Raw genomic sequence first — 62,203 nt, 5'->3', positions numbered from 1 at the left:
ACGTCATCACCCTAAGAATGCGCAACAATCGATCGGTCATCGATTTTTGGGGATTGCGCAACTTGCCGCGCACCTGTCGTCTCTACGCGGCGCAGAACTTAAGGCTAGATCGCGATGTCGTCTCCCGCGCAGCTCTACGTAGTCCTGGGGTTGGGCGGGGTGGTGCTCCCTCGTCGCTAGCTGGTACCTCGCGGTTGCCTTGGTTGGGCGTAAGCGGGGTGAGCGGGGAGGCTGCGGCGCGCCGGCCGCCAGCGGGAATCGCGTCCGCCTTGGATTCCCGCGCTGCAGGGATCTGCGTTGCCTCCCCCTCCGCAGCCTCGGTATCCTTCCCGCGAGATCGTCGTGATTTCGCCTTGCCTCGGAAGATGTTCGGTGTCGGAGTTGGTCACTGGAGGGTAGCCGGTGCACTCAAAAAAAAATAAAAAAAAACAAAAACCTGAAATATCTTGTTCGCAATGCTCTATTTCGTCCCTGTCGAAGCTCGGGTGCGTGACTCCAGTTCTGGCGCTCTCTGATATTATTCCGCGACTCGATTTTCTAGACCCTTATTCCGGGATCTCGCCCAGGGTTCAGGGAGTCTTTTGTAACGGGCAGGCCTAACCGAACTGCCACGTTACAGTACATATGTACATAAATATAATAGCTTTGTATATAGCTTACGTGCAATATTTCTGTGATTTATGTTTAGTTAGTTATATGTATTACTGTGCTAAAAATTTGCTAGTCATATCGTTATAATTATATATCTGATTATTCATTCCAGGAATACTTTCTGCAGTCGGACCAGACTGCGTGTATACCTATATATTATGTAAATATTCGATAGCCTATTTTTTCATTACTATCTGTGACCTGCACTCGTGACGTACTACTTTCCATAGTTTGCGCTTTCTATAGAATTTATTTAGCCATGTAATGTACACAATGCTCGATGCTTTGTTATATCAATTTTCTTTATCAAGATTACTGTCATGTTTCACTTATACTGTTTCAATTTAATTTCTATGAGATCCTTCTCATACAGATTTCGTGATTATGTTTATTAATTTAAAACGAGTTCAATTTTACTTTTACCATTTTATATTATTTTTTATCATTTTGTATTTGTTTGGTGCAAACCCGATCATGGTTGGGAGGTAGGGACGGGTTAGGCGGGTCTCTGTTTGATAGCGACCTCCACGTGGTGAGACCTGGGAGATTGATGATATTTTCGTTGTTATATCATGAATTTGCTCACAGCTATTCGTTGCATTTTCAATTTAAAATGACCTGTGACGACGTCTGGCCGGTATTCGTAAATAGTTACGTATTATTTTCGAGACTGTATTAGGAACAGCTCTCAGCCGATCAAGCTATGCTTTGAGCTGCCTCAAGACAGTCCTGCAAATCGAACCTGACTATGAATACCGGCCATTAGACTATTACCAGTCACGTGATCGCATTGCGTAAAAATACGGACGCCGGTGAATATAATTTTCGTTGAAATATGAAGAATGTATATCTATATCAACATACGTATAAGGAATTCTACGTCACGTCAATCAAAAAATGACCTCGTATTTTTTCAATCTATTCATACTTTTTTTCACATGAAATAGAGGGAAAAAGAATCGACACGCATTTTGGTGTTCGTCCGAATTATGTTTGTTTTCGAAAGTTACAAGACAATCATTCAATTTTGATGCAAAAGGAGCTCGTATATATCCGGTTCTATTCGACGTAAAGACATCATTTACAGTGTATTCGGAAGGTGAACGAATAAGCTTTCATAAAAAAAATGCAATGTTGAACATTATTGAAAATCCCAATTTTTATAAACAATTCAAATGTTTGACGATTTTTACCTCATTAATGACAAGTTTTCGAATTATAAAAAAATAGTTTCGGGTTCCTTATTAAATTCTGTATCACTGGTAAATTTTTCAAGTGGAATCTGAAAGGAGTCTACTTTTTTTTCTATTATTCATCAGGTGCTGCGTCGTGCCGACCGCGATACACTGGGCTGTTTAAAAGTATTTGAAACCGAATGCCCGTGAGGGGTGGAAGAGGCTAGCCGCGTCACCCGCCCCACTCCGGCGACAGCTCGGTTGCTCCGTCTCACTTGTTTCTTTACCCTCTCTCTCGCCACGGTCAACGCGGGAAGCGGAGTAGCCCGCGCTTTCTAGCTAGGCAACGCCCTTAATGGGGAAAGATATTTGCAGCTACTCAGGGAGCAGATTACACCTGCAATCAGAGCGATTGACGGGAACGTAAGTACAATTTATTCAAGTTATACCTAGGTAGATTATAAATAATACTATTAATGATGATGATGATAACAGTAATGAAGTTAATGATAATAATGTAAGATCGTGGTCCCCCATGTTGACTGAGAAGTTTATGAAAATCACGATGGCCAAAGTAATTATAAAATGGGCTCAATATGATTTTGCAAGGCGATTGTAGACTGCGATCTTAATTCTTTCAATTATAAATTACAATTGTAATTCGTAAATCAAATCCTATCGATTAGGCCCAGCACTGGTTGCAGAGCAGTTGACAGGAAATCGAGATGACCTGGGATCAAATCTCAGTGCAGTTACCCGAAGCTTCGGTTTTCCAAGATTCTGACAGTAATATTAACAGTAAAATCATCATCATGATTTAATTCATCGTCGATTGAATTATTTCAACAATTACTCATTACAATTGAAAAATAAGAATTTAAAATGATAATACGAACATCGTTCATAATAATATGAATATTATTCTTTGACTGTATTTTTCAGGGTCCAAGAGTATGGTTCCAATAGGATGGGGCGCCACCACATTTTACGCAACGAGTAAGGGAATACCTCGACCAAGAATTCCCTGATCGCTGGATCGGCAGGGGAAGTCCTACCATACAGTGGCCCGCGCGGTCCCATGACCTCTCACCACTGGATTACGGCCTACGGCCTTATTTAAGTCCTACCTCAACCTAGAAAATAGTCGCTGCTTTTGCTCCTTGGGCCGACAGTGAGAGTTTGATGAACGCGGTGATTCGATCGATGTTCATTATTGTGAACAACCGAATTAAATTACATATTCATAAGATATTGCTAAAAAAAGTATCACTATTCGATTTGTGATTTCAAATTATTTGCACACCCTCAGCTTTTTTCTTCACACTTTTGATGTCCTGATTTATTCTTGGTCGCTCAGTTTTTAGTCTACCATAACATGTTACAAAAGAAAAGAAAAAAAAAAACGATTCAGAGGGATTGACCTGGGATCCTTGTTAATGTAGAAAGTAAAAAATTCAGGCTTGACTGCCAGTTGTTTCGCCAAGCTGCGTTTCGGTATAACGACGAATTAAGCTGGCGAGATACGCGACGAGTTTGTCGGCAGCGGTGTCGGGGCACAATCGAGCAAGCACTAATCCCAGCTTGTCACGGGCATCAGGATTTAATACATCCAATTATGATACGAAGTTCGTTCGACGTTAAATGTAGCGTGTCAGAGGATGTGCGGGTTGTTCCAAGTCGGAGCGACGAGCGCTGGCTGCGCAGCACCCAGAAGGCTTGACGTGACCGAAATCACCAAGGTTCTGGTTTCCCCGCTCCGCAGGTTGCCCCTCAGGAAATGTAACCGGTAGCTGAAACTCGTTTAATTCAATGTCCCGACCAAAAGTCGCCATGACATTTATTACGACTCAGCCAATTCTCCCCCGCCTTACTCGGGGACCCCGATCATCGTCTTCGACTTATTAAACGATCCAAGGTTGGATGGTAGCCAGCATTAATTTTCTTGCTTACCATCCACAATATCCTCTTTGAAAATCTCCCCTGAAAAAATCCCCCATTGAAAAAATTCTCACTGCAGAAATTTATATTTTCCTCGTCAATTTAATTTAATCTGTTTTTTTATTTTTTTATTTTTTTTTTCTTTGTTTTTTCTGTCATAGATGATTTTATCCTGCGGGGATTTTTATCGGAGAGATTTTCTCTAGCCACCATTTTCTTGGATCTAGGATTAAACTCAGACCCCCTGCCGAGGTTTTTTAGCACAGAAAGAAACCCCCTTTTCACATTCTCAGGGAGTATAGGCTATCAATTTTTAAGTATAAAACCGCAATACTAATCAAACATTCTTTATTAACAAAACTTTTACCCAGATACCCCATGTATAATACCCAGAATTATTGATTAACAATTTTATCTTTCGTTACAGCTATGCGAACTATAGGTAGGTGTATAATATGTACAGAAACGTTTGGCCCATAACCACAAGATCAGAAATAGGAATAAATAAAAGTTACACATTACAATGTTCACACAACTGAACGAGTTGCCTTCTTTTATCCACGATCAGTTAAAGTAAGCGTTGAAAATATCATCTACAGTCAACGTCGAGAGAAATAATTCAGTAGCAACGCTAAGTCATTTTTCGATAATACACGTCCTCAATGTCGTTTCAGTCTAAGGCGATTCAAAAACTATCGATGGTTAATCTTGATTTCGGTTTGAACGCGGATTGAACGCATTTAATCTAATGCGGTAGCGTCATAACTGGTTTACAATCTAGCACCCTGTGAAGGATCGATCGTCACCGTTTGAAAATTCGGAACTGTTGCCAAAAACAACCCTCCTGTAGTTCTTGTAGAGCATTTCCTGTAGCTGTCGGGCGTGATGGGCGTCCCTGGTCTCGCATACGATCTTGACCTCGACGCTGAATATGTCCGACATGATCCAGGCCCGCTCGTGCATGATGTCTTTTATGGACACCCCGATGTCGGCGACCATCTTGCAGAGCTCGGAGATCCCTCCTGGACGGTCGGACACCGTCACTGTGAACTTGAGGAGGCGACCCTCGGCGGCAAGTCCGCGCTCCAGGCACCTACCCAGGATCGTCGTATCTATGTTGCCACCGCAGAGGGGAAGGACCACTCTAAAACAGATTTTAACCGATGTAGGTGAGGCGGCAACGCCCTCGAAGAGGTGCGGGCTAAGGGATGGCCCGTTTAACGGTTAATTAACTTTTACGATTATACTTCGTTTCGGGTCGTTACGTAACGACGCCCGGAAACGACGACGGAATGACGCGCGAACTCTGGATGGAACGACTGACGAAGAACCACCACCCCCATGCTTCGTTGTTTCTCAAGGATCGCTACCTCCTTGCCGTATACCTACCATCTTCCTGCGGGATCGCGTATCAGAAAACGGGAAAACCGGAGTCCCAGGAAAAAAGGTCTTACAGGTACTGTCAGGAACATTATGCATTCGAACTACAAGAAATCACATTCCAAAAGCTCGTAAAATTGTACAAAATTGTTTTATGAGTTACGAAACTACTAAGTTGGTGTGGCATTTGAAACGATGGCGATCGGAACATCGTTCAGCTCTTCGTTGGAGGAACTGAGCCGTTACTTTCCTAATGAGCTGCTTGAGAGATGTTGGAATCTTTGGTTGCGAACTCAAATGGTGTCACCTCACCTTTTTCCTTTCAGTTCGTCGAGCTGTCCTGCGAGAATGGCGGCCAATCCCGTAGCTCCGGCACCCTCGACTATGCACTTCTCATTTTCGACCAACTTCAAGATCGCTATGGCGATCCACTCCTCCTTGACGACGACTAGCTTGTCAATCAGCGGATCGGCAGTAACGAAGGCGTTGTAGCCGACCATAGGGACGGCCAGACCATCGGCTAGAGTCGATTCGATTGGTGTGTAAGTTGGACGACCGGCTGCCCGGGCTGCCGTGAAACTTGCGCACCTGTGGGACTCGACGCCCTGGGAAAAATCGGTGAAAAGTGAAAAAACGGTTCTGAGAGGCCTTTTGGAGAGAAAGAATTGTACAGTTTCATTACTTTTTAACTTTTTTTCTCTTTCTAACGTGTCCCTCGAAAAATTTGCCGTAAAACCCAGAGAAAGTAGGAAAATATTTAGAAGTCAAAATATTTTCCTACTTCCACCAGTTTCTTTTAGTATTTATCACATATATTTCGAGTGGCTCATTATAAAAAAAAAAAAAATGTCAAATAAGGAACTACTCTGTTATACAGTATTTTAGGATAGGTTGGAATTAATGCTTCTGATTCTTCCGATTCTTACTATAACTTTCACATGCGGATGCAGGGTTTTTATCGCCAGTGCAACACCGGCGATGAGACCTCCTCCTCCGACGGGAACGACAACGGCATCGATATCTGGAACCTGCTCCACGACCTCCAATCCCAATGTTCCTTGACCGGCCATGATGTGCGGATGATCGTAGCTGGAGGAGGGAAAGACCGCATATCACACTTGTGACAGTGGACATAGACGCCAAACTGAGTCGGGAATATTGTTCCTACCCGTTGATGTAGACGAGGCCCTTTTCCTTGCCGATCTGCATGGCGTTCTGCTTGGCCTCACCCATGTCCGAACCCTGGACGACGACCGTTGCGCCGTGCTGTTTGCACGCTGCGATTTTCATGATCGGCGCCACAGCCGGCATCACGACTGTCACCGGTATTCCAAGTTTTGCCCCATGGTAGCAAAGTGCCAAGGCATGGTTGCCCAGGGAGGCCGATATCACTCCGTTACGTTTCTGCTCGTCGGAGAGCATCAGCAAAGCGTAGCGAGCGCCTCGCTCCTTGAAGCTTCCCGTGGTTTGCAGGAAGTCCTTCTTCAGGTACAGCTCCATGCCCATGGAGTCCGACAGCCGGGATCTCTGTTCGACGGAGGTTTCGGGTGAGTGTCATGAAAAATGATGTTTGTGCAATTGGAAGTGAATCGAAGACTTCCGATTGCTCGATATACAGTGATATTTACATACCGCACATGGTGTGTTGATTATCCCCGACTTGATTTTGAACGCGGCTGAGGTCACGTCTTCGCAGGTGATTTTTTGCGGATTTCCCTCGACGCAGTAAGGGTCAAAGACTGACTCATCTCCCTGTAAAATCAAATCGTTGTACGTATATGCGGGCGTAAAACCATTGAGCTACTGCGATAAGGCCAAGCAATATTCAGGTAGTAATTCTTCGGTTCCTTGATTTTACATAAATACTCCTGCTGTGCCATATCTCCCTATTATGATAGAATATGGAACGTCGATAGTCTTTTGTCACCGCACATATTGACTCAATGACTCAACGCTCATTACTGATAACGCGCGTATATTGGGTCAAAGGTTCATGCTGAGTCAAAAAACCGTTAATCGGTACTTACACCCGTCTCTCTTTGCTTAAAGTCTACGATTCACGTTGTTGGTCTTCAAGATCAACTCTGTGATAAATGTTGCTATGATAAACTCGCAGAATCGGTTAATGTTGTCAACCTTGGAATATGGATGTGAATCACAAAAAGTATCGAATGCCTGAACGTTAGTCATTGAAACTGTCACAGGACTGTCGTTATTATTCAATGTAATTTCATTTTTTTTTTGTTTACAATGCTTTGTGAAATATGAATCTCAGTGTTATACTTTTTAACTGTGTTAAACTTTCGTGAAACCGATAAATCGAAAACCCATTATTGGTAATGTTAATTCGCGTTCGAAGATGTGACAACCGATCAAAGTGCATTGTTCAAAACGAGTGCGTGATGGATGGAATTATTTACTTCGATTTTTCACAAGGTACGGAACTTGAACATAAAATTCAATCCTAAATTATCCCGTGTAACACCCTCGCCCTACAGTAGAGTTTGATGAAGATTATAAGGGAATTAGATAACTTACCGTAGAAATCGAGGAGACGGAAATGTTGCTAGTGCTCGAGTAACTCTTGTTAACTCCATTTGAAGCAAACAAGTTAAGAGGCTGACTTGGAAGCTTATTCAGATCCCTCATCTCGCACCTTGTTTTCAATCTTCGTAGGTAAACTTTAATTACGTTATTGAACAACCAATAACCTGAACTTCAGACGAGATACTGCGCGGGATACGTGTTTTATGGAAAATTGCCTCCGACGAATATAATCGCGAACCTTGTGACCTTAAGCTCGAGTCTCCTCTTGCCGAGAAACTTTACTACTGCTGCACTTACGGATGGGGGCGGGTTACTTGCCCCACTCGGCAACAGCACGCGCTGTGTCACGTGACGGTCACTTATCGTCGTCGGCTGTTTCTCGGACGGAACATTTTCATTATATACATACGTATACATAGCCTCGACACGCCTCACCACCGCAGCATCGACTTCGACCTTATCAACCATCATTTCGCAACACGGTTTACTGTCAGCACTTTTTTCGAAAATCCGCCACAAAATTCTCGGGCTCAACGCGTGTTTTTTTTCAACTACAGTGAAAAGTCGCGACTTGATCGAACGGAGACGAGATTGCCAGTAATTATGATAACGATTGATCGTGAATATGTAAGCAACTGCAAACACGTGGATGGAGATAAATTCGCTGAGAAGAATTATTTGTGGAATAATAAGCGAGCACGGAAAATTTCCATTACACTAAACGCTGTTTGCAAACCGTTAGAAATCGTCTGATTATAAGGGTCAAGTCCACTTACCACATTAGCCTGGCGCCAAATTTTTCTGTGCTCCATTCTTATACAGTGGTCAGAGTAAAATTGAAACAGTCACTCTCGCCGGACCTCAGTCAGGTGACTCAATAAAAAAACGCAATCCAACCAACGACTACGAATCAATGACCTCGCTCTCTGATATCTAGCCAGAAAAAACTGGAAAGAAACCACATTGCACTATTCTGTAAGTCTCGCTGTAATGATTAGTTGAAATTCGGTCATCGCACATGTATAGGTGATCCAGCTTTGACCCCATCCAAATGTGTAGATCTTAAATCTATCTTAAATATAAGCTCAAGTGGCTCTTACTTGATCATCGAATATTCACCTACTAATTGTTTCGTGCTGACATTTTACAGCGACAAATCTGTAATACCGTAAAGATTTGCTGGTTTTCAAGAGGGTGAATAAATTTCATTGCCAGAATGCACATTCTGGATCGAATTTGACTATAATCATTGCTGCATCATTGTGTGAATCATAATAATCGGTAAATTTCCTTAAAGGGGGAAACCGGTTTATGAGGTCGAAATTTTGCTGTTTTTCATGATTTTTTTTAACCAGAAAGGAATAACCACAAAATGTTTAAACTTGGAGGATATTTTATTTATGTTTTCAAGTACACTTTGAAATTTTTTCAAATGATTTCCGCCGGAAATAGTGGAGTTGCCGCGTGCAGTCCATGGGCGATTGCCGTCCGAGCATTTGGCTTGCGTACATCCCTGACGTCGCAATTTTTATCTGTAATCGTCGGGATTTTTTTTTTCATTAAAAACATACTTTCTAAGAATATGAACCTAATTTTGATCAAACAAATTGAAAATTGCATGTTTTTGAGGTGCTTGAACACAATGTCATGTTTTTATACTATATTTTTTCATCTTTCTTGCATAAGAACATATCTTTTTAATAACAATATAATCCCCGAATTAGGTTCATATCACGTGGAATTGAATAAAGAATATCTACACCAAATTTCAGAACGATTGATCAATAACTTTTTGAGCTAGAATGTACGCAAGTCGAAAAAACGTCGTTTCGAGAAAAACGCGTTTGAAATAAAATGTAGCGAAAACAAGAAATTCAAGGCAATAATTAATTATAAAAAATGCTCACCGGTTAATCAGCTATTCCAGCATCATATAGCAATCCCTCTTCTTGCTCATATGCGTCATTCTATTATTCGATAGTACAGCGGTATTGAGGCAGGTAGCTGGAAAAGAAGGGTCTGGGCGACCGCTCCGTTATAATTACCGTGCGCTTCTTCACAGAACCGACGGGCGGTCACTTAAGTGCTCATTGCATTCGAACTAATGGGAATTTTGCTTTGAAATTTTGACCACATATTCTTGAATAGTTATACTAACGATTCATGCAATAAAAAAACAGACGATTTTTCGATCGGTCTGAACTGGGTTCCCCCCTTAAAGAACCGTTTGCACACGGAAGGCGGCATCGCGAACCGTGTCGAACTCGAAGGAAAAATCACCGAAATCCTTGCGAACATGTCACCACAACACGTGTTAAATATTACTGGTGCATTCTATGATCGCCTAGGGTACTGCACGGTAATGATGGGTGGCCAGTTTGAAGTCTACATCGATGGTTTTTTAGTATAAATTATCAATTATTACAGAAAATTAAATTATATTAAATTCTTCGTCCTGAAATTGACTGTTTTACAAAAAATTGTGAGAAAATATTCAATTCTCTCTTAACGTTGAAGTTAGGCTTTAAACAGAAGCAGCGAGTTTTCGCACAGTTGGACCTGTATGATTTTTGTGACAAAATTTCTACAAATTCTCACTGTATAATACGTATGAACAATTCAAGCCTGTGGACAAAATGGGGCTCCTAACTGTTTCTTTTGTAATGCATTTTTTAATATTTTATTTTATCTATTGAAACAATTATCACGTTACTAAAATATCGTGATTTTATTTATGATGACATTTGTATGAATCAATCTTAGAAACACATTAATGAAGTGAAATCTAAAAATCGGTGACTCAAAAGTGTTAGTTGTGCTGTACTAATGGATGAGATCCGTTCACTTCAATGTTTCCTAATTCGAAAACTATTTGATTCCATTTCATCAATGTGTTTAGAATATCATTTAAGACAAATTACGGCGTGAAAAAATGTTCAATTTGTTATGGACGTGATGATAGTTTTAATTGAAAGAGTAAAACAGTGAAAACTTGATGGGATTCCCCAATTTTAAATTAATTTCAGTTCATAACCAATGATCTTTGATGTTTATTGTCGTTATTTTAAATTTGTCATCTTCATTAGGAATCATAATAACACTTCAAGAAAGTTTTAGTTTCGGTTACCGCTCAGTCCTTAACTATTTTCATTCTTTACCACAATCGAAAAATATAGTTCTAGGTAAAGAATGAAAAGTAGTTTTCTAGCTGTTGCCAGAAAGTCTAGTATCCGTTACTATTCTTTCTCGTTATGATCACTGTGACTATATTTTCTTGTAACTGTTGCACAAATTCAATGCCTGTGCAATAACAAATTGACGTTAAAGCCTTATTCAACGGAAAAAGTACAGTAAAGGGAACAAACTGATTTTACGTTAGTAGCGTATATATGAAAGTTCTGGACCACCCCCCCCCCCCCACTCCCCCCCGAATCCGCGGTGTGACCCCCCCCCGCCGCCTACCCCCCCCCCCCCCCCCATCCGCGGAGGTACCACCCCCTCCGAATCCGAGGCGGTACCCCCCCCAAATCCGCAGCGCTACTCGCCCCGTTGATCATTTTCGGGTTTTGCCGCAAGATGGCTGTTTTCATAGGATTTGACGCGCGCGCGCACACACACACACACACACACACACACACACACACACACACACACACACACACACACACACACACACACAAAATAATTCCTGTCGAGACTTGTTTTCCGCCGAACGTCATAAACGTAGGTATTCGGGGCAAGGGCTCTGGGCCCCGATTTTTTATACCTGCACCGCCCATTACCTGCTTTTTGTTGACCGATTTCCATTACATACTTGGGAAACTATACATTGCTACTTTACTCGCAGCATTTGCGCGGATTTTTATACTAGGGTGGGCATTCATCGTAGGCGGCGGTGGGTTCGCGGGGCGGGGGAGGGGGTGAAAACCTGTTCCAACACGCTTTTAGGCAAGATGCAGCTGCGGAAGCGGGTCACTTCAAACGAGCAATAAAACCCAAAAATTTGGAGATAGGGGGATGGGTACAGGCTGGGCCCAGTCGTCTCTGACGCCATTTTTCCTTCCGAGATGCGCAGAACGCAGTGCGCACCGCCTCTCTGACGTCATTTTTCCCTCCGATATACGCAGAACGCAGTGCGCACCGTTCCCTAATTCTTTCGATCTATCGGCCATGTAAGCTCAACGCATCTGATGCAGACTCGTCAGCCTTTCACGTACCATCCGTCAGTATATAATCGAGCGCAACATTCCCACTCCTCAACATGGCGATGATCCTAGACGTGCAATGTTTTATCGGTCATAACATGAAGTTTGTACCCAAGGAAGTCGCAGTCATGAATGTAAACGGGTCGGGTCTGGATTACATCATTTTCAAACCGCCCTATGATTTGGCAAGCTTACCACTTGAATTTAGAGCTACCGATGAATGGTTGACACGCAATCACCACGGAATATCATGGAACGCGGGCAACAAATCTCACGAGGATGTGACGAAGATTGTGAGAAAAATGGTTGAAAATGCGTGTTACGTATACGTAAAAGGGGCGGAGAAGAAAGCATGGCTGACGGAGATCGTCGATGGTACAACGAGGGTTATTAATATGGAAGATTTGCATATCATACCCCCCGCAATGGAAAAATTGAGGTATATGGAAGCGGCACCGTGGCATGACGTGAACCATGGATACTCTCCAGCGAATAACCTCCAGCAAGCAACAGCGCTAGGCTCAATTTGGTATGATGACAACTCTGAATACATCCCGGCATACAATTGTGCCTTTCAAAATGTGCAGCGACTAAGGAGTTGGTATTCGAAGGAGTGTACCAGCTCCCTCGAGAAATCCTTCCGTCTTTACAAATAATTGGACGGTTTAAGTGCAATGATGTCCGACTATATAGCTTTTTTACCAAAAGAATTGATTCGCACGTTCGCATCAAACTCCATCAATGATGCGCGGGATAAACTACCAGAGAATATGAAAATGGACTACGTCATCGCAAGTTTCCGCAGATGTAGCATGCATTACACACCAGGACCCGATGGCGATATCGTGGATGGACCGAATCCTCTAATTAAAGACTGTCTAGGTTGCAATCGTGTGTATAGATAATATGGACAATATTCACCAAAATAACAATGGAATTTATTACAATATATACAATTATATTCGGGTTTATATGTAGAATATTCAATAGAATTAATCTCAATTATATCATAGCTTATACATAGAATTAAAAAAATTTACTATTCAATAAAATTATAATCTAGAAATAGGATACATTACGAATATATATCTTTATAACTTTCACCCATTCTCGTCATACAAAATGTGAATGTTATGAATTTTTACTTGTGAAAAATATATAATCAATAATTATGAATTTAGCGTGGTTTATTCCTCGAAATAATCCATAAAATCATTATCGTTATCCTGTTCGCTAACATCATTATCATCATCGCTATTTTCGACATCTATAATTATTACGATAGTTTCATTCGCCCATTTTTCCACAATCATTTCCATACATATATCACCGTAATTTATACAATGTCGGCTGTTTGGTCTCACTCGAGCAGCTCGCGCATCCTTAACGAGATCCCGAAGCTCCTCCAACGAGAACTCACGTGTTACTTCGGAAAAGCCTATGATTATCTCTTCCTCAGCCTCCTCGTCCTCGCCCCAATCAACGATCGACCACTCATCGTCATCATCACTTGAATGAGATGACATTTTTTTCTTCCTAAAATTGATTCGCGATGAAAAATCTGTAAAACGAGCAAGCCGAAATAGAAAAGTTGATGCCGCTGCACTCATCATTTATATGCATGATGAATCTCCAGTTCAAAAAAGTTTCCACCTATTCAAAATGAGTGATACGGAGAAGGTGTGGAAAATACTAGAATTTTATTGTAATGTAGTGCTACACACCAATCCTCGTCCGAATAATAACCATCATCGTCAGCCCTGTCGATGTCTCCCAGCATTTGACGGATTTGATCAATCTCATACAGAAGTAAACCGAATCCGATGCGTGTTTCATCACCATCACCGCCATTCCAAACACCCTCCACCTCCGCCTCCCCCTCTTCCTCATCCTCCTCCACCTCCGCTTCCTCCCCCTCCGCCTCCTCCTCCTCCTCATCCTCCACATCACTCGATGATGATGATGATTCTAGATGATGCTCGCCAGCCAAATTATGTTCAAACTCGCGAGCATCATCACCAACACTATCGTCAATACATCGCTCGGGGTCGATAATTAGCGTATCAGCATCACTATCAGTCAATTCATCCTCATCATCCTCCTCATCATAAGCCGCCCCTCTGCACACCCGCTTATATGTCGGCGATCGGGATGGTGAATGGGGCGGGGAGTCTGATGGCCCCCTTTTCTGTCCGTTCATATTTTTTCGATATGATTCTAAAATTTTTCCAGGATTTTTGTATGGATACGATGATAGGGAATACAGAAAAGTTAAAACAAATCGAAAAAAACTTTTGTTAACATACTAATCAGTAGTGTATACGAGTATATGCCGGTTCTGGACCACCCCCCTCCCCGCCCCGCCCTCCTTCCCCCTCGCATCCCCAATCCGCGGCGCGACCCCCCCCCCCCAGCCGCGGTGCCACCCCCCTCCGCCCGCCGCTAACCCGCGGTGCTACCCCCCCCCCCCCCCCGCTGATCATTTTCTTGGCTTGCCGCAAGATGGCTGTTTTCATAAGATTTGACACACACACACACACACACAAAATAATTCCTGTCGAGACTTGTTTGGCGCAGGAAAGCCGCACATACGAGTACATCGGATAGGGTAGAAACCCGCTAGATCTATTGAAAAAATTCCAGGAAATGACCCCTGAAGGAAGGTTTAAAACGGCGTTTTGAATGCTTTGAACAATTTTTTTATTCAACATCAATTACATTTAGTTTTCTTCTTCTATTCTAAATTATCTTATTCTAAATTTTAACGAGTAAAATTATACATATTATTTTCAATATCCATATTAATTAAACATATCATCATTCCAAAATTGACTTATACCAATTTTTTAACAGTACCACTGATCGGATTAAATTCAACAATGCGATCGTGCAAGATCACGCAGTAGGCAGAAGTGTGTGGTGGGAACGTAATGCTACAGTCAAATTCCAATCGAATGTCCACAGTTCCAGTTTTCAATGTTTCGTTCGGCTTGGAGCAATCCATGACGATAAGGGGAGCTTGGTTTATAAATACACGCCTCGATAGCAAAAGCTCAGCTTCTTTGTTATCGTAGCTCATTTGAAACCGAACATACATATCATAGAGAATGGCGGGGGATGTGCAGGCTCGGACTTGTTCGCTTTGAAGAGTCGTAAAATTCAAAACTGTGTGTACACATACCATCCGGTGAAGGGTCGGCAAGACAAGATTTTTCTCACGCCAAACACTGTTCGCTACCTGCTTTTGGTTCGCAGATTTTTTTCTCGTTGCATACCCCACGCTAATATGGTTGGTGATGTGCAGGTTCGGACTTGTTCGCTATAAAGAGTCGTAAAACCCAAAACTGTGTGTACACTGTAACGTGGCAGTTCGGTTAGGCCTGCCCGTTACAAGAGACTCCCTGAACCCTGGGTGAGATCCCGGAATCAGGGTTTAGAAAATCGAGTCGCGAAATAATCCTAGAGAGCGCCAGAACTGGAGTCACGCACCCGAGCTTCGACAGGGACGAAATAGAGCATTGCGACCAAGATATTACAGGCTTTTTTTTTTTATTATTATTTTTGAGTGCACCGGCTACCCTCCAGTGACCAACCCCGACGCCGAAGATCTTTCGAGGCAAGGCATAACCGCGGAGATCTCGCGGGAAGGACACCGAGGCTGCGAAGGGGGAGGCAACGCAGATCCCTGCAGCGCGGGAATCCAAGGCGGACGCGTTTCCCGCTGGCGGCCGGCGCGCCGCAGCCTCCCCGCTCACCCCGCCTACGCCCGACCGAGGCACCCGCGAGAGACCAGCTAGCGACGAGGGAGCACCACCCCGCCCAACCCCAGGACTCCGTAGAGCTGCGCGGGAGACGACATCGCGATCCAGCCTTAAGTTCTGCGCCGCGTAGCGACGACAGGTGCGCGGCAAGTTGCGCAATCCCCAAAATGGATGACCGATCGATTGTTGCGCATTCTTAGGGTGATGACGTCACGAAGGATTAGCGTGACGAGATCGGCGTTGCGACCATCCGAGATCACTCTAGTTCTGGCGGTTAGCGGAAGCTCTAGTAAACAGTGATTGTTGCGTTTTTTTCGAGGGTTTCCGAAGATTAGAGTGGTTGCGAGTCGAGATGACTGGGAAAAATCACGAGGGAGTGGGCGAGTTCATCGCGTGGATGTGGAGCGGTAAGCGCTGTTAACCTTCTTGCGAAGGAATCTCGAGAGATAATTAGTAAAGGCTTGCCGAGGACGGATAGCCAGTGAGGATTGGCGTTAGCGACTGTACTCGAGATTCTTTAGCCGATACATCTGCTTGGTGACCGTAGCCTGAGTTGCGCGTAAGGAAGTAGCGTTAATTTCGGGGGATCGAGGAGATCGAGTCGAGTCACGAGTTGAGCCGAGACATTATTGCCTCGAGTTTGAGTGTAACTGAAATCCGTTACACGGGGTCATTTTACTTCATCCGATACAGCCTCCGTTCTCCTGTAGGTCGCGAGCAGTCTCACGGGGAGCATTCGAATTCGCGACCGCGTCCCGCCGTCGCAGAGAAAGTGGAGCTCGGGTGCGCGCTAATGAAACTATTCGTTCCTAGAGGAGGGTCGCGGGTGCCGCGACAAGCCTCGTTTCAGTTTAGTTTTTTTCTTTATTTGCATAATCCGTTAGTATTAAGTTGGCGATTAGCGCCGTTCTGTGGAGGACGATCGCGAGCAGCGCGTCGCGTCCGATTTTGCTTGTGGTTTCTTTTTGTGCGTAAATTAGCGGTCACGAGTAGTGAAGTGACTAGCGCACGTACCCCGTAGAGGTCTTCGGGATCACTTCATATTTTTTTTCTTTTTTCCTTGATTGATTATTTTGTTCGCTCGTTCTTTTTTTTTGTAAGCTAAGCGTTTGCGTTTGGGATCGCGAGGAAAAACTTTCGCAGTATTGTTATTATTTTTATTTTTTTTGTATTATCGCTATTTTGAAATATATTGTTTAATTTTGTTGCTGCTTTGTGAAATATCTTGTCAGCGTACGTGTGGCGTATCAGTCTCTACCCAAAAATTACCTCTCCCCTCTCCGCGGTACTGAGCTACCGAGCATATGGTCGCGGTATATCGTATTACCGATTTCGAGGCGTGTTGATCACGCCAGGCGCCCAACAAATTTCGCGGTATTATTTCAGGTTCAAGGGACATCGAGGACGCCGAATTATTGTGCACGTGGTAAGTTCTCAGTCATCTTCTCCGAGTGACCGAGGAACGGAAAAATCCACGTCACAATACATACCAGCCGATCAAGCCGAGATGCGCAGAACGCAGTGCGCATCGCATCTCTGACGTCATTTTTCCTTCCGATATGCGCAGAACGCAGTGCGCATCGCATCTCTGACGTCATTTTTCCTTCCGATATGCGCAGAACGCAGTGCGCATCGCATCTCTGACGTCATTTTTCCCTCCGATATGCACAGAACGCAGTGCGCACCGTTCCCAAATTCTTGCGATCTATCGGCCTGTATATAAGCTCAACGCATCCGATGCAGACTCATCAGTCTTACACGATACTTGCAAGTCGAAAGCCTATAATTGTCATTTTCTCTGACATACAATTGTTACCTATAACCGTTAAAGTCATGGCAGTCGAAGCGTATATGGGACTTGCAGAGCAGATGGAGGGGACATACAATTTGCTGAGAGAGCAACCACCCGGAGAAGAGAATGACGCCGTCATCAATCATTGGGTTGATATTGGAATTGCGAATATCCAAGTTCTGCGCGATATTTCCATGCAACGAGGAACAACCGTTGGTGCGAAAATACGGATTCAACATACGATCGCACTTCTGCAATCTTGGGTGACGAAGATCAAGCAGTTGCAGCAGCGCACAGTGGTGACGGGTGGAAATATCGGTACTCTTGCGGGTGTACAATGGGACGACGTGGATAGCGCTTTCGCCAGCCAAATCAGAACGGGGGTTGTCACAAATCTCCGTCATAAAAATTTGGACGCCTTTCTGGACGATGTGCAGCACGTCGTCACCGAGAAGTTGGAGCTGATACTGCGCGAGGAGGGAAATGTGAAGGTTAACATCATATTATCATGCAAATACGAAAATGCCAAGCATGAAGAGATCTCCACCGAAGTCAAGAGTTTCAACACCTCCAACGTGGCGATTCTCCTCCCATCAAGCGATATAAATGGTTGGTTTATACGTGCACGGGGTGATCTGCAGTCAAAGGTGGAAGATTTCGAGCAACGCGATTCCGGCTGGAGTATGATTGAGATCCTTAACCTCGCTGTAAATATCAATCGCTACCAGCCTCTCGCCGCGGGGGCGTCAACATTCGTCGAGCTGCCCCAAGACATTCGACATAAAAAGGCTGTGATCAACGTGAGGAACGAGGACGAAAGATGCCTTCTCTGGTCCGTCACAGCAGCCCTCCACCCGGTCAACACCCACACCGATAGGACTAGCCATTATCATCGATATTTTTCCGAGTTGGACTGTACAGGTATCAAATTCCCTGCTACTCTACATGATGTGAAAAAGCTTGAGAGATTAAATAATTTGCGCATCAATGTATATGGTATAGAATCTCAAACTTTTTCGCATCATGCAAAATCAAATACAAGCGTCATCGTGCCGATTTATTTGAGTAAAAATTTGCATAGCGTAAACATTGACATGATCCATCTTCAAATGGTTGAGAGTAATCCGGAAGACGATATGACTGGTGAGTTTGCACCGAGATTCCACTTTGCTTGGATTAAAGATCTTTCCCGATTGGTGAGCAAACAATTGTCCATTCATGAACACAAAAAATTTTTATGTGACAGATGTTTGTGCCACTTTAGCGCGAAACATGTCTACGACAATCACCGACAAGATTGTATTACGCTAAATATAGTACGCATGGAATTTCTCAAGTGTAAAGATTCAGTATTTTCCAATTTTCAAAACAAAGGCACCGTTCCATTTGTCGTATACGCCGATCTCGAATGTATATTAATCCCTGAACCTGTGGATGAATTTGAAACTCGTAAGACTTGTGAAATTCAAATGCATATCCCGCACAGTGTAGCGTACTATGTACATTGCGCATACGATGAGACTTTATCGGAGTTTCACGGTAAACGCGGTGTCGATTGCATAGATTGTTTTATAAAACAGCTTAACGATTTATCAATTCAAGTAGAGTCACGCATCAAAAACATAATTCCGATGAGGTCTCTTACCCAAGTGCAACGCGATCGTCACATGCGCGCAAAGAATTGTTATATTTGTGAAGAACCGTTTACCCCTGAGGAGAAAAAGTGTTACGATCACTGTCACTTCACGGGTGAATATCGTGTTCCTGCTCATAATCGATGTAATTTGAATTTCAGAGAGTCGCACACAATTCTAATAGTTTTCCACAATTTGTCCGGTTACGATTCTCACTTTTCAATAAAATCCCTCGCGTCAACTTTTTCCGGTAAAATTACACTGCTACCCATAAATAAGGAAAAATATATATCCTTCACGAAACGCGTCGATGGAACAATGATGCACTTGAGATTCATCGATTCGTTCCGATTTATGGCTAGCAGCATCGATAAACTTTCCACATATTTGACCGATACCGATAAACGCATAACACGCAAATTTTATAATAACCCGACTCAGTTCAGTTTGATGACCCGCAAAGGCGTTTTTCCCTATGAATACGTCGATTGTTGGGGGAAACTCGATGAACCGCGATTATCCGCAAAGACGCATTTCTACTCGCGCCTCTGCGATGCAAATATTTCAGACACCGATTACGAGCACGCGAAAACTGTTTGGAGGAAATTCCATTCAGAGTCATTCGCGGGCTACTCAGATTTATATTTGAAGACCGATGTTCCTTTGCTTGCCGATATTTTCGAAAATTTCCGCGCTAGCTGCTTCAAAACATACAATTTAGATCCGTTGCACTACTACACTGCACCGGAACTTGCTTTCGACGCGATGCTCAAGCGTACTAATGTAAATTTGCAACTCTTAGACAACGCTGAAATGGTGTTATTCATTGGAAGAGCCATTCGAGGCGGCGTAGCGCAATGTTCCAATCGACACGCTCGGGCCAATAATAGATTCATGGGAAAAGATTTTGATCCAAACAAAGCGGAATCGTATCTCATGTATTTTGACGTGAATAATCTGTACGGTGCAGTTATGAGCGTGCATTCACCAATCGGTTCGTTCGAGTGGGAGTATCAGCACATCGATATAACGAACTATCCGGACGATTCGCCGATCGGCTACTTTCTGGAGGTAGATTTGGACTACCCTGTGGAACTCCACGAGGATCACAAAGACTTACCACTTTGTCCCGAACATTTTACTCCTCCAGGTAGTAAAAATTCCAAACTCGCGACCACCCTTCACCCCAAAACAAAATATATATTGCACTATAGAAATTTGAAACAGTGTTTGAGTTGAGGATTAAAAGTAACGAAAGTGCACAGAATTTTGAAGTTTGCACAATTTCCATGGCTCGAGCCTTACATCACTCTCAACACAGACATGCGTAAGCGGTCTAGGAATGAATTTGAGAAAAACTTTTACAAACTCATGTATAACGCTGTGTTCGGCAAGACTATGGAGAATGTGCGAAACCATAAAGATGTTAAATTGGTTACAAAATGGGAGGGAAGAGGTGGTGCGAGAACGCTTATTGCCCGAGCAAACTTTCACAGCTGCACCATATTTGGCACTGATATGGTTATCATTGAAATGAATCGTGTCAAAGTTCACTTCGCCAAACCTATTTACGTCGGCGCATCAATTCTAGATCTGTCAAAAATCTTTCCCTACGATTTCCACTATAATTATATTAAAACCAACTTTCCGAATAAACAAGCTAAATTGATGTATACCGAGACAGACAGCCTTATTTATCAATTCAATGTGCCTAATAATCTACGATATCATCAAACGTGATGTAGATACAATGTTTGATACCTCTGACTATCCGCCCGACAATGTGTATGGTATTCCCCTCAAAAACAAAAAACAACTAGGGCTAATGAACGATGAAAATAATGGTAAAATTATGACAGAGTTTGTGGGACTGCGAGCAAAGCTGTACACATTTACTACGATGGGTGAGGATGGGGAAAAATATGACGGGGGCGTAAAAGTGAGTGAGCGCGCCAAGGGTGTAAGAAATTCGTCGATAAATAGCATCACGTTTGATGATTATAAGCGCTGTCTGACGGCTTACCAAGAGTTGACTCTTCCACAGTGTTTAATACGCAGCAAAAAACACGAAGTAAGCACGATCGTAGAAAAAAAATCGGCTCTGAGTTGGCAGGATGACAAGCGGCAATTGATACCTGGACAGACCGACACCGTACTTTGGGGGTTTATCCCAGCCCCCCAATAGCTATAGGAGAAAGTGTGGACATAAAATTGATGTAAATATTTGATGTTTGACGGCTCGAACGATCCATTATCGGGCAGAAACGTTTCACGATCAATACGATATTTAATGGATTTGAAGTCACAAAATGCGAATTCATACACTCAACAATTATTTATTTATTTATTATTGATATATCAAGTAATTATTCATATTTATTCGTTTGCCACGAGAAAAGTTTTTAGAAAATGAAGAAAATTCTCAGAAAACGCAAAAAAGTTTTCAGAAAATGAAAAAAAGTTTTCAGTAAATGTGTTACGTCCTCCAGACTTCATATTCCTTTCCCACGCTCTTAGTTACCTTACGCTCTGTAGTCTACCCTTATCGTTCGCGAGTCAGCAGGTTCTCCTGTAACTCGCGGCCAGCTCGCCTGCTACATCCGGCAGAAGCAGGCAGATCCATCCCAGCACTCAAGCAAGACACCTATCCCTCTAAATCAAGACCGTACCCTTTTTCCCTTGACCGACTCCGTTGCATTGACCACGAATAAACAATCATATACTTTAAATCGTTTACCTTCCCTTAATACCGATCCCTTTCTATTCCATTCCCTTCCTGCATTGGGAGTAGTAGCACGCGAGTGCATAGTCGACGTGAACGGACCCTACAATAGCCAAATAACACCTTGGCTGGGCGTGGAGTAAGCTCCGATTACCGCTCATCGGAGCCTACGCAATCTACCCCGTAACACTTTGGTGGCAGCGGTTTTGCCCGTCGACCTACCCGTCAGTGCAGTGCTGCATGTTTTCTACGAAAGTGTTCAGTGCTCAAAATTTCTAACGCCGTATCAATCAGTGATAGCCGTGTTACGAACGAACTCTGGGCCACAAAGTACTGTGACAGGCACGCAGAACCTATTCAACTCGCCACGGACACAGGCTCTGCAAACAGTCCCCAATTTCAATAACTCCGTCACATTTTGGTACTATTGAAATTCATCGATACGTACGACGTCGAATAACTGTGTAGCGAGTGGAAATTCAGTGCGATAGCCAAGTTAAGCCGCACACCGCATCTGAACACATCACCCTTCGAACCGACAAATATTGAATGGACCCTTCCCGCTCATTCGGACTCCTGCAACCCTGTTGAGACGAGAACCTGGACCCGAAAGTGACATCGCCCTAAGACCTGGATTACCACACTTATTTATCAACACGCCACGGAGTACCTCATCTATACCCTCCTCGTGCCGACGCATGACGTGTATCGCCTCTTCAAGTTTCACCTGCGTCCAGCTGCCTAGAACCATGCTGTACTCTGTTTTTGCGTTTACCTTCGCCCTGTAAGTCTATTCTAAGTCTTAGTATTAAGTTGATATTTTTATTCCTGTACTTGCAATACCCTGCTTAAATCAACATGGCACCAACTAACGAAACCGGTTCAAACTTTTGGTCAGTAAAAGATGTCTTACCGACAATCCCCCCTTTTGACGGCCACAACATGCCCTTTGACTCATTTGTAGAACAATTACGTCACGTAGAGACTCTTATAAAAGCTTCGGATAAAATGACTTTCGCCAAATTTGCGCAATCAAAGGTTACAGGCCCCGCATCTCAATATTTAATAGGCATTAACTGTAATGACGTCGAGGACCTCATAACTGCCCTTAGCCGAGCATACCGCCCGGATATCCCCATACGCCAGTTATCCGCTCAATTAGATAGAATTACACAACAACCATATGAGCGCATCATAGATTACTCGTGCAGAATAAGAGCAATATCAAAAGAAATAAGCACAGCAATCATAGCCAAACACCCACCAGACTTAGCAACGCTTCTACTGAACGATCTAAAGAAGGATACCTCTAGATCGTTTATTAGAGGGCTTCGGCCAGAATTGGAGTGGAGAATCGCTACTATCAGACCATTACCAACCTTCGAAACTGCCGTCAGCATCGCCGAAGGTGAAGAAGCCGAGCTAATTAACCGTCAGATGCAATTCTCTGCACATTATTTTACCCCCTCTACACCCATGTGTCTGCCGTTACCCCCCCCATACTGCTCCTCCGTCTCAGGTGCCCACCGCGGCCTCCTCTATCCCCCCCCTGATGTCATTGCCCACACGTGGTTACGTTTATCAACCAGCGCCTCGTACCGAACCCGGAACCTACGCCCAAGCACTCCATCCGAACAACAGTTCTGCTGACCACGTTAATGCTCTGCCCAGCACTTGTCAATTTTGTAACCACCAGGGTCACTCCATCACGGAATGTCACCGTTTGCAAAGTAAAAGATATTGTACCAAATGTCGCAGAATGGGCCACTTCCACAATGAATGCAACGTAAACCAAGAACTGCACTGCGACAATTGTAATCGCAGAGGCCACACAGTAGACCGATGTAGATCCTTTCCGCGTAATAACCAAGGCAATGCAGGCTCAAATAAACATTTAAACGGGAACATCGCCCGCGGGGAGAACGCGCCCGCGAGCAATGCAAACAACTAGCGTTCCGATCTTCAAGTCATATCCTCATAACAGCTTCAGCTGACCCTCCACTAATTTCGATCGACACCCCCGAGCTAATAAAAATATCTACATTTATTATTGACACCGGTGCAGACGTCAACTTGGTCAAAGAAAGTTCCGTTAGGCCCCTCGTACGACGAACAACCGACGAACGTTTGACGCTGACTGGTATAACAGACAAAAAGACGCAAACTATCGCAAAAACGGAAATACGTTTTAATAATAAATCCCATACCTTTCACTTGGTCCCTGACTCGTTTCCGATTCCGCACGACGGCATCTTAGGCCAGCCCTTCTTACGAAAAGAGAAAGCAACGATTTCTTTCAACTCAAACTCGGTGATGCTTGGATCCTCATTGCCAATCCACTTTAGTAAATTCGATGAACCCTCGTCCGCGCCCGAAAAAACGCGCGTAATTACAATACAGGCCCGTACCGTGAAAGCCATCCCACTAATAGTTGCGAACCCAGACACTAAAGTAGGTTACCTTAAACGCATCGATTTAGGCAACAATGTTCTATGTGGTGAAGCGTTAGTTGAAAACCAGAACGGCATCGCTTACTCGTACGCGTTCAATTGTAACGAATCTGCCGTAGAGATAAGACCCCCAACAGTAACCCTAGACGAGTTCGACGAGCCACTGAGTACAGTCATGCCCAACGCTACGCCCACTGCATCGAGTAACCACCACAGCGATGCCCGCGCCAAAACCCTCGTTTCGCACCCAGGCCCTCTCCTCAGCAACTCATTAATTGTTTCTGCCGCCAAGCGTACATCGCGACCGACTAATAATCCCCCCTCCTGCCCCATCCAGTCCACTGACCTCGCGCAACTGCAATCCGATCCTCCTATCCCTGACGACAGTACACCCTGTCCCGGTGCCGCAACAGTACTCTTGACTGACAGTAGGTCAGAAAGATTGGACGTCCTAAAGAACAGCTTACATCTTGATCATTTGAATGAGACCGAAAAACAATCTATATTTAACCTCGTAACAGAATTTAACCATCTCTTTTACCTCCCAGGCGATAAATTAGGCCACACCAATTTATCTCATCACACTATCCCCACGATGGACAATACGCCTATTCATACCAAACAATACCGTTTTCCCAAAATTCACAAAGACGAAATCGAATTCCAAGTTGATAAACTACTCAAACAAAATCTTATTAAACATTCCTCATCTCCGTATAATTCCCCGGTGTGGATCGTTCCAAAAAAACCGGATAGTGACGGCAATAAACGATGGCGTATGGTAATCGACTACAGAAAACTTAACGAAAAAACAGTCGGCGACGCATACCCCATGCCCGATATCACGGAAATCCTTGACCAGCTTGGCTCAGCTAAATACTTTTCCACATTCGACCTTGCTTCCGGGTTCCACCAAATTCCCATGCATCCGGACCACAGCACGAAAACTGCATTTTCGACACCTAGAGGCCATTATGAATTTTCTCGTATGCCCTTCGGACTAAAGAACGCCCCCGCCACGTTTCAAAGGCTCATGGACCAAGTCCTTCTAGGCCTACAAGGCAACGAGATGTTCGTATATTTAGATGACATAGTTATTTACGCTCGAAACTTGCAAGAACATGAAATTAAATTTCGGAAATTAATGAAGCGACTAACCGCTGCTGGTTTAACTCTACAGCCAGACAAGTGCGAATTCTTGCGCAAGGAAGTCGTTTACCTCGGACACCTCATAACTGAGTCAGGAGTAAAACCTGACCCTGGTAAATTAATAGCTGTAAAAGAGTATCCTGTCCCCAAAAGTCCCAAAAACGTTAGACAGTTCCTTGGCCTTTTAGGTTATTACCGAAGATTTGTTCCAAATTTTGGAAAAATTGCTAAATGCCTTAACAATTTAACGAAGAAGGATACCCCTTTCATCTGGACGTCCGAACACCAGTCTGCCTTTGAAACCTTACGCGATTGTTTATGCAAAGAACCAATTCTACAACACCCGGACTTCAACAAACCATTCACGCTCACTACAGACGCGTCAAAATTCGCGATAGGTGCAGTTCTCAGTCAAGATAAAGACGGTGCCGACCTACCGGTAGCATACGCATCCCGAGCCCTCAAGCCCGCTGAATTAAACTACTCGGTACCTGATAAAGAATTCTTAGCCGCCTACTGGAGTATGAATCACTTCCGCCCCTACATCTATGGTCAGAAGTTCACTTTAATAACAGACCACGAGCCACTCAAATGGGTAAAAAGCGTCAAGAAGCCTAATTCCCGTTTATTACGATGGAGCTTAGAACTAGCAGAGTACGACTTTGATACGAAATACAAGTCCGGAAAATCTAATACCAACGCTGATGCTCTGTCCAGGAACGCACCGCCCGACACCGCTCAAATTCTTCCCATAGATGCAAAACGCCCCCGTCCAACGACTGAAGCCTCTAGCGATAAACCAAAAAAACGCACTAAAAAGACTCATCAGTACCCCAGACGCCCTCGACAGACCACAGACGAGTCCACCAACCCAGCTCCACTGAAACACCCTAAAATCTCACAACCCTGTAAGATGATATACTCCTCTGATGCCTCTGATTCCTCTGATCTCTCCGACGATGAGTTCAGCGATAAAGAAACTCCGTTGCTCAAAACCCCCCTCGTTACCCCGGCACCGATCCCAGAACATCACCAACCTAAACGCCATCGCGAAACAAATTCTTCAACAAATCCTGGGCCTCATAAAAGACCATACCTGAGCTATTTTTCAGATTCTTCCCTTAGCTCGGATGACTTACAGACCCCAGAAACTGAATCAGGAACCGATGACCTTTGTCCAACCACCGATTTACCGGGCCCTGCTTATAGCGATTTCCTCATAGAAAGCGAAACTTTTCCTCTCATGCGTAATAGACGTATCAAAGAAATAAAAGCTGACCTATTACAGCAAAAGGATAACTTGGCTCATTGCATATCGGCTGACTGCCAAATGTCAAAAGGAATCGCTTCAGAACTGACAGAACGTAGATTCATAAACCGCGAACAACTTAGAGAATTCGACCCGACTGTGACTGACGTTATTTCTGTGGTACATGGAAACCGGAAAATCTATAACCTAGTTACGAAGTCCAAATACAGCGACAAACCTTTGCCCCACGTTTTTTTTGACACCTTGGTTAACTTTAGGAAAACCTTGCAAGAAGATGGCGTAACATCCGTCTCGATACCATTGATAGGTTGCGGACTTGACAAATTAGAATGGAGCGCGGTACGCAGAATGATCCATTACGTTTTCAAAAATTCGAAAATAAGAATCACCGTTTGCCGCCTCGACTCTCCGCTTCCTGCCACCGCGCGCCCCTGCATTACACCCCCACCCGTTTATACTAACCTCCCTGACCCTGTCCCTTCCACATCTGGATTACCCCCCCGCCGCCATTTGCGAAAGGAATCGGAACGTCCGACTAAACCTGCAGCACCTCGTCCGATTCCACCTCCACCCCCACCCACTGACGTCATCATGCCCTCCCCTGTCGGGCCTCCGCGTCCCGATAGGAGATACCCCCCCGCTACTTCCAGGCCGACGAACCCTTCCTTACACTCCTGTTCCCCTCCCCCCTCGCCCCTCCCGCCCACCTCTGATAACGACGACAGTTCCGACTTGCTCACAGACGCTGAATACTATACGTGCACTCAACAATTCGATTCCCATATGGAAATTACTGACCATAACCATGACAGTGCTCTCAACACTAACGATGATCAAATTAATGACCCTCACGGTTTCGCATATTTTATTGACAACTTGGACGACATACCAGTATCGGACAATGTCAAAGATACCAATGATGGACTTTTGATGCTCAAAACCAACTATGCGCACTTCATATCGACAGACTGCGCTTGGATCAAAGGTATACCAGCCCAACTTGCCGGCGAGAATATGGTTGACCCAAAAATAGTAATGAGGCCTCGTCCGCGAAAATTTGATATCATTGAATCTAAGCACAATAGTCGACGTATTTTCACCCTAGTATTGAAAACAAAAGGCTCAGATAAAAGCAATCTATACGATATCTTCAAGCTATTGTCCAAACTGTAAACGGCTTTAGCCGATTCAAACCTAAAGTCTCTTGCCCTCCCGATAACCGATGACAGTTTAGACGCTCTCGATCCTCGCGTTATCCGAAAACTTCTATCCTATATTTTCGCAGACTTAGAAATTCAAATCATCCTTTGTCGAAACACGACTGTCATCCCAGACGAATGTTTACGAAAAGAAATAATCAGAGAATGCCACGAATCGTTGATCGGCGGTCATCAAGGTGTCACTAAAATATATAACCGCATTAGACAAAAGTATTTTTGGCCCCGTATGAAAGAACAAATCCAAGATTCCATAAGAACTTGCGAGAGTTGCCAAAGAAAAAAATTGGTCAGAGTAAAAACCAAATTGCCAATGATGATAACGGACACGCCTGCCGATGCATTCGACAAAGTGGCATTATACATTGTTGGACCTCTACCCCTTACTAAATCGAACAACAAATATCTTTTGACGATACAATGAAATTTGACAAAATTCCTGGACGCCATCCCTTTACCTGATGCCACCGCCAAAACTATAGGCGCAGCATTCGCAAAAGAATACATTACACCTTACGGTGCTCCTCGAGCAATACTCACAGACCAAGGACAGAATTTTATGAGCTCAGTCATCAAACATCTTTGTAAACTTTTCAAAATTAAGCAAATACGAACCACAGCTTACCGCCCACAGTCTAACGGATCGCTAGAACGCAGTCACCTTGTTCTCACTGAGCACATCAAACACTACACGGATGCTGGTAAAGACTGGGACGATTACATCCGCTTTGCAATTTTTTGTTATAACACCGCGAAGCACGAAGGTACTAACTTCACCCCCCACCAACTAATTTTTGGCTCTCAAGCCAGACTCCCAACAGACGCGAACCCTGCCAGCGCGTATACTCGTTCCTACGATTCCTTCCTTCTAGACTTAATCGCTAATCTATCCAGCATACGAAAACACGCCGCGTCCAACCTACAACAAGCAAAGCATCGTTCCAAGACGTATTACGACCGTAACGTCAACAGCCAAAATTTCGAAGCAGGTCAAAAGGTCTATCTACTGAACGAAACCCGATCCAAATTCGACGACCACTATAAAGGAGTGTATACGATTAAACGTATAATTGACAATATTAACGCTGAAATTTGGATTACCCCCCGAAAAACTAAAATCGTCCATTTCAATAAATTGAAATTGGCACACTTAACCGACTAATTGACCTGGACCGACGCTTGAACGAATACGAACTTGACCTGTCCAGTTTAGTAGACGCTATCCCCTTAGCCCAAAAAGGTATCGTCCAACCTAAAATTCTATCACCAGAACAAATTATTTCCAGCCTTAAACATATCCCTCACCCGCGTCGTACAAAACCCCAAATTCCTACGCGCCATGCCATCCACCACCCGCACCTAGAAATAATACCATTTCCCGATGACCTGCCTACTCGCTCTTCGTCGCTGCTCCGGACCCAATCGGAAATTGAAATGACGGAACTAGGCATACCTAAGCCGCGTAAATTGCTCCCCGAGCAAAGCCTTAACGATAGCTCCGAACCACTCGAAGTTTGGCGCTAAGCCCTCCGCTATTAGCAATTATATTCTTTCATTGCCTTATTCTGCCCATAATAATCTGCAGCCATAATATAATCATCAGCACGTTGCATAAGTTTCGTTTATAACATACACAATATCTATCATATATACAATATCTATCATATATACCACCACATTTATAAGATGTCATTTATAAATTTTTTTTTTTATTCAAATGTATACTAACCCACTTAAACGCGCACTAACATCTAGGCGCTATATTTTAAGACCCTTCTTTGTAATATTCTGTAAGTGATTCAGTACGATAAGATGTCATTTATAAATTTTTTTTTTTTTTTTATTCAAATGTACACTAACCCACTTAAACGCGCACTAACATCTAGGCGCTAGATTTTAAGACCTTTCTTTGTAATATTCTGTAAGTGAGTCACTACGTTTCATGGCCTTCCGCTTCCTTCCGAACATTCTATTTCGTACCCTCACCGAATGTTCTTCCCCAAAGGGGGGCGTGTTACGTCCGCCAGACTTCATATTCCTTTCCCACGCTCTTAGTTACCTTACGCTCTGTAGTCTACCCTTATCGTTCGCGAGTCAGCAGGTTCTCCTGTAACTCGCGGCCAGCTCGCCTGCTACATCCGGCAGAAGCAGGCAGATCCATCCCAGCACTCAAGCAAGACACCTATCCCTCTAAATCAAGACCGTACCCTTTTTCCCTTGACCGACTCCGTTGCATTGACCACGAATAAACAATCATATACTTTAAATCGTTTACCTTCCCTTAATACCGATCCCTTTCTATTCCATTCCCTTCCTGCATTGGGAGTAGTAGCACGCGAGTGCATAGTCGACGTGAACGGACCCTACAATAGCCAAATAACACCTTGGCTGGGCGTGGAGTAAGCTCCGATTACCGCTCATCGGAGCCTACGCAATCTACCCCGTAACAAATGAAAAAAAATTTTCAGAAAACGAAAAAAAGCTTTCAGAAAATTAAAAAAAGTTTTCCAAAAAATAAAATGTGTAATAATCGTATGGCGAAATTGCATATTATCATTATTATTATCATCATTATTATTGTTATTATTATTATTTTTGTAGTACAGAGTATGGCACATGTGCGTACAAAGGAGATAAAATGAGAAAATATTTGTATATTCAAAATCTTTTATTGTCATTCGGAGAATACATACAAATTATGTTACATGTCTGTTTTATTTATCCAACCATTGGGCGAACTATGAAAAAACCCAACCACTTCACATAGAACAGATTCCCCCGTTTGCGTTATACTTTCTCCACAAGGTAGCCGTCGGGATATTCCGCTTTGGCGAGCTCTTCCTCGTATTGTGATGCTTCACGAGGGCTTTGAATTCGCTGTTGTAAAATTCTTTGCCTCGTTCAATGTGCAGATGTGTAGGTATACGACTCTGGATCAGTACAGATTTCATGGCAGCAGCAACATCTTTCCCACTCTTGGACTTTATCGGCACCGCCCACGCGTACTTGGAAAATATATCGATGATTGTTAGTAGGTATTTGTATCCCTTGTTGCACGAGCTGTGTGCGGTCATGTCGACGAGATCAGCTTGCCAGGTCTCATTCAGTCCGCGTACATCTACGAATCGGCGCGGACAGTTGCGTCGAGCCTATCTGTGAAGTTCGGCAGCTATTGCAGTCTTCATTGTTCCCAACTCTTCACCTATCAATTTTTCGAATTGCTGTCCAACCACTCTGGTTCCTCAATCGATACTAATTCCCTGCTGGTCTGTCCCAACGATGGTGTTGCCTGCTCCCCAATATGTTTGATGCGATTGAACGTATTTTCAATGATTTTGTTATTTATGCGTAGCTGTTTTAACTCCTCGTTGTGATTATGCGCGAAACTCTCAAAATTTGATTGAAAAGTATCCACAATATCCACAGCCATAGACTGTAGAGCAGTATTGAGAACTTTTAAGGAAACGGCGTCGGTGGAGTGCTGCGGATCAGCTATGTTACACAATCGTTTACCGTCCAAATCATACTGAATGTCGTTGATGGTTTTGAATCCAACACCCGGAGGCCCTCGAATAAATTTTTTACCCCCACCACGCTCCGAGTGTTGCCCGAATATGTCTGTGCTCATCACTGGACGGTCACTGAACAAATGATGATTTTATGTTTACACGCCGCCAATAAACGATTCCAGCCTCATGCAACTCCTCAATAATGGAGACTATTTCGTTGGAATGGCTGGTATTGCCTGCAACCTGTGACGCCATAAGCAGCCGGAGACGATCCACAATTTCATTTGGATCATCCCAGTAGACGTAATGGACATCTTGCCCCTCCTTTCGCGCAATCTTATAGTCGGGTAAGCCTTTACCTGATTTTTTCGGCGAGCCAACGTGTTGTGCAATGAAATTTCTATACTTTGCGCTTTTTAAATCATCTCGAAGGCTTCCATCGGCTTGGTAACGTTTTCCATGCGCATTTTTCGTCGTTACAATTTTTATATAATTATTCTTGTCCGCGTCATTTACAACCGATGCATTGAGTGATTTTTTAAACAGTAATTCGAGTGATCCAGGTGTTCTCTCATAACTTTTATCCCCCACATTGACCAGATTATCAGTGAAATTGATCGGTGTATCACCAATCATCATACCGTTTGTCAACTTTCGAACACCGTATGTGGTATCCAAATCCCTCTTTTTACTTTAGCTGAACATTTTCAAATATTGTGCCGTGGAATCCGTTGTTTTCTTCACAGGTGTACTTGTAGTAGAAATTTCACCAAACTTCAGTGTTTTATCATTTGCATCCATGAAATTCCCCTCATCCATATCCTCATCCTCCTTCTCATCATCATCATCATCATCATCCCCGGTACTCTCGCCATCTTTTTCTTCTTCTTTTTTCATTGTCACATCCGGTAGTTCCGTTTTAATTTCACGTTTAATATGCTGCTGCTGCTGTCTTGAGGTATCAACCAATTTTTGCAACGGTGTTACTAAAGGCTTGAATACCTATCCCACAACCTGTTCGGTCGTGTCCATGTCCAACTTAAGCATCTTATGCTTCCGCCGTATGACATCGGATGATTTTGATATTTCACTCGGTGTATCGCTATGCTTGCGAATCTTGGCACTCTCCATGTTGCCGGCTCGATTGTTGCAACCAAACTGTGCAAGTTTATGATAGTTTATGCTTATAAAGCAGTCATTCCCCTTCCTCTATCGCCCCCCATTGATTTCGTTATCCTTGTCAATTACGGTAAAACTGTAATTGCCATCACTCCAGCATGCCGAGCACAAGTCTTTAAATTCCTGATACGTCATGTCCGTATTCACATGATCGTTGTAGATATGTTTCAGATTCATATCATCCTGCCGAAATAGCACCAATAAGTTTGCATTGTCACGCACTAGAAGTTATGGAATGCGCGCGTACGTTTGACTTAGATAAAAGCTATCGATATCGCAATGCCTGCCTATGCTGAAGTATGCTCTGATATTATCCTGCTTTTCACAAGCCACATCTTTGAAAATCATAACAGAGTTGGGGCGAGCATCTTCCGGTTTTACAACCTCATCGTTTTCGCGAAACGGAAAATAACTCACTCCCTGCACGGGTTCTAGTAACTTTTTCAAAAATGGATACTTTGGTTGCATGAGAGATTTCGAATAGACGTAGACATTTTCGTATCGCAATTCATTGCCACGGGTGATGAGTGCGAGAAGAGCGTTAGTTTTACCGCAATTGGATGGCCCGCAGAAAATTGCTCTCACGGTATTTGGCAGCAATTTTGCATGTCGTTTTCCTATCTTCCTCTTACCACGTCGAACCATTTTATCGAAATTTGCGATAGGTAGTTTATGGGGCTGATCTTGAAATCTCATGATGCTTCGTTAGCATGACAACGAAAACTGAGATGACGGTATATAAATTCCGCCTTTTATAGAAGTCGCGTTAGATGTTGCCCGACTATGAGGATGTGCACACGGAAAAAACGTGGTGGTGGTTTGTTAAATAAAATCATCAATCATCTCCCAGTTGAATTGCATGTGCCAGGGTATCAGTACTGCGGACCTGGAACGAAATTGGCCAAGAGGGTGGCTCGTGGAGATTTGGGGATCAATCCGCTGGATGCCGCGTGTAAAGACCACGACATTGCATACGCAAAGAATCGCGATATCGCAGCGAGAAATCTTGCCGACAAAGCGCTCGCTGAGAAGGCGTGGAATCGCGTTTTGGCCAAGGACGCCAGTGTGGGTGAAAAGGCTGTAGCCTGGGGAGTCACCAACACCATGAAAGCTAAATCTAAACTCGGAATGGGCTTAGCTGCAAAACGGTCGAAACTTGGAGTGGCTGCGAAGATGAAATCTGGAACTGGCGGGAAGAGTAAACAGCGTAAGAGAACTGTGAATCTCAAATCTATCATCACAGCAGCAAAGGTCGCCATGCGACCGGGTTATAAAGCTGTCGAGTCGGCGTTGGCGGGTGCTCGTGCGGCTGCGCGTGGGACTGGGAAGAATATTCGTATGCCTCGCGTTATACCTGTGCCTGATAAAATTGGCGGCATTCTGCCGTTCCTCATTCCAATTCTGGCCGGTCTAAGCGCTACTGGGGCTCTTGCGGGTGATGCTGCGGGTATAGCTAAAGCTGTCAATGAAGCTAGTGTCAACAAACATGAGTTGAACGAGGCCAAACGGCACAATGCAACAATGGAGGCGATTGCTTTGAGCAAGGGATTATACCTGTGACCCTACCGCAGCGGAATGGGCCTGTACTTACGTCCGGCAAAAAACTAGTAAAGCTACCACATCGAGCTCTCACCAACATTGATTTACGCAACTATGCTAAAAATATGAAAATTTCGCATTTTCGAGGTGTTTTCATGCGGAATGATCTGCCGAAATCAGGACCAACAATGCGAGAATCCGCAATTATTAATCTTGATGATAAAAACGGTCCGGGGACACATTGGGTTGCGTGCAACAAGAATGGTGACCATGTTGTGTATTTCGATAGTTTCGGTGATTTGAAACCGCCTAAGGACTTGATGAGGTATCTCGGTGTTGGTAGCGTTGAATACAATCATAAGAGGTATCAAGAATATGATACTGTGATTTGCGGCCACTTGTGTCTCAAATTTCTCAGCGAACAACTATAAAAAGACAGGTGTTACATGAGCAAGCATTAATCATGCCGGAATCGTTGACGTTAACACTGTCAGGCACATCCTCCGTGCTGGAGGCTCAATATTTCCCCCCAATCGAGTTATCACTAGAGAAGAACTATGTTCTCGGACTCGTCGAGTTCCTGACATTCAATTCAATACCCAATATTCATGAGAGGTGTAATAAATTTTACCTGAAACGAACGGACAACAGCAGAGAGAGCATCGCGATACCCACGGGAAGCTATGAAATTGAGGATATTGAAAATTTTCTGCATAAGGAGCTACCCTCCGACATCACCCTTAGTCTGACAGCTAACAACAACGAGCTTAACAGTGAAGTCACATGCAATCATGTGGTGGACTTTAAGCCCAAAGATTTAAGGCGGTTGAGCTATCACGAAACGTTACTCATAAATCTGAATTACCCGTAGCCACACTGAAGGTTAATACTTTACGCGTTGAGTGTAGCATAACCACAGGGGCGTACATAAACGAGCATCGAGATCACACGATTCACGAATTTTTCCCAACCGTTCCATCGGGATATGAGATTGTCGAAGTGCCTACCAACGTCATTTACCTGCCAATCGCCGTACAGTCGATACATCATTTACAGCTGAGAACAGTCGATCAAGACGACGAGCTGGTTAATTTTCGCGGCGAAACGATAACTGTACGTTTACACGTGAAATCACTCGAATAATGGGAATCGTGTTTGAGACGAGAAAGTTGGGCAAAAGTTATAAAAGTCAAACGTCATGGCCAAAAATCATCAGTCGCCCGACACCTCTGACAACGTTTACACCGCCTACGAGCCTGACACGTCTGAACGTTCGGTTTCTCCAGAGCCTGGGTCTTCGATTACGTGGAAATATTGGAAAATAAGAATTCGTGTTCGCTGCATCCTGTGTGTGTATTACCATAGAAGAAATAATAAGAATACAGAAATCTGTGGTATTCGACGAATCGATCGCGCACTCTGAGATTCATGCTCATCAGCCGTTTGCATCATCCACCTTCCACAACAACGATGAAATCCATATTGTTGTTCAACATCAAGACTTGCGTCTACTGCCCAGTAAAAGCTCTCTACACATTCATGGAAAAATCGCAAAGGATGATGGTGTGGCTGCGGTGACGGTTACGAAATTGATCAATATGGCCGTTTGTCATTTGTTTGAGGAAGTTCGCTACAAGTTGAACGGTGTAGAGATTGATCGGAATAAAAATGTTGGCATCACCTGCACTGTGAAGGGTTACGTATCCTTGACTCCAGGCCAGCAATATAGTCTGGAGAATACCGGGTGGTTGAGTGGGGATAAGGAACTAACCGATGCCGCTGGAAATTTCGATGTTGTTTTACCGTTAAATTATGTGCTATGCTTCGCCGAAGATTATCGTCGAGTCATCGTCAATGCTAAACATGAGTTAATTCTCACACGTTTCAACACTGATTTGAATGCCGTGATTCAGACCTCGGCAACGGAAAACTTTAAAATCACCCTGAATAAAATCGAGTGGTTGTTGCCCTACATCAAACTGGCAGATAAACCGAAAATCCAGTTACTCAACTACATCGCCAAGGGTCCGGCCATATCCATGAGTTTTTGTTCTTGGGAAACGTACGTGTATCCGATGCTCCCATCAACAACGCGGCATATATGGTCAGTTAAGACATCGACGCAGCTTGAGAAGCCGAGATATGGCGTTCTAGGATTTCAAACTGCAAGGAGAAACGAGCCGCTGAAAAATGCTGGCGTATTTAATCATTGTCGGATCAGAGATGTAAAACTCTTCCTCAACTCACAGTGCTATCCCTACGGAAATACGAATTTTGATGTATACAATAATCAATACGCCATTCTCTATGATATGTATGTTCGGTTTCAAATGACCTACTATAACAAAGAAGCTGAGCCTTTGCTATCGAGGCGTGAATTTATAAACCAAGCTCCCCTCATCGTCATCGATTGCTCCAAGCAGAACGAAACATTGAAAACTGGACCAGTGGACATTCGATTGGAATGTGACTGTAGCATTACGTTCCCACCACACACTTCTGCCTACTGCATGATCTTGCATGATCGCATTGTTGAATATAATCTGATCAGTAGTACTGTTAAAAAATTGGTATAAGTCAATTTTGGAATAATAATATGTTTAATGAATACGGATATTGAAAATAATATGTAAAATTTTACTCGTTAAAATTTAGAATAAGATAATTTAGAATAGAATGAGAAAACTGAATGTAATTGATGTTAAATAAAAAAATTGTTAAAAGCATTCAAAACGCCATTTTAAACCTTCCTTCAGCGGTGTGTGTGTTTTTTTTTTTTCCTTGGGCGGGGGGAATCCTCTTTACGGATTCCAGGCATAGCTGTTTGGCCTGGATATGTGGCGACTCGACGCAGCGTCACACTAAATCTCGACGCTAACGCCCCTACCCACTAAACCCTAAACCCCTTCAACCCTAAACCCCTTCTTCCTTCTTTCCTCTAATCCCTCATGGAAACCGCCGTCAGGCATTACTTCGTGAAGGGAGGATCTAGCTACTGTTCTTCCTTCTGGTGGCTAAGGTGTCATTTTTCCTTCCTTCTAGTTTCTATCATTCGCTCTTTTTCTTTCAATGGAACGCAGCTCTGTAAGGACTTCTGTGGCAAAAGTGCTTGTAGCGTTCCAAGCAGTTTGACTCGACAACATTGCCTCTACTATTGTCTCTGGTTGGATTCTCCTGTTCAGGATCCTTTCTAACTCATTTTGCTGAGGATCAAATCGTGGACACACAAAGAAAACGTGCCCTGCGTCCTCAATAACCCCCGGACAAGACGGGCACTCCGGAGAATCGTCGTGCTTAAAGCGGTGCAGGTACTCTCGAAAGCACCCATGTCCTGACAACATCTGAGTTAGGTAATAGTTGACGTCGCCATGGTTTCGGCTCAGCCAAACATCGATCTTTGGTATGAGGCGGTGTGTCCATCTTCCTTTTGCTGCGGCGTCCCACTCAAGTTGCCATCGCGAGATGCTGTGCTGCCGTTCTTCTGTTCCAAGTTCTTCAGGGCTCAGTGCAGTTGACCTTTTTCGTTGGTAAAGGGCCCGTCTTTCCTCTGCTAGTACTCTAAGCGGTAGGGTTCCAACAATGACGCACACCGCTTCTTCTGATATTGTGCGGAAGGCGCTGGCAACTCTGAGAGCGCTCTGTCTATAAATTGGACCCGCTTTTCTCCATGATTCTTGCGTCTCTAATGTATCAGCCCAAATGGATATACCATATGTGAGCACGGTTGTTACTACTGATGACAGCAGTAGTCTTCTGCTCTGCTTTGGTCCACCAACGTTAGGCATGAGTCGTGCTAGACTCGCTCTAACTACTGATGCTTTGGCAGTCACATGTTCGACTTGTTGCTTGAGATTGAGTCGAGCATCAAGTATCACTCCCAGGTACCGAATGTACGGTTGTGATGTGATCTCAAGTTCCCCAACTTGTAACTTGATGGTTTCCATCGCTTTCCTGCTGGTAATGAGCACTGCTTCGGTTTTATGCTTAGCTAGTTGCAAGTTCACCGTATCCATTCATAAGTTAATCCGTCTACATGTAATGTCGAAGGCCAGATTTATCTCTTCAAGATGCTTCGCGACAATCAGCACGGCAACATCATCTGCATACGCTACCAGTTTCACTTCTGCTAGCAATGCCATTTTCAGGAGACCATCGTACATGATATTCCATAGCAGAGGACCTAGAACTGAGCCCTGTGGTACACCACCAGTAATATCATACTCCTTAGGACCACTTTCTGTGTCATATTTGAGGACTCTGTTTGTGGAGTAGCTTGCTACCGTTCTACGCAAATACCCTGGAACTCGTTTCTCTTTAAGGGCGCGCATTACGCAGTCCCAGCTAGCAGAGTTGAAAGCATTTTTGACGTCTAATGCAGCCACCAAGCAATACTTTTTTGTGCCGCGATTCCATCTCTTTCCAGCAATCGCATCCTTAGCTGTGTTGACGACCAGGTTGATTGCATCTAGGGTTGACCGCCCTTTTCGGAAACCAAATTGGTTGTCTGCCAGGAGTGGATCAACTACTGTTTCTATTCTTTGGTGAATTATCCGCTCTAATATCTTACCCGCCGTGTCTAACATGCAGAGTGGACGGTAAGATGATGGTTCGTCAGGTGGCTTCTTTCCTTTCGGGAGCAGTACAAGTCTTTGCCGCTTCCACCTTTCAGGAAAGACTCCTTCCTTGAGACACACATTGTAGGTATCTATGAATAATGCCGGTACTGCTTTGATAGATGTTTTTAAAGCAATGTTTGGAATTCCATCCAATCCCGGCGCCTTGTTATTCCCTACACAATTGCATGCCTTCATCACCTTCTCCTCTGTGACAGGTGGGATGTCTTCAGGGTCAGGCTGCAGTAACGAATAGGTCAACTCACGTTGCTAAGGAAACAACGTACAGACGATTTTCTCTAGTAGCTGTGGACACGTAGGTGACGGCATTGGTTGACATTTCAGGTGGGTCATGACCACCTTGTACGGTCTACCCCACAGATCTTTCTCTACCTCTTCGACGAGTTCCTTCCAACAGCGTCTTTTGCTATCCTTGATGGCTCTATTCAATTCTCGACGGACCTTTTTGTACTTTGCCACCAGTCCTGCAGAGTTAGGTCGACGGTAGCCACGCTGAGATATTCTTCTTCTTTTAAAACACTCTTTACGAAGAGTGCTGATGTTATTGTTCCACCAGTGTACCGGAGATCGATGATTCATGCCACGTTTCCGGGGCATACAAGCGGCGCAGGCTTGGGTCACTCTCTTTATTAGTTCTTTTGCTTTCTCTTCAGCACTCCCTGTGGTAGTCGGGTTGCTATCTAAAGCTATTATTAAAGTAGCTGGGTCAAGCGCTTTGACTTTCCATCCAACTGCGTTAGTTTGTCTGGTTGCTCTTCGAGGGCTCTGGCCAGTTGATACTTTCCAAAGGACGGCGTAGTGGTCGCTGGCAGTGTAGGTGTTTATAACTACCCAAGAATAGCTTCCTCTCGTAAGACTGCTGCTGACGAACGTAAGATCCACTATAGAGCTTGCCTCTCCTTTTGAATATGTTGGTGTCTCACCAGTGTTAAGGAGGACAACATCTGGTGTGGCCATCGCTTCAAGTAGAGCCTTTCCTCGTGCATTAGTGAGCTTACTGCCCCAATCTACTGCCCAGGAATTGAAGTCACCTGCTATTGCTACGGGAAAGTGTCGCTTTGCATCTTCGGTTAGACAATCAAGAAAATCGATGAATTGTTCCAAAGAAAGACTCGGCGGGGTATAGCAGCCGTAGAAACGAAGTACATCTACCCATGCTGCTACAAATCCGGCTTCTCTGTTGTTGACTGCCTTCTGGAATGGTAATTTGTCACAGGACCAAATGACAGCGTTGTTGGTACTGTCCGATTCCCAGGGTTGGGTACTCAGATGTTCATATGGTTCTGCTATCAGTACTAAGTCAAACTCTAGTTCGCGCACGGTTTGTATGAGCAAGTCATGCGCAGCCTTGCAATGATTGAGGTTGAGCTGCAGTATCTTCATGCTCGTTTATTTATCATTTTCTCGAGCGCCTCTTTGAAAACCGGGCATCTGTATGTGCCAGCATGGTGGGCAGCGTCCTGCGCACCTTGATCGTCAGCACATAATACACATTTGGCTGGATTTTTGCACTCAGCAATCTTATGTCCTTCTCTTCCGCACCTTATGCAGTGCTTAGATCGGTCGATTTCACTTTTGCACTGGGATACAAAGTGCCCAAAGTGCCAGCATTTGAAGCATTGTATCGGCTTCTTTGTTGCTCTCATTCGGCAGTTGACCCAGCCAAACCTTATTTTGCCGTTTCTTTCCAGTAGCTGTTGTGCTGCAGCTGCTGGTAGTGTCACTGTGGTCGTTTGCGTACCTCTGTAGGCCTTACGGATCTTGATAGCCTCTAGTGGTATTTCGCCGGTTTCTCCGGTTTCCGTTTTCAGGGCAGTCTGAATGTGCTCCTTCGTCGTGTCATCATCAATGTCTCGGATTTCGATGATCTCCTGCGGTCCTTTGCAAATTACTTCGGCCTCTCTTTGAAGAATGTCCGTGATAGCCTATTGCAAGGCTTGGCCTTTGTCAGTACTCTTCTTTGAGAGCGTAATCAGCATGTCCCCAGTTTTGGTTTTGTGGATCTTTCCCACGGTTGTGCGGACCTGTTCGTCAGGGATGGCCTGCTTTATACGACGCAATATTTCGGCGTACTTCTCCTTCTCGACCGGACGGATGATCAGAGCGTCAGGCCTGATCCACTTTCGAGGTTTCTTCCGCTTAGGTTCCGGCCGGGGCTCTTTCGGCGGTTGCTTTGGGAGCTGCTCTTTCCTTTGTCTTTTCTGTTCTTTTTTAGACTGAACTCGTTGCCAAGCTGTCGCTTTCATCTGTTCGTCGCTTGGCAGTGCTGCTCTTTGCAGAGGGCTTTCCTTCAGGTCCTTCTTTTATGTTGCTTGCCTGAATGTCGGGTCTGGAGAGGGTCTTTCTTTTCTCTTACCAGGCTTGCCGAAAGTTTCACGCCCGTCTTCAGCGACTGATTCATCGTCACCTTCGGCTCCGGTGTCTATTGCTTCGTCAGTTTCGACGTCAGCTTCGCAGGTTTTCTCCGGTGTAGCACGGAAAATGCGCTGCAATGATGAGCGCCATTCTTCGTCCAGTTTCTCAAACCTTTGTAGGGAGCTAGCTACACTAGTCGTCTTGGACTTTATCTCCTTGTGAATGTTGACCTTTGATTGAACGTGTTGAAATATAAATTGAACGTCGATATTAGTTATATATATACATATTCTGTTTATGTCCATAGGTAAGAGTAGGTAGAGTACGTATGTGTGTGTGTAGGCTGAGCAATAGCGTACCGGCAAGTAGATCGGCTCAGTGCGTATTGCGAGTTAGCTCTGAACCCAGCGTTTGCTGGACAGCCAACATTTGTATTCAAAGTAATATTAGTAAAGATCCGGGTCTTAATCAAAAATAAACTGCAGTATAAACAAATATCCTGTGTACCTTTTTCATTTTACTTCCACAACCTATATCAGGTTATGGGCCCAGTTACGAAGGTTTAACGCGAAAAGTCAGTGATTAGCTCATCGACGCTTTATTCAAAAGTGAAAAACCAATGTGGCAGCCAGTACGTCGTTGAGCGGGCTTCAGACAATCGAAAAGTTGAAAGGCCGCGAAAATTATGATGATTGGGCAGTGGCAATGGAAGCTTACTTGACCCACGAAGATTTGTGGGATTTTATTAATCCCGACAATGCAGCGGCAGTTCCTACCGACCCCCAGAAAGATAAGAAAACTCGCGCCAAAATCATCCTTGCGGTCGAGCGGCAGGTATATGGACACGTAGGAGATTTGAATACGGCCCGTGATGTGTGGTTGGCTCTAAAGAAAACCTATGCAGATACAGGAGTGACCAGGGGTCTGCAACTGATAAAGTTGGTTACAGACACGAAGCTCGAAAATTGTTCATCCGAAGAAAATTGTATTGATACAATTGTATCGGCCGCTCACCAGTTGAAGAGCATCGGCTTGGAGTTCCCGGACAAAGTAATAGGAGCAATTCTGTTGAATGGTCTTCCCGAAGTATACAAACCCATGGTCATGGCTTTGGAAAGTTCCAAGGTCGATCTAACGACAGACTTGGTGAAGACAAAGATTTTACAAGATGTTAAGTGGTTTTCAACGGAAGAAAACAATGACTTGGCATTCTTTTCGCGCGCAAACGCTGGATACAAACAAAACAGAGGTAGAAGAGGCGTTCAGAGAGGCAGATCATCATTAATCTGCTATAAATGTAACCGTCCTGGACATTACGCAAGAAATTGTCGTCGAGTTAGTGGTAATAGCAGCAACTGGAGTCAAAACAATAACAACAGCGGTAACAATAGGAGAGATGGGTCTGGTGCCATGGCAGCTCAAGGCGGTGATGAAGAAGACGAGTACGAGAGCGCCGAGATTGAGTATGCGAGTGTGTCGCTGATAGCGATGGGCACATGTAGTAGCGACTCATGGATGATAGACTCAGCTGCTTCGAGGCATATGTGTAATAATAGAGGTATGTTCGAGAATATGCGTGATTCGAAAATCAAAATAATAATAGTAGCGAATAAACAGAAACTCAAGGTATGCGGAGAGGGCGATGTAAATCTGTATACGCACCATAATAATAAGAGAGTATTAATTAAGTTAAAGAATGTTTTGTATTCACCAGAGTTGGCTTCGAATTTATTATCCGTAGGTGTAATGACAAAATCGGGTTGGAATATTGATTTCAAAGAGAAAGATTGTAAGATCTTTAATAAGCGTTCAGATATTGTTATTGTCGGAAATAAAAGTAAAAATGGTGTGTATGTTTTAGATATCAAGAATGATAAAATAAATAGTTCTAAATCTATTTTCAGTTGCCCTGCAGTAGTGAAGAAGGTTCAAAGTAAAGGGGAAAGTTTGAAATTATGGCATCGGAGAATGGCTCATTTAAATGTTGATGCTTTGAAAAAATTGTTAGGTAATTATGTAGATATTCAAGTAGTAAATGATAAAAATTTTTTCTGTGAGATTTGTCCAATGGCCAAGCATCCAAGACATTGTTTTAAATCCAGCTTTAATAGAGCCAGTAAAAAATTAGAGTTAATCCATTCAGACGTCTGCCAAGTTCCAACTTTGTCTTATGATGGATACAAATATTTTTTAACTTTTATAGATGATTACAGTCGAAAATCAGTAATTTATTTCCTTAAATCCAAAGATCAAGCTACTAATATGTTTTCGCAATTTAAATCTTTAGTTGAAAATGAAACGAGTAGTAAAATTATTAATCTAAGAATAGATAACGGTACTGAGTATTTAAATAAACAATTTAAGGATATTTGTATTAAAGCAGGAATAAATATTCAAACAACGATTCCAGGTAATCCTCAGCAAAACGGCCGAGCGGAAAGGCTAAATCGTACGTTACTAGATAAAGCTCGTTGCATGTTGATAGATGCGAATTTGTCAAGTAAATTTTGGAAAGATGCCGTAGCGACGGCCGCTTATTTATATAATAGGTCCCCTCACGCGGCACTTGAATGGAAAACTCCCGAAGAACTTTGGAGTTGTAAACTTCCGGACTTAACAAGCGTTAAAATTTTTGGTTGTAAAGCGTTCGCTCGAGTGCCGTCGGAGAAAAAGAAAAAATTAGATCCTCAATCTGTAGAATGTAAATTTATAGGTTATTGCCCGAGTCAAAGAGGTTTTAGACTTTGGGATATTGTAAACAAAAAAATTTTAGTAAGTAGGGATGTAATATTTGTTGAAAAATCTGTAAATTCTAAATGCTCTGTTGATAATGTTCAAAATAATTCTAAAAATATCGCTTTACTACCTATTCAAGAAAAGTCAGAAACGATTAATCAACCGAATCTCGAACGAAATCAAAATCGCGATAACGTGGACGAGATGGGTGCCAATGAACAGGCTAAACAACCGACTGAACCTGTAATTAGAAGAACATCTACTAGAGATAAAAAACGTCCAGCATATTTACAAGATTACGTTGCAAATTTTTCGTCGACGTCTAGTTCAAATCCATTTTCAGCGAATAGTACTTTAGAAACAAATCAATCAATTGATAGTAATAATTCTTTTGATGATTATCAAATGGTCCAAATCGATTCCACTCCTGCAACATACCGAGAAGCGATAGAGAGTCCTGAAAAATCTTCTGGATCCAAGCGATGGATAAGGAGGTGAGCTCGATAAATAAAAATAATACTTGGACACTTGTAGACTTGCCTATCGATCGAGAACCAATAACTTGCAAGTGGGTCTATAAGAAAAAGGTTGATGAAAGGGGTAATGCTTTCTGTAAAGCGAGACTCGTCGCTCGCGGTTTCGACCAAGTTCCAGGAATAGACTATAGCGAAACGTAATCGCCAGTAGTGCGCTATACGACTCTACGCGTGTTGTTCCCCTATGCAGCTAGAAAACGTTTGGATACTTTTCATTTCGATGTGGAATCTGCATATCTTCACGGTGAGTTGGATGAAGAGATTTATTTAACTCAGCCGGAAGGCTATGAACAACAGGGTATTGAAGGAAAATTCTATCTATTAAACAAGGCACTCTACGGTTTAAAGCAAAGTGGCCGAGCATGGAATAAAAGGATAGATGGTGATTTAAAATTGATGAATATGACGCAGTCCAGGCAAGATCCATGCGTATATTTTTATATCGATGAAAATGTCATTTTAATTACAGTTATTTATGTCGACGACATTCTTACGTTCACAAATAGTATACATTGCGTAAAAATTCTTTTTGATAATTTATCTAAGAAATATCCCATAAAGAACTTAGGTGAAGCGAAGAGATTCTTAGGAGTAAATATAAGTCGCGATAAAGAAAACGGTTGGATAAGCTTAGATCAAACGCATTATGTAGAATCTCTTTTGCACAAGTTCGGCATGAGTGATTGTAATTCAGTGTCGACTCCAATCGAAACAACAGATTTTCCTGCACCAAGACAAAAGGATAAGCGAAAGCCAGCAAACATACCTTATCAATCAGCGGTTGGTAGTCTCATGTATTTATTACAATGGACAAGGCCTGATCTTGCAAACGCTATTGGTGCTGTTAGTAAATTCAATTCCAATTATACCGAAGAGCATTGGGAATTAGTCAAACGAATTTTTTGATACCTAAAGGGCACAGCATCATACAGACTGTATTATTTCAAATCAGGGAATCAGGATTTGTTTGGCTATAGCGATGCTAGCTATAATCAAAGTCTGCAAGATCCAAGACCAGTCGTGGCTTATGTTTTTATTATGCAAGGAGGCGCAGTCAGCTGGCGTTCCACAAGAGAAACTTTAACCAGTATTTCGTCGGAAGAAGCAGAATTTGTAGCAATGTCAGACGCAACCCAAGAAATCATTTGGTTGAGAGAATTGACCATTGAATTAAACATCGTATCAAATAGCCCTATACATTCAAAATCTGATTGTCGACCAGCGATTGATCATATCAAAAACGCGAATTATAGTTGTAAAACTAAACACGTAAAAATATAAGAATGTCTTTTGTCAGAGATCATGTACTTCAAAAAACTATCACATGAGATTTTGTCCCAACGAACGAAATGGTAGCTGATGCGATAACAAAAGCTGTAAGAATTAATAAATTAAATTTTTTCATCACCCATACAGGTTTATATAATACTTTTTTGTAATATACATATAAGTTATAAATGAGTCCTTCAGGTCGGAATCAGAATTTCTGAACATAAGTGGAGATATGTACTTCAAACATTGTACAACTCTTCTTAATGTCGAAAATTTTTCTTTTCCTCGAGATTCATACCAGGGCGATTACCCCGTAATGACCCTCAAATGAAGGGGTTGAAATCGCGCATATCAGGATGCGCCTTATTTTTCAACTCCTTCCTTTACCACTAGAACAAAATTTTTTTTTTCGCACCGAGTCGAAAATTCGCGTTTCGTTTCCGGCGCGAAACGGAGCTTTGCTGCATACAGTTGGCAAAAAAGTCGTTTACGCACCTCGTAAAAAAAGTAGGACACCCGCGAAAAAGTGTTGTGAACAATCAACAGTTATTTGTTTTAATTTGTTAAATGTTTTGTACGTTTACATAAATAAAAATCGTAAATAATTTAAAGTTCCTTACTAATTTAGACAAATTATGTTTTAGTTGCGACAAAGTATGCAACAGTAAAGAAAACTATGGAAACGGCAGGGTTGGAGAAAGTACCTGTGACGTCAGAAATTGAAAAATTATCAAGAGCGCTTATTGAAGAGACAACTTACCGGAAAAAACTGCAATTACAGCTGCAACAAAAAATCGACGAGTGTGAAATGTTACGTCAAGAACTTAAAAACGTCGCAAATTCGCGCAATGTTAAGAATAGCCCCGGACTACAATTATCAACTGACGTAAATGGACGAAACCTGAATCGAAAGAAAGGAGGTGAACGTTACACTCATGAGGAAATGTTGTTTGCCACTGGCATTTATAAACGTTCGCCAAAATGTTATCGCTACTTACTTGACTTTATGGAACTTCCAAGTGAGAGTACGCTGAAGCGAGCATTTTCGAAGATTGCATTAAAACCTGGTATAAATAATATTGTATTAGAATCACTGACAAAAGCTGCGGACCGTTTAGATGAAGAGGACTTGTACTGCACTATTGTCTTGGACGAGACTGCGATCAAGCGTAGAATTACATTTTCAGAAGGAAATGATTCTCTACTTGGATACCATGATGAAGGCAACGGCGTTGTAAAACCTGAGTTGGCTGATCATGCGACCGTTTTCTTGCTGCAGTCTATTAATTTCAAAGGCAGACAACCTCTGTCATTTCAGTTCACGAAGGGTCCAATGAGCATTCCAGTATTGTATGCCTCAATTAAAAAAATTATTGCGTTAGTGAATAAAACTGGTTTTAAAGTGACTGCAACAATCTGTGACCAAGGATCCACCAATAAAGCAGCCTTTAAATTACTAGTGCAAGAGACAGGAGAATGTTGGGATGGCACTTTCTTCAAACTTCCCGAACACCCGTTGAGAATCTTCATATTTTTCGATATTTCTCATTTGGTGAAGACTTCCAGAAATAATTTCAGCGGCACAATTGATGAATGGTCCAAAAAAAAATCCATCGAAACATCGGAGTCAATATCCAGGCAATATCATTCAATTTAATGGTACTAGGGGATACTGGAAAGATATTGTTCAAATGTATCACACAGATTCTGATTGTCATTTAAAAGAAGAGCACATTTATTTAACGAATACAACGAAAATGAATGTTGATTTAGCAGGTCAAGTGTTAAGTTCAAGGACAGCTCAAAAGCTGAAGGCAATAGGTTCATCGAATCCTGATAAATACCCGACCGCTTTTAACACGGGTGTAATAATTGAAGAACTCGACCAACTTTTTGATTCACCTAACGGAAGCAAGATCACTGGAATTGATAGGAAGATCCAGACGTCACGAGCTCCAGTTACATTACCCGTGCAGAAATTTGAACTGGAAAGCCAGGCTACTCTCTAGCACCTCGTAGTGATTTACTGGCTAGCGCAACCTGTACAGGCCCTGCCTCGGCATTGGCGAGTTCGGCCCAATTCCGCGTTCCCTAGCCAACACTGTCCAGAAACTGGTCGTTGTTCGCTGATGAAAACTTATTACCGGTGTTTACCATTATTTATCAGTACTCCAACTTATAATTTTTAAAGTTTACTCCAGACGTCCACTGTGATATTTGTGAGTTGATTTTCGTAATCTTCGTAATGGGAATGTAGAATACCATAGTAAATATGTTTTGAAGGTAACATAACCTAAAAATTTCTATCCTATCATTTTTATGTTTTATTGTCTATCTATTTCAGCATAATGAATAACATAATTGAAAAACGACGACGAACACGCGACCGTGTGCGAAGGCATCGTTTCGTTCATCAAAACACTATTGTGCCACAGAACCATCCGCTAAATGATGACAGTGACTCTGACATCAACTCCGAAACTGAATGTGTGTAATATAAGCATCAACCTATAAGTGAAATAAAATTTCAGTTGTTATAAAGCAAGTATGAATTGCAGGTGTCAGTGATCAAGAAAATAGTAATAGGTCTGAAGAAGATGTATCCGAGGGTGGTATTTCTGAACAATTACTTGAACATAGCCAAAGTGAGATCGACGAAGAGAATGGTGACTCAGGTGACGGTTCTCAGATAGACCACGAAGAAAGTGTATCATCAGCCAGTGTCATTGATGAAAACAGTGATATCGGCTCATCTATAAATGAAGCGACTGACGATAGTTTGAATGAACGAAATGAAGCTGAGGAAATTCGAAAATGGGCAATAAAAGAACACCTTAGTCATTCTCAATTGGATGGGCTTTTGGTGATTTTGAGGAGAAGATTGCTGCCTGAACTTCCAAAGACAGCAAAAACATTTCTACGTACATCGGCAGTGGCCTATGATATACAAGACATGGAAGATTATGATGGAAATATGGGACAATTCGTGTACTTTGGTATTGCTGAAAGGCTTCGAGCCTGTGTCAATGAAGAAGTGCACATAGGTAATGAAATTTTGATCCAAGTTAATGTCGACGGACTGCCTCTCTTTAAATCAAGTAACACTCAACTGTGGCCCATTTTGTGTAAAGTTGTCCACGAACCAGACATATACGAGCCGGTGCCTGTAGCTATATACGCAGGTTCTACAAAACCAAAAAGAGTTGATGAGTTCTTGGATGAGTTCATTGAGGAAATGAACCAACTATCAGCGAATGGTATTGACATTAATGGCAGACTGTTTCAAGTAAAAATTCAAAGTTTCATATGTGATACGCCAGCTAGGTCTTTCCTCAAATGTGTTAAGGGTCATACTGGATATTATGCGTGTGAAAGGTGTACCGTGAGAGGATGCAGACCTGGCAGATCTACTGTATTTCCTGATGCGGATTGTCCTGAACGAAGTGCTGAGGACTTTAATAGACAAAGGCAGCGAGAGCATCACAATAGTGTTTCGCCATTGCTACGTTTAAGACCTGCAGTAAACTTGGTCTTGTTATTTATTCTCGATTTCTTGCACTTAGCTTGTCATGGTGTGATGAAGAAACTTTTGAAAGACTTTTGGCTTTTAGGCAATCTCCATCTCAGACTAGGCCGCAGAAGTCGAATCGAACTGTCTCGCAGAATGGAGTATTTAAAAATTCTGGTAACTTCTGAATTTCAACGTAAACCACGGTCCGTAGCGTTTATAGCAAAGTGGAAGGCCACCGAGTTTAGATTTTTTCTATTATATTGTGGAGTTGTAGTCTTGAAGGGTATTTTGAACAATAGACTATATAAACATTTTTTATTATTTCATGCGGCATGCAGAATTTTATGCTGCGAAGATCTAGCCCTCAGGTACAACAGGTTTGCAAAGAAGTATCTCAGAAGTTTTTTCTTAGTTATGCGCCAATATTATGGCCCAGATTCGCAAATCATGAACCTTCATAACTTAATTCATATGGCCGATGATGCTAAGAACATGAAGTGCTCCCTTACAAAGATAACTACATTTCCTTTTGAAAATGCACTCGGTCACATAAAAAAGTTAGTCCATTCGCCAAATCGACCATTGGCTCAAATCTGTCGCCGCTTGAATGAGAAATTTTCGATAAAAAATCATAAAGCAACTCTACCCCAGTATGTAGAGATACTCAAGGAGAATAGTGATATCCCAAATTGTAGGATGAATCACAAAGCGATATCGAAACTGAAATTCAAAGGGAAATATATACTTTCGGTCAAGGCTCCCGATAATGTAGTTCTTCTTAAAAATGGCACTATTCTCGAAATAAATCTTATGTCGTACCCTGATGACAATCTAGAAGACGTGACAATTATTGGAAAAAAATGGAAAATCAAAGAGTCGCTGTATATGTATCCGTGTGATTCGAGAGTGCTGGAAGAATGGGTGCTTGAAGACAGATCATCTGCAACTACAATTACGTGCCCTATTGATCAAATCAAACGCAAAATGATAATATTACGTTTGCCTGGAAGAGAGAAAACATATGGAATATCTCTATTACATTAATTTAACACAGGTCGGTTGAAACGTGGTATACAGTGTAATGTTACGTATATACTTGTATTAATCCGAAAAAAGTAGCTGGATATCTTTTTATATTTTAACAATAAATAATATTTTTCAGTACTCTAACCTCAAAATCTCGACCAACGCGACTTCGTCGTGATTTCGTGGCTCTAGTGATGAAAAGTACAACTCGAAACTCGTATGGATAAGGTTTTTTGACATGCGTGTTACAAGCACTCGCCTTCGGCTCGCGCCGTAAACCTCACGTCTCGTCAAAAAGCCTTATCCATACTTGTTTAGAAATGTACTATTATCCCTATTTAATTTCAGGGCGAGTGTCACAAGGTGTAATGCGCAAGCTTATTTTCACGAATAATATATGTATAAATATACATATATATTATATATGTATAATACATATATCAATATTATTCGTTTGAGTATGGGAAGACCGTCAATCAATTGCCGACACTGGAATTATTTTTGACGAGGACGTTTCTGATGTGTCTCGATATTTAAATAACGCGCGTGACTGTGGCGACATGTCGATAGTGGCGACTTGTTGACTATCGTCGTTCCGGCACGTGTTGTGTACAGCGTCCTAAAAGCCTAGAAGTGCCTGGATTTTTCTTTCACGAAAATTGCAATCATTTGAAAAAGCTGGAATTTTTTTGTAAGTGGTTCATTAAAATTATTACGAAAGCAAGCTGTTTTGAACTTTACGAAGTGAGAAGTGATCAAAAGTGTACAAAACACAAAACGTGCTGCGCAAATACCGAACGGCTCGCTGAACGTGTTATCCCACGTGCTAACCTTACATTGCATCGCTTATCATTTTTTATAACAGCTACCTGTGCCATCGACTATTCTTCGTAAGTTGTCCTTGAATATTCAAGTACAGACATTTATATTTATTACGACACAATAAGAAACTATTTATATAAATATGACACGTGCGTACTCTACCCTAACCTAACCTAACCTAATCTTACTAAACCTGTAACAGCGCATATATACATATAACAGACGCCTTTATATTATGAACAGAATCCCTCTTCGTATTTTAAGCATATAATGGGAGATGATAAAGAGGCAGAAGAGGCCATCAAGGCTTTTCAATTAGTCGAATTCGATCCACCTAATAGAAAACAAAAACGAGGCACGATAGAATGCGTACCATCGACTTGGATTTCCTATAACCCATCGACTGGCAGATGCCAATGCAAATTCATGCCACCTCCGTATTCAGTAGAGGACTCTGAACTTTTGTGTTGGCTCGTCAAAGAACAAAGCCCTCTACAAGAATCTTGGCCTGTCTACCCAATAACACTCAAGGGACATGCGAGTAAGTAAATGATCTGTTGCGTTTTCTATTAGATTTGTATATTGTTCGGAAATAATCATCAAAGGGGAATAACTGTTAAATTTTGAAAAGATGACGTATTCAGTTCATATCACAAAGGTTCGTCTGTATAGTCTCACTATAACGCCATAAGATTCGATCAGTATTTAAAGTCACTGCTCTCAGAGAGTTATAAGTAAACCCAGTTATATGTCGACGGAGCTGAAATCAGAAGATATGAAAATCTTGGGTTCTGAGGGTCATCCGAAGCTCACAAGCTTGCACTGTGTAGCCGTCACATAGTCTACGTCTGAAACTTTTAACAGAGTCAATATTGTAGAAGCCGGCTTTGCAAAAATTCATATATTTTTGTGGGTTGTGGCAACGAATAACACAAGCACATGATTGATTTCGTGTCTTCTGATCTCAGATCTAGACGTATACCGATCAAATATACATTGAGCTTTTTAACACATCAATTTTGAATCGTGTACATGTGAAGACGAGCAATAAAAAGTTAAAATTATCAAAATTTATTTTTCACTGCCAAATAATTTGTATAGCATCAAAAAGTTCAGCTGAGAGCAACATTTCTTGTAAATAATGGAAGGTTAAAAATTTCTGTTATATTTTTTCTTCTTCTAGCAACTTATGATGATGCAATGAAACGTCTCAAAGTATTAGCAGACAAGAAATTTGTATACACAGAGGATGGAACGTTACCAGAAAAAAAATCAGAGGCAGCTAAAAAAGCATATCAGAGAATCAAAGTCAAAGGCGATAAAGCAATTGCTGAAAAGTTGATGCAAGTGCAACCCATTAACACCTCCAGGAATGACGATTATGCATCAAATGTAGACTGTAAATATAATATATACAATATATATATTATACATATATAAATTAGACACTTGGGTGACCAAAATGGCGGCGCAATTTTCGCTTCTTCGATAGGGCCCTCAAAATTTTCACTCTTGTGCAAAATCAGAAGTGCGGATATATTGTTACAGCATCCTTTGAAACATCTGACCCAATTCCTTGTATTAACAGCATCAAGGCCAAGAAAAAAAATACAAAACTTAAAAATATGACAGAAACTGACAATGAGTCAACAGCTGATGAAAACAGCAATGTGATCAAACCCAGAAAAAAACCGAAGCAAAAATCAAAACAAGAACATGCTTCCTCTACCGGCAAAAACCACGTTCAAGGTGTGTACAAAAACTATTTAAATTGTTTAATTCAATTGCCGTTTTTCGACATTTCTGGAACCTAATTTGATATGAATAATTTCTAGAAACACCAAGAACCTCGTCGAATAATACATCATTATAATTAATTTTTTTACATCAAAATTTTGTTCTAGAAATTGAACGAAAACTGAGCAAAAGATCATCACGTGAAGTGTCAAAATCCACAAAAAATGTGCCTAAAGAAAATAGCTCTGAACTGAATCAGAGAGATTGTGATATCCTTAGCGGACTGAGATACGATGTTCAAATGCTAACCAAAGCCATCGACAAACTCAAGGCCATCGTTGAAAAATCGGCCTTAGCGATGGATGCTCATGGGGCAAATGTCCAAAGTTTTACGACACAATATGATCTGAACCTGCCTGTAACGACTTTGAAGGACTTTGACGCATTCGACGAGAAATTAAAAGCTGACAAAAAATTTCGTAAAGAATTCGTGAGTAAAAAAATTTGGATACTGAATTTGTATTGTCACTTATACAATATCTCACTCATTGCTTCAATCTCTCTATAGACTAGTACATTGCATTTCGTTTTCGACCACAATGCAACCTTACCAAAAAATGTGACGGCATTATTGAAAAAAAATATTTCACGGGATGTGGCCTTGAATTTCAACGCAGTGAAGGCTGGCATGGATAAACGCATTTTCAAAGAGACACAACTTTGTGGAATATTGCTGGGTAACACAATTATCGTTAACCTCAATCGTTAAATCATACCTGATAGATTTTTGTTCACTCATCTTCGAAGAATCCGTATAGGTATGCCAAAAGGTTTTTCCCATTTTAAAAAGAGAAAAGACAACTGCCTGCTTTTCGTTTTTGAAGTAAATTACAGTACAATTCAGGGTATGTCAGACTTCGCCTTGTAGGTATAGTTGGATTCAGTCTAGGTAAGACCTATCATCGTGAAGACTTAAAGCAATTTTGAAATTGATGACACCAACTTTACAAACTAATAGACTTTCCACCACGATTTGCTCTTTTAGAAGAAAAAGAAAGCAGGGTTGTTTAGTTTTTTTAACTAAAGTCTTTTCTTCCAGATGTGCTTTTGTTGAAATACAAAGAGGGAGCGCAGGGATCAATGACACATGTAACTGAAAAGAGTGTTTATCGAGAACTCGGTAACTGCCTGAGTAATGCCGTCGATTGGGATGGGCATCGTAAATCTCGACTAAAGAAAAAAGCTGCAAAGAGTACTACAATCGCTGCAGTCCAATCAGTTTGTGTCAATGTACATTGCAGCGGCACCAGCATGGAATCGTTGTCTCGTAAATCCACAGACAAATCTTCTTAGTAACGTATTCGAAAACTTCCCAAAATAGTTGTGTACTTTTGTGCTTACTGATTAAAAAAAAAGTATTAAAAAAAAAGTCATTATTTACGTACTTTTCTACTCACTGATGGGTTTGAAAAATAAAAAAAATATGTGTTACTTACGTATTTTCTATTTAGTGATGTATTAAAAAAAAAAGAAATTCACTACTAACATATTTTTCACTTACATGTTTAAAAAAAAAAATCCTACGTACTTTACTGCTGACTGATATGATGTATTGAAGAAAATAATAATATAATAATATAAATGAATAGAACTTTCATACGTTGCGAAATATTCATTCTAGAATTTATCCTTTATCCTTTTTTCCGATAATTATATGAATAGCTACTTGCAAGGATTCTGGCTAGACCCTATTAACTTTACTGGTTAGACCCTAGTCAGACCTTCTGGCTAGGCACTGCGTAGAAATGTGTTACACGCCAGGACTGGCTCAGCCCAGCTGACCTAGCCATTGCCAAGCCAGATTCATGGAAAACTAGCCAGGTGCTAGGCAGCACCGGAATTAAATTTCTGCACGGGTAAGGGACGAAAAAGCGAAAGCCTAAAGATAAGGAGGAACCCTAGTAAAAGTTGGTTAGAAATGTAAAAAAAAATTGTCGCGAAAGGTGTTGAATCTCAAAATCAGTACTGGATATTGTAGTCTATGCGCGATACTAGGTGTATGTGAAAAAAAAATTTATTTACTGCGATGAAAATTAAGACGCTAGGAATGTTTCAGAGACTTTTCTTTTTGCTTCACATGCAAATAATCCGCACTGCAAATTACTCCATTAAATCTTAACAATTTTAAAAACCTTTTACCTGTCGAGAAATGTTATTCCGTTTTGTCTACCGACGTATAAAATAGAATTGAAGATCCGGCTGACTAATTGATTTCTTTCACATAGAATTGCCAATACATAAATAATGAGAAAGGATTCATAGGATTCATTGATTTTACCAATTATATTTCAATAATAAAATTATTTCTGCTTTATCCTCAGTTCGATCGAATGAATCGCTTTTTATTTGACAGCACAGGTTACTGAACTGATTATTCTATACCAATTGCAATTTGTTCAATCGGAAAAAAACTCGTTTGGCCATATTTGATCATCATGTTTGGCTCAGTCAGTTCACTATCAGTTGTCTCAACAGAGCTCTGCTCTCTGACTAGGATGCATAAACATGTAGACTGTTATTGTTTGATTCTAGATTTTTGGCAACAGGAGATTCCATGAGGAGTATAGCGTTTAATTACCGCTTGGGAGACACAACGGTCCGAGAAATTATTCACGAGACATCTGACGTGATTTGGAGAAGGCTTTCTCCGCAAGTTTTACCGGTACCCACGACGGAGATGTGGAAATCGATAGAGAATATGTTCTTTACCAGATGGAACTTCCCAAATTGCATCGGGGCTCTGGACGGGAAACACGTCACTATAGAAGCGCCTAGCAATACTGGCTCGTTGTATTTCAACTATAAAAAAACATTTAGTGTAGTGCTCATGGCACTCGTAGATGCAAACTACCGCTTCATTGCTGTGGACATTGGGGCATATGGAAAGAATAGCGATGGACGAATTTTTGGGAAGAGTGCATTTGGAGAAGCCCTGGAAAATGGAACGTTGTGCCTGCCGCCAGACAAACCCCTGCCTGGAAATGATGTACCATTGCCACACGTGATCGTTGGAGATGAGGCTTTCCCACTCAAAAGAAATATCATGCGACCATACCCAAGTTCACAATTGGCGAATGACGAATCAAAAAAAATATTCAATTACAGACTTTCACGTGCTCGTAGAATTTCCGAGAATGTTTTCGGAATTTTAACTCAAAAATTTCGAATTTACCAACGAAGAATAAAACTAAGTCCAGAGCACGTGGATAGTGTTATATTAGCAACGTGTTGCCTACACAACTTTTTGATGAACGATGACCCTCCGATTCGTCAAAGTGTACATGACTCTGGCGCTTACACTTTGAATCCTATGGGAAACATCGGAGGGAATGCGACTGCTGAGGCAATAGCGGTCAGAGATAAGTTCAAAGATTACTTTAATTCTGCTGCAGGCTCAGTCGATTGGCAAATCGAAATGGTTCGACGTGGAATCAGAAATGTTTAACGTAATCTTGAATGTACATAACTTTTTTTGAAAAAAATTCCAGTCACTGAATATTTTTAAATTGTTCGCTCTTTCCCTTCAATAATACTCTAACGAACATTGTCCACGAAATTATACTTCTGAACCGTTCGCCTTCACTTGCATGTGGAATTTTATTCGGAAAAAAATCCAAATTATAGGACATACTGCTATTGGTGCAAAGCGTCTTTTCGAATCTGAGAACCTGCGGTGAAGACGTAATAAAGGTATCTGATGGATTTACCTCAAATTTTAACTGCACATTTTTAGGTAGCATCATAATTTGTAAATTTTTTAAATTTAAGTTTTATAACTATCAATGCATCGCTACTTTAACTTTTTTTTTATTGTGCTCTTTAATTTTTATTCCGAAGGGCGGTTTACCAGCATCGTGTACATCGCATACTATTGCAATCAAAAACACGCTTCACACGGGCAGCTGTATCTTCAATCAGTTTTTATTTTCATTTTTTTAATGCAATTTTACACAAGAGTCGTCAAAGTCGTGTAAATTTTGATGTCAAAATGCAATGAAAATGAAAAAATGAAACCTACTTTTTTCGCAATTTTGACAAAAAAAAAACCCTGAACGCAAGTGTGATAACTTGAAACTACATTTTCAATGCAGAATTGAAGGTGAAATGTATAGTTTTACTGGATAAAAAGATACGATAGACCATCAAATTCTATTCTGCATTTCCTTAGAAATAAATAATACTTATAATGACTGTGAAATGTAATCCCATACTTACAAAAATCAGATGATAAACTCAATTTTCGTACAACTTACCTGATTCTTTCATTGCTCTTGAAATATCGTTCCAGCAATTTTCTTTAATTTGGTGGTTCGAGTAGCGCGCGTCACACATATCGTACAATGGTTTGTACTTTTCAACAAGAAGGATCAAGGTCTCTTCATCCATTGCAGGTATCTGGATGATACACAACGCAGATTTCTGTACACAGAGTTCTTCGAACAGAAAGTATGCAAGCGACGCAATGCACGCTATTGAGCCCAAGCCGCGGCACTACGATACTTACCAAGGTTACCGACCAACATAATTGACTGATTCTCAATTGTTCGGAAGATTCACTTGTTTAGTTTCGGTTCTTAAATCACTCACTTCGAGTAGGCGATGAAAAAGTCCCCGCTACTATATCGCGTGCATAACGGTATAAGGTCGTATGTGCCAAAAATGCGATTTTGGTGGTTAAAGGGCGTATATATATATATTTTTTTTTGCGCCATTCGCTATAAAAATACTCAAAACGCATAGATACATTAAAATTAGACGAAAAAATAAATAAAAGTAAAAGGTCGTATGTCGGCGGATATGCCCTTTTATCACTAGCTTTACTTTGGTTTTATTACATTTGTTAACGGAATAAGGGCGTATCCGCCAATTATTACTTTTTCTTTGCAAATGCTATAAACACATCCGAAACGCAAAGATTAATTAAAACTCGAACGTATTGAAAAATAATTTTATTATAATAAAAAAATTTAGAGATAATAGTACCTACAAGGGCGTATCTGATTTTTTTCCTTACAAACGCTATAAAAACCCTTGAAGCTCAGAAATAAATTGAAATTTGAATGAATTTTCAAAACTTTTAATTTTGAAAAAAAAATAATTGAAGATAATGGTATAAAGGGCGTATACGCCACTTTTTTTTTTATTTGCATACGCTTCAAAAACCTCTGAAATGCATAGATAGATCGAAATTGAAGAAAAAAAAATTTGATTTTCGATTTCGAATTTTTCTTTTATGATAATGATATAAAGGCGTATGTTAGCACATGTGCCCTTATATCATTAGTTGAGTAGTGCTTTTTCAGAAAGTTAGGGATGAAAGGGCGTAACCGACAGTACTTACGACCTTTTACCGTTATTTGATCAATTTTTCAATTTCAACGTTTCTGAACATAATCTCATGTTTTTCGCGTGAATACAAAAAAAAAAAATACGCCCTTTTACCTTTATGCATGGTAAAAGGTCGAATAATGGCACACACGACCTTATACCGTTAGACACGAGATATCAAGAGCCCAGTCAATGAGCGATTTTTATGGCCTCACATTCCATTATATCGCAAGTCCATGAAAAAATATGGAAACTGTTTGGAACGACGTACATAATAAGAATTTCAATTATTGTGATTTTACGCCACCGTGTTTTTGCAAAATAAAACGAAAATGTGGAAATTAAATGCAAGTTTTTCGCACCACGTGCACTTTTACCGCAAACGCCAGGAGAACGGCTAGAGATAGAGCAAAAATGTGTGGGTCCAATCTTGTAGAGCATAAAATTTACTGTCAGAAAGTTTGTGGTGGCACTTTTCGATCTTCAATAGCTTAACCGTGAGAGCGGCCCAAGGAAAGATATCAAAAACGCTTGGTTCTTGCTAAATCCTCGAAAATACGTTTCACTTGTTAAATTCATTTTTGACATGTTAATGTTATCAAAAAAAATCACGAAAATTCTCTATGCAAGAAAACATTTTGAAGAAAAGATTTAGCATTTAAAAAAAAAAATTTCCTCGCAACTTGGTTTTGTGGCGGCAGTTTGTTACTAATGTTTGTTTTTCAAATTTTTCTTTTTTGCGAATCGAATGTAAATTTTGAAGCAATTATCTAAATGGGATGAGACAAAAATGCAATCCTGAAGATTCAAAGAAAGTCAGGGGGTTGAATTTTTATGGCATTGAATGACGAAAAGACTGCATTTTGTCTCATCTCGTTCGGGAGATTAATTCAAAAGTTTTATTCGATTTGAAAGAAGCAAAGATTTGTGAAACAAAAATTAGTAACAAAATGCCGCAACAAAACCAAATCGCGAAATAGTACATTATGCAACAAGGGAGTAAAGCCGCAGATTATTCCTGAGGGCAGTAAGCCCGAGGGAATCATCGGTTTTACTCCCGTGTTGCATATAGGATTTTATTTTCGACTGAACCGTGGCCACTTTATTGACCTGAGGAGCTGGACAAAGTGGCATTTGATTCCGTCATACTGTTTGTAAACTTGCGGGAGAAAAGTAAATTTGCGGGACGAAAAGTATTTTTTCTGATCATGTCAAAAAATAAATCTCTCTCGATGCAGGGAATTTCGAGTAAAATTTAAAAAAATCTCATTCTTTACAGAGTTAATTACTCGCTTCGCTCAGGCAGCAAACTTCACCCTCATCAAAATCGCTTACTTCTGTCCCTAGTGGCGTAATGAACTATGTTCTTTGTACGAAGCCTTCCATGTAGAATCATTAAAAGTCTGTTTCGATATGAAAATGTCCATATGAATCACAAATTTGAATTTCTAGACATGACGCACGGGGTTTAAAAATCTAAGAAAATTCATGAAAGTAGTATTCAACCATACAAATGATATGGTGGAATAAAATTTTCCGCAGCCCTTTTTTGGTCGAATGAAAATCCACTTTGTAAGTTGAAATATTTTTTTTAGAAAGCTTATAGGCGGATCAAGAGTCTGAAGAAATTCTGAGACGGAAGTACCAATGTTCTCTACTACCATGAATTTTTTCAGCTTTTTCACCTCTATGGTTTGAGAAAAACAAAATCCAAACCACCACATTTTTCGACCCTTAGAGGGTGGAAAAAGGGTTCGCGAGGTATAGATCATACGTACCTTAGTTTTTGGTCCCAACCAACCATAAAATCATACAAATTCAGAAATTCGTGACGGGGGGCATTTGACCTATCTTAACCCGAGGTACCCTTTTTACAAATATTTTCGGGGGACTGCACCATGGAAAAAAAGCACTATTCAATGGCAGGCTGATGACACATTAGTATTCGTTGGATACATAACACGAAGTATATTATACCGCGAACAGGTAAATTTGTTTATCGTTAAATTTTATCAGAATTTCACCGGGATCAAAATGGCCATAAATTATGAAAGTCCGGCATAACTTCCGCACGGGTTTAAAATCCTTTAAATTTTTATATGGAATTCCGTGTGAAAGGTTTATAAAAATGTAGAGCCGTGGTTTCTTGTGATGCAACATTCTGAATGTTATCGCAAAAAGAGGAAAATTCAAATTTCCAAAAAAATCTGAAAATATTATTCTCCTCAAGCCTCAAGACTATTCAGAACTAGACTCAGTATTGTGCCAGTGTGCGACATGTTGTTGAGGAACAGTACCCGATTGGAAAACCAGTGATCGCCGCGACGATTTTCAAAAATTGATTGCTCGAAAACCAAGCACATCAAAAATATGAAAAAATTGAATAATCTTGTAGAGATTTGATCCTATAAGAAACTTGCCCAAAAATCTGACAATGAGTGGGTGAGCTTCTCTGATTAGTGGCAAGACGTCGTATATCTTTTTTCCACTATCGGTTATAAAAATGACAGTAACGCATAAATAAATTGAAATCGACAACTTAAAAAGTGAAAAGCATAAGATCGTATGTAAATCGATACGACTTTTCGTCATTAAAAAATTGAATTATCAAAAAAATATATACAATTATACATACATACGTATATATCAAAGGTAAAAGCAAAAGACCCTATCCACCAGTTGTGTTTTAGGTTTTTTTCAACTCAGATCGACGCGAAATGACGAAAATAGAACGACAGTTCTACTTGAAATTGATCAATTAGTACAAATTTTTATCGTTTTTTGAATGACTCTGATTTGTTTTTAAGGAAAGGGTCCACCTATTTTAAAGAAGGTCACAGAAATACCAAATGAGACTAGTGATATTTTTTTTATGTGACTTTTCACATAAATTCTAATGGAAGAACCCACGGAAAGATGATCTAATTTTTACAGTATTTATAATATATTTAATTTCGAATTGATAAAGGCATCGTAAAATTCATAGCCTTATTGAACTGAAACATTATTCAAACTGTGAATGAATATTTTCGGAATTTTGGCTTTATTTTTACGATTCTTGAATCATTTTTTTTAAATAAGAAGCGCTTTTCTTAAATAATTCAAAAAATGAAAGTTTCATTAGAAAAATGTTATACCACAAGTCGTCGATGTCAATGAAATGCGTCTTATTTGATCTTTCTTTTTTGAAAGGGACAGATTTTCGAGAGGATGCTATAGTCAGTCTTTACCGACCGCGTAAAATTTCACGCATTTCAACTGTTTTTGTAGCCCACGTACCGCTAACGCAAAAAAGCTAGTTCGCACCTTTCAAGATGCAATGCGAAGCACAAATATCCAAAAACTTTCTTTTGTTTTACGTGACAATAACGCCAGGAGTTATTGTTACGCGAAATAAGTTTTTTTGTAGATATTTGTGTTTGGCATTGCATGTAAAATGACGATAACTGCAGTTTTTTCGCGTCAGCTGTGCGTAGGCTACGATAAAAGTCAAAATGAGTGAAATTTTACGCGGTCGGTAGACTGACTACAGCATCCTCTTAAATAGTGTGTTTTTCTGAAAATATCAACCCTGCAGTGAAATATCATACATCATTTAAGATTCAATCTAGACAAATTTACAACTTATGAAGTGGAATCCTTTTCCTCGTAAAGTGAACGATTCAAAACACTATTCGAAAATTACTGATGTATTCTACATCATTCAAATACCTGCGTTATGAAGGAAAATTCAGGATACGTGAGAACTGATGTCAGAAAAAAGACAGTGAAAATTTTTTTTCACGGATGCATTTTACACAAATCAACACTTGATATTTTTTAAGACTAATTTTGTTATACGTATAACAAAGATATTCGAAAGGTTTCTGCATAGAACTTACAAAATAATCGGATGAACAAAAATGTAAATCCATGAAATCCAAAAACTTGAAAATTATGGATTTCTACAGAGGTTGGCCGCCATTCGTTCGCCGCCGTTCATTCCGCCGCCGTTCGGTTCGATGCTGTTCGCTGCGGCAAAGTGCGCGCATTTGCATAAGAAAACATAGTGAGAATATCAAAATTCGC

At 41.6% G+C, this 62,203-nt stretch overlaps 4 protein-coding genes across 13 annotated transcripts; 3 read left to right on the top strand and 1 right to left on the bottom strand.

Annotated features, from left to right (window-relative positions):
• Positions 1–4,095: 4,095 nt before the first annotated feature.
• LOC124293498 (L-threonine ammonia-lyase-like) lies at positions 4,096–8,537 on the bottom strand. 2 transcript variants are annotated; one of them, XM_046734499.1, is made up of 6 exons: positions 8,468–8,537; positions 6,777–6,896; positions 6,313–6,671; positions 6,071–6,233; positions 5,457–5,749; positions 4,096–4,908 (listed from the first exon to the last, which is right to left on the bottom strand). In XM_046734499.1, exons 1-6 carry the CDS (start codon positions 8,501–8,503, stop codon positions 4,542–4,544), a joined length of 1,338 nt encoding a protein of 445 aa, XP_046590455.1. In that variant the 5' UTR covers positions 8,504–8,537; the 3' UTR covers positions 4,096–4,541. The 2 variants fall into 2 exon arrangements, with proteins under 2 accessions (XP_046590455.1, XP_046590454.1); XM_046734498.1 differs by lacking the exon at positions 8,468–8,537 and adding an exon at positions 7,683–7,975.
• Positions 8,538–47,667: 39,130 nt separating this feature from the next.
• On the top strand, positions 47,668–50,674 carry LOC107219658. 5 transcript variants are annotated; one of them, XM_046734419.1, is made up of 5 exons: positions 47,672–47,870; positions 47,996–48,138; positions 48,210–48,695; positions 48,783–50,216; positions 50,537–50,674. In XM_046734419.1, exons 2-4 carry the CDS (start codon positions 48,000–48,002, stop codon positions 50,204–50,206), a joined length of 2,049 nt encoding a protein of 682 aa, XP_046590375.1. In that variant the 5' UTR covers positions 47,672–47,870; positions 47,996–47,999; the 3' UTR covers positions 50,207–50,216; positions 50,537–50,674. The 5 variants fall into 5 exon arrangements, with proteins under 5 accessions (XP_046590377.1, XP_046590375.1, XP_046590374.1 ...); XM_046734421.1 differs by lacking the exon at positions 50,537–50,674 and having other exon boundaries at positions 47,668–47,870; positions 48,210–48,908; positions 48,998–49,065; XM_046734416.1 differs by having other exon boundaries at positions 47,675–47,870; positions 48,210–50,216.
• Positions 50,675–50,741: 67 nt separating this feature from the next.
• Positions 50,742–54,388, top strand: LOC124293486. Of its 5 annotated transcripts, none has more exons than XM_046734425.1 (7): positions 50,742–50,879; positions 51,275–51,551; positions 52,194–52,409; positions 52,559–52,759; positions 52,915–53,237; positions 53,316–53,484; positions 53,847–54,388. In XM_046734425.1, the coding sequence occupies exons 2-7, from the start codon at positions 51,281–51,283 to the stop codon at positions 54,098–54,100; spliced, it is 1,434 nt and encodes a 477-aa protein (XP_046590381.1). In that variant the 5' UTR covers positions 50,742–50,879; positions 51,275–51,280; the 3' UTR covers positions 54,101–54,388. The 5 variants fall into 5 exon arrangements, with proteins under 5 accessions (XP_046590381.1, XP_046590380.1, XP_046590379.1 ...); XM_046734424.1 differs by having other exon boundaries at positions 50,751–50,879; positions 51,254–51,551; XM_046734423.1 differs by lacking the exon at positions 50,742–50,879 and adding an exon at positions 50,939–51,078.
• A 973-nt stretch (positions 54,389–55,361) lies between these two features.
• Positions 55,362–56,252, top strand: LOC107228053. The gene has a single exon (XM_015669398.2). The coding sequence runs from the start codon at positions 55,362–55,364 to the stop codon at positions 56,250–56,252; it is 891 nt and encodes a 296-aa protein (XP_015524884.2).
• The last annotated feature ends 5,951 nt before the right edge of the window (positions 56,253–62,203 follow it).

This window comes from Neodiprion lecontei, chromosome 3 (assembly GCF_021901455.1).
Source record: "Neodiprion lecontei isolate iyNeoLeco1 chromosome 3, iyNeoLeco1.1, whole genome shotgun sequence".
NCBI classification, from domain to species: Eukaryota; Metazoa; Arthropoda; class Insecta; order Hymenoptera; family Diprionidae; genus Neodiprion; species Neodiprion lecontei.
Note: the sequence above shows the minus strand (reverse complement) of the source record. Positions and strands in the feature narration are given on the sequence as shown.

Excerpts from the sequence above, each read along its gene's own strand:
- LOC124293486 (XM_046734425.1), top strand. The coding sequence starts at position 51,281 with ATGGGAGATGATAAAGAGGCAGAAGAGGCCATCAAGGCTTTTCAATTA. Across the intron at positions 52,760-52,914 it reads CGGCAAAAACCACGTTCAAG|AAATTGAACGAAAACTGAGC; the intron begins GTGTGTACAAAA and ends ATTTTGTTCTAG. Across the intron at positions 53,238-53,315 it reads AAAAATTTCGTAAAGAATTC|ACTAGTACATTGCATTTCGT; the intron begins GTGAGTAAAAAA and ends ATCTCTCTATAG.
- LOC107219658 (XM_046734418.1), top strand. The coding sequence starts at position 48,000 with ATGAATAACATAATTGAAAAACGACGACGAACACGCGACCGTGTGCGA. Across the intron at positions 48,139-48,209 it reads CATCAACTCCGAAACTGAAT|GTGTCAGTGATCAAGAAAAT; the intron begins GTGTGTAATATA and ends TATGAATTGCAG.
- LOC124293498 (XM_046734498.1), bottom strand. The coding sequence starts at position 7,793 with ATGAGGGATCTGAATAAGCTTCCAAGTCAGCCTCTTAACTTGTTTGCT. Across the intron at positions 6,897-7,682 it reads CCGTCTCCTCGATTTCTACG|GGAGATGAGTCAGTCTTTGA; the intron begins GTAAGTTATCTA and ends TTGATTTTACAG. Across the intron at positions 6,234-6,312 it reads GGCCTCGTCTACATCAACGG|CTACGATCATCCGCACATCA; the intron begins GTAGGAACAATA and ends TCCCTCCTCCAG.
- LOC107228053 (XM_015669398.2), top strand. The coding sequence starts at position 55,362 with ATGAGGAGTATAGCGTTTAATTACCGCTTGGGAGACACAACGGTCCGA.